At 37.5% G+C, this 72,089-nt stretch overlaps 1 pseudogene across 1 annotated transcript; it reads right to left on the reverse strand.

The window, feature by feature from the left end:
• Positions 1–11,990: 11,990 nt before the first annotated feature.
• Positions 11,991–46,800, reverse strand: LOC307116417 (cationic amino acid transporter 3-like; annotated as a pseudogene). The gene is made up of 3 exons: positions 46,679–46,800; positions 12,693–13,801; positions 11,991–12,633 (listed from the first exon to the last, which is right to left on the reverse strand). The product of its transcript is annotated as a cationic amino acid transporter 3-like (transcript).
• Between the last annotated feature and the right edge of the window lie 25,289 nt (positions 46,801–72,089).

A 72,089-nucleotide genomic window follows, 5' to 3' on the forward strand; every position in this document is an offset into this window, starting at 1 on the left:
TATTTAACAAGAAATTTGTGCACTGGTAGGGTCCCTAGCGGCTGCTGGCTGCCTACCTGCTGCCAGGCCTCCCTCCCTTCCCCCAGCAGGCCCTGCCCCCTGGTCCAACTCCCAGATGACCTCCCAGTGGAGGGCACAGTTTTCATACTACGCTTTTATTATATAGGATGGTTGTCTGCTGTAAATGCTGTATATTTCCAAATATTAAAAAGAAAAATTTTCATCTTTTCATTGCATATTTGAATGCAACAGCTATAAATAAAGACTGATATATGTAGTTGTGTTGTATTGGCTATATGAATTCCATGAACTGTGTTGATATTAATAATGCAATTTTCTGAAATATTAAAAAAGTAATAATTTCTAAGCAAAATTCAATCTTCCTTGACTTTCATAATATTTACATTCCTGAATTGTAAAATTACAGTTTATAAATCCATCAAAATTGTATCAAACACACATGGTATTGAGCACAGGAAATTACAAACTGATTATCAATTAGTACATGAATGTCTTCTAGGATGTTACAGTATTAAAGATGCCCAGAAACATTTTTTGTTGTTGTTGGGGACTGTCCTACACATTGCTTAACCAACAGCATCTCTGGCCTCCATCAATTAAATGACCTTACCCCCCCCTCATTAACATGAAATTATTTTTTAAAAATCTGGAAATTTTCCAAAATGTCCTTTGCAACGTAGTGATGCCAGAGAACCACAATTTTTGGACTACATTTATCAGCACTATCTTATCTCCTAGACTTCTACCCACAACTGTAACAGTAACAAAGGTTATAAGAGGACAATATCAACAAGAACAGTCATAGGTTAAAAAATCTTCATGAAATTGGGAGGACTTGTTACTTAGAAATTGCATGGGCTTTGGATAGTCAAGGAAAATAATTATAGATACAGCAAAAATGTGAGTAAAGGCAAAAAAGTGAATATGAAAATTAGAACCAAAGACAGACAAAGGGAAACTCTACAAAATATAAAATAAAAATAAGAATGAAAATAAGAAAGGACCTGATTATCTGTGGCCTTAAATTGATATTGGGTAAAGGATTTCTGCTCATAAACAGAAATTTAAATGTGTCAATTTACTCTTACTGTTAAGCCTACATAAATATGGCAATAAATAATTTAAACATGTTTGTGTGTGTGCATTCATACACACACATGCGAACAAATACCAGAACAAAAGAAAGAACAACTAATGATTTAATTGAAACACAGTTTAAAAGGATATCAAATTATTGTAAGTGTGGTTATTAATATAACAAAGGCAAGGAATCTACAACTTAGGTATAGAAGTTAAAAATAATTCAAATCATAACAACAATACATATGTAATACCTTAATCAATAAAAAAATTAAAAAAACAAAACAACACATCGAGAAAATTCCCAAATAAAAATCTCCTACCTAATAAAAGGGTAACATGCTAATTGACTGTACCTTCGCTATGCCCACAGCCAATCAGGGCACTATGCAAATTAACCAAGATGGCGGCCCCCACGCGCTGCCCCGCCCCCCATCGCTGAGCGGCTGACAGAACTGGGCTAGTGGGAGGCGCCCGGATCGCTGCTGGCAGTGCGGGGCGGGCAGTGCCTGCCCCGAGCCGCCACCGTCCGGGGCCAAGACCCGACCCTGAAAGAAGGTGGAAAATGGTGGCCAGAGCCAAGGCCTGGGTTCCCCCGGTGCCGGCGGAAAACTGGTGCAGGCAGCCAGGTGAATGAATGTCTTGCACGAATCTTCGTGCAAACGGGCTTCTAGTATAGCTATAAAATCTTCTAAATAAATGTTATATGACTCATTGGTTGAAACAAAAAGGGAAATTAGACAGCATTTTGAATCAAGTGAAAATAACACAATATAACATTTGTGGGATCCTGCAAAAGCAGTACTTAGAGGGACTTTTTAAGCACTGAAACAATTTATATATCTGGAAAAAGATTGGTCTCAAATAGATAGCCTCAGTTTATACCTTAAGAAACAATTTAATCCTGATAAAATCTCCCAGAAAAATGAGGAATAAAAGGCAATTTCCTTAATGCCATAAAGTGCATAATAACTCAATGTTATTTAGATGTCAAGTCTTAATGAAAAACCTACAGCTAACATCAATTTAGTGTGGAAAGACTGCTGTTTTTCCTCTATGATCAAGAATATGGAAAAATGATGCCTGCTGTCATGACTTCTTACTCAACGTTCTATTTGGGGCTCTCGCCAGTACAATAAGATATGAAAAAGTACAAAGCCCACAGATTGGAAAAAAAGAAGTAAATCTGTTTTTATTTGTAGATGAAACAAATCTCTGTATAGAATATCCAATGGAGTATACATAAAATCTACCAAAACTATTAAGTAATCTTAGCAAGCTTGTAGGACACCAGATCAATATAAAAGAATAAAGTGTATCTGGATAAATAACAAGAACTAGTGGACATTGAAATTAAATAAATAATATAAAAAACATGAAATACTTTGAGGTAAATGCTACAAAATTTTACAAGATCTCTACATTGAAAACTATAAGACATTGCTGAAAAAACATTTAGACCTAAATACACAGAGCGGGATACTGTATTCAAGTGTCAGAAAACTCAAGGTTATTAAGATGTCAAGTCTTTCAAATCAATTTATAGATTTAATGCAAATCCAGTCAAATCCTAGTAGGATTTCTTTTTGTAGACATTGCCAAGCTGATTCTAAAATTCACATTATATGCATACTGCATTGTACACCCATTACCCAAAGCAAAGTCTCTTTCCATCCCCATTTTTCTCCCCTTTTCCCACCTCAACCTATCCCCATCCAATTACTTCCAACCCCCTTTCCCTCTGGCTATCACCATACTGTTCTCTGTGTCTATCTGTTATATATGTTTTTACATAGTTACAAATTGTATACCTGATAAAAACTTTTATCTAGAATATATAAAGAGCTCTCAGGACTTAAGAATAAGTAAACTAACAACTTAATTCTGCTAATATATTTGAATATAGACTTCATAAAAGATACACGAATGGCAAATATACATAGGAAAAGATGTTCAAAATAGTTACTCATTAGGGAAATGCAAATTAAAACCACAATATGATATAACTATAAATATACTAGAGGCCCAGTGCATGGATTCATGCTCCAATGGGGTCCCTCAGCCTGGCCTGTGCCCTCTCGCAATCAGGACCCCTTGGGGGATGTTGGACTGCTGATTTTGGCCCGATCCCCTAAGTAACTGGTCACTTGAGTTTTTATATATATAAACTAGTGGCCCAGTGCACAAAATTCGGGCATGGACTGGGGGGTGTCCCTCAGCACGGTCTGCACCCTCTCCAATCTGGGATCCCTCAGGGGATGTCCGACTGCCGGTTTAGGCCCGATCCCTAAACCGGCAGTTGGACATCCCTCTCACAATCCAGAACTGCTGGCTCCTAACTGCTCACCTGCCTGCCTGATTGCCCCTAATCACTCTGCTTGCAGGCCTGCTCACCTCCAACTGCCCCCCTGTCGGCCTTCTTGCCCTCAACTGCCTCCCTGCTGGCCTGATTGCCCCAACTGCCCCCCTGCTGGCCTGATCGCCCCTAACCACCTCTGCCTCGGCCCCCCACCATGGCTTTGTCCAGAAGGACGTCCGGAAGGTCTCCTGGTCTAATTAGCATATTATGCTTTTATTAGTATAGATTAGGTAAATAAAATCAAAAGGTTGGCTATACAAATTTTTGGTAAGAATATAAACTGGGCTCTCATTAACTGCTGGTGAGAATATTAAATAATTCAATCACTTACAAAACTGGCAATTTCATAAAAAGTTAAACAAGCACCTATTATATGATTCAGCCATTATACTCCAAGATATTCACCCAAGAAAATAAAACATGTCTCCTACAAAACTTGTACACTTATATTCAAAGCAGCTATATTTGCAATACCTAAATATGAAATCAATCCAAATGACTATTAACAGATGAAGAGTTAAAGAAACTGATATATCCAACTAATGAATACTTTCTAGCAATAAAAGAAAAAGCAATTTGTAAACATAATAACATAGATGAATCTCAAAATAATTATCAAAAGAGATAAATGCAGATAAAAAAGAAAGTACACTCTATTATTTATATTTATAAAGTTTTATAAAATGCAAACTAATATATCACAACAAAAACAGATCAGTGTTTTCCAAGGGATGCCTGGGTCAGAAGGATGGGAGGGAGGGATACAAATTGGCATGAAGATATTTGGGGGAGTAATGGCTGTAATCCTTATCTTGATTATGGTGATTATTTTCTATGTATATATATGTATAATGTATATATTTTAGTGGTACATTTAAATATGGAGTTTATTGAATATTAAAATACCTCAATAAAATATATATGTTGTGGTTTTTTTTTTTGCTGTTTTAGTTTGGGCAGCACCATAGGGCAATCATTTGCCCTAATCAGGAATTTATGCCTCAGGGGTGGTCAGCTAGTATTCTAATCAGAAAACCCACACTCCAGAGGTAGCGATTACAAATATTTTGGTTATTCCAATCTCAAACAATAAAAGTGATTTAACAAATGTTCAAAATGGATTTTCATTAGTGGCTTGCTAATTAGCTTAATGAATATTAGAAACAAGCTCTCATTAATAAATTCAGAAGTAGCCAAAACCAGTTTGGCTCAGTGGATAGAGCGTCTGCAGACTCAAGGGTCCCAGGTTCGATTCTGGTCAAGGGCATGTACCTTGGTTGCGGGCACATCCCCAGTAGGGGTTGTGCAAGAGGCAGCTGATCGATGTTTCTCTCTCATTGATGTTTCTAACTCTCTATCCCTCTCTCTTCCTCTCTGTAAAAAATCAATAAAATATATTTAAAAAAATCCTCTCTAATAAAATGGTAATATGCAAATTAACCATCACTCCGCTACATAAGCCACGCCCACCAGCCAAGACATGCCCACCAGCCAATCAGGGCGAGTATGCAAATTAACCCCAATCCAAGATGGCTACAGCCACAGAGAGCAAGGTTTCCCAGGTAACAGAGGAAGCCAAGCTTTCCATAGCCTTTGCAGGCCTAAGCCTCCACTTAAGCTACAAAGTTTCAATAGTAGAAGGTAAACAAATTCAAACAAATGGCGGCAGAATGGAGCTTGAGAGAGCAGGCCAAGGTTGCCGCCAGCAACAGGGGAAGCAAAGCTTTCCGCACACCCTGGCCGGGCCCACCTGCTTAGGCAACAAAGTTTCAATTATAACCCCAACAGAAATGGCTGCCAGCCTCGGAGGAAGCCCCAGGCTTGGCTCCGCTCCAGGCTACAAAGTTTCAATTGTAGAAGGAAAATAAATTCCAGATACCAGGGCCTCCCCTTGGGTTGCCAGGGGGCGTGGCCGGCCTGCAAACCACCACAGCCCCCTCGCTCAGGCCGCCCCACACCCCAAGGGAACCCCCACCCTTATCTGTGATACCTTTCAGGGCAAACCAGCTGGCCCCCACCCGTGCACCAGGCCTCTATCCTATCTAATAAAAGAGTAATATACAGATTGATCATCACTGCAACACACAATATAGCTGCCCCCATGTGGTCAAAGATCCTGCTCCCATGTGGACACAAGATGGCCACCACAAGATGGCCAGCAGGAGAGGGCAGTTGGGAGGCACCTGGCCTGCAAGGGAGGGCAGTTGAGAAGGACCAGGCCTGCAAGGGAGGGCAGTTGAGAGGGACCAGGCTTGCAAGGGAGGGCAGTTGAGAGGGACCAGGCTTGCAAGGGAGGGCAGTTGAGAGGGACCAGGCCTGCAAGGGAGGCAGTTGGAGGTGATCAACCCTGCAGGAGAGGGCAGTTAGGAGTGACCAGGCCGGCAGAGGAGGAAAGTTGGGGGCAAACAGGCTGGCAGCAGAGTGGTTAGGGGGTGATCAGGCTGGCAGGCAGAAGCGGTTAGGGGCAATCAGGAAGGCAGGCAGGCAAGCAGTTGGGAGCCAGCAGTCCTGGATTGTGAGAGGGATGTCCCAATCCCAGTGGGATCGGGCCTAAACGGGCAGTCGGACATTCCTCGAGGGGTCCCAGATTGGAGAGGGTACAGGATGGGCTGAGGGACATCCCCTCGCCGTGCACGAATTTCGTGCACCGGACTTCTAGTAAAATAAATAAATTCAGAAGTATTAAAGACATGTAGCTTGTCAAAAATATTTTATAAACACCTTCATCCATTGCATGTACAGGTGTAGCAATATAACAAGCCCTCTAGCCTCAGAGATGGCAACAGAATCTTGTTCTCAAACCCATGCTGTGCTTGGGACTGAAGATTCTGGTTGCCTGTTACCAACTATAAGGTTAACTGAATAGTGACAGTGGAATGTATCTGCATGCAGTACAACACGTTCAAATAAGGTGTGATGAAAGCACCTAAAAGAGAGATGAGACTTTATATGCCCTATTAATAATAAATGTTTAATAATTATCTGCATGTGTGGCAGAATCTGCCATGAGATTTGCTGTTATTAAAATCTGGCCATGAGGTTATGGAGAATGCATTGTTTTTCTAGGGCTGCCATAATAAAATACCAGAGAGTGGGCTGCTACCTCATTTAACTATTTAAAAATAGAATTAATTGTTGAAGACATAATTACTGATAATTTTCCAAAACTTGTGAATGCTATACCTTTGTGCCAAAATTTAATAAATATTATGATCCCAAGCAGGTCACACACCCAAAAAAAAAACAAAAACAAAAAATAGCACAGAACTGATGAATCATGGTAATACTAGTATTGCTTAAGTGAAAGAAAAAGAGAAAATTTTAAAAGAAGTTAAAGTAAAATAGATACATTATCTTTAAAGAAGCAACAATAGATGGTAGATTGCTGACAAAAGTAATGAAGCAGTAGTCAATGAAATATGTAATGTTCATATAATGTTGAAAAAATATAATACTGCCATCTTAGATTTCTATACCCAACAAAGTCTTAATTTTTTTTTAAACAAACACATTGAAGATAAAAAACAGAAATGATTCATTAGCATACCCTCAATAAATTTCCTTATGACCATTTATAATCTCTCCCTCTCACCCTTCTCCCTGAACCATCCCAAAATAACCACTGGTCTGCTTTTTATTATTATAGATTAGTTTGTATTTTATGAAACTTCATAAACTGGAATTACTGAGTATGCATTCTTTTTTAATAATTAACTTCTGCTGAGAATATTGAGTGATGCAATCACTGCATTTTTATGTACAGGCCAAAAAAATAAAATCCATTCTTAGCTATGAAATGATAATCTTTTTGTAAACTTTTCCAAAGAGTAAATTAAATTTGTAAGAAACCACCCACAAATATAGCTAGAGTTAAACTACTGATGACACTAAGTTATGACAAAAATATGAAGAAAATAGAATTTTTACATCTTCCCGGTGAAAGTAAAAATTAAGAATAATTACATTGGTGCCCTAACCGGTTTGGCTCAGTGGATAGAGCGTCGGCCTGCAGTCTCAAGGGTCCCAGGTTCGATTCTGGTCAAGGGCATGTACCTTGGTTGTGGGCACATACCCAGTAGGGAGTGTGCAGGAGGCAGCTGATTGATGTTTCTCTCTCATTGATGTTTCTAACTCTCTATCCCTCTCACTTCCTCTCTCTAAAAAATCAATAAAATATATTTTAAAAAAAGAATAATCACATTAGAAAACTCCTTGACAGTATTTACTAATATTATGGTTTATCACAGTGGTCAGCAAACTGTGGCTCGCGTGCCACATGCGGCTCTTTGGCCCCTTGAGTGTGGCTCTTCCACAAAATACCCCGTGCGGGCGCACACATACAGTGTGATTGAAACTTCGTGGCCCATGCGCAGAAGTCGGTTTTTGGCTCTCAAAAGAAATTTCAATCGTTGTACTGTTGATATTTGGCTCTGTTGACTAATGAGTTTGCCAACCACTGGTTTATCCTATAACCCAGTGATTCTACCCTTGGATATATATGTAAAATAAATGCATACATATGTCCATGAAAGGCCATGTACAAAATTTTTCATTGCACCATTATGTCAAATAGCTTGAAAATAAATAAACAAATGCCCATTAATATTAAGATGGATAAGCAAAATGTGGTACATTTAGGTGGTAAATAACAAGAGTAATAATGCATTAGTTATAGCTACACAACAACAAATATATGTCATAATACTGTAGAGTAAAATAAGACAAACAAAAAGAGTGCATAAATAAGATTCTGCTTTTGTAAACTTCAGAAAGAGTTGAAGGTAATCTTGTTTCTTAGAAGTCAAGATGGTGGTTTCCATTGTGGCAGGGGATGGGGGTTTAGTGACTAGTTGCTGTGTGTGAGGGAGGCGAGAGGGCTTTGCAGTGCTAGTGATCCTTTAGTTGTTGATGCATGTGATGGTTATACACACATGCTCAAATTGTGAATATTTACTGAACTGTACTCTTATATTTGTGTATTTTTCTTTAGGCATGTTATACTTTAGTTTTTAAAGTTTTTAAAAAATCACATCCTATTATAAAATAAGATCTATCTAATAATAAAAAGTTCTTGGGACATGGACATATAAATAGCAAATTAAATTACTAGAATATTTTAATGATAAAGTTAACACTGAGGTGTAACACAATTAAATGTTATTGAAAATAGAAAGTAAATTTTAAGAAAATCAGAGTATTAAAGCAAGAACACATCTATACTGATAAAAGGGCAATATGCTAATTAGACTGGGTCAACCTGACATCTTCCGAATGTCCAACTTCCTTTCAGACAAAGCCATGGTGGCGGGGGCTGAGGCAGAGGTGGTTAGGGGCGATCAGGTCGGCAGGGGAGCAAGCAGTTAGGGGTGCAATCAGGCCGACACGGGGAGAACAAGCAGTTAAGGGGCAATCAGGCTAGCAGGGGAGGGCAGTTGGGGGTGATCAGGCTGGCAGGGGAGTAGTTAGGGGGTGATCAGGCAGGCAAGCAGGTGAGCAGTTAGGAGCCAGAAGTCCTGGATTGTGAGAGGGATGTCCGACTGCCCGTTTAGGCTCGATCCTGCAGGGGGATGTCCTGGCCTGCGGGGATTGGGCCGAAACTGGCTCTCTGACATTCCCTCAAGGGGTCCCAGATTGCAAGAGGGTACAGGCCAGGCTGAGGGACCCCACCGGTGCACGAATCCATGCACCAGGTCTCTAGTATTAAATAAAAGACAGAGTTACTGCAACACTTAATACAAAATAAACAATGCTATGAAAAGTTAGCCAACTTATATTTAGTGTCCTTTCTGATTTTTCTTTATATTTCAATGTTAGAGTGCTCACAGCCCTGTACTTTAACCCCTTTCTTAATGAGTATCATGAAATTTTAAATATCACACTATATCACAGACCTATCACATTCACTCCAGCTGCTTATATCTAACTGCCCACCATACATATCTACTTGGATGACTAACTGACCTTGGAACCCTATCTTAATGAAATGGAAGTTCAGATCTTTTGTCCCCAAACCTGCTTCATCTGCTACCTCCCTTAACTCAGTCGATGGCAATTTTATTCTTCCAATTTTTTTAGTCAAAAATCCTAGAGTAACATTTGATCTGACCTTTTATATTATATCCCAAATCCAACCTGTTAGCATAAATATTCTTATAGCTACTTTCAAAATTTAACCCAGAATCTGACCATTGCTTAATGGATCATCTCCTGCTACTATTGGACTACATATACCACTGAAATAATTTCCAATTGATATTATATTTGAAAGTATATTTTTATTGATTTCAGAGAGGAAGGGATAGTAGAGAGACAGAGAAACATCAATGATGAGAGGGAATCATTGATTGGCTGCATCCTGCACTCCACTCTGGGGATCGAGCCCACAACGGGGGTATGTGCACAGACTGGAGTCGAACCATGACCTCCTTCCTGGTTCATAGGTTGACCCTCAAACATGGAGCCACACTGGCCAAGCCCGATTCATATTCTTGCTTTAACTCTTAACTTCCCTTTATTCTCTACTCTACATAGGAGACCAACTGCAACTTTTTAAACATAATTATGATCATAACATTTGTCTGCTTGAAACCATATATATCCAAATAAATTATAAAATACTTACCATGTTCCACTAAAGAAACATAAATGACCAGGTAAGGCTCTAACTCATGCCCCGTTTCTATTGCCTTTCTCCCATTTACTCACTGATTTTCAATGCCACTGGCTGTATGCTGTTTCTAGAATATATAAAATATCCCCTGAGGTCTATGCCTGTCTAAAATACCAATACCTTCCATTATCTCCATAATATTTATACTTTCTCACATTTAGTTATATATTGGGATTTATGTTTTGTTTTTCAGAGCCTCTTTCTTCTCAATTCAAATTCAAGATCATCAAAAAGAGGGATTTGATTTTTTAATTGTTGTGTCCCTGGGGTTCAGAACATAGAGTAGACATTCCACAAATATTTGTTGAAAAATCAGCTTATTTTCTCTTATGGTGATACAACATGTAATTATGGCTTATTCCTTTGTTACCTGTGGTTCAAAGCTAGTTAGAAGCAAATAGGCTCAAAATTTTGCCTTATAAAATTAAAACAGAGTATCTATAAAATTGTTTTAGAATCTCCACATTATTTATTCTGTTCGGCAAGATTGTCCCATGGTTGTATTTAACAACAGGAAAGAGATGGCTGTATCAGTCGCTTTGAAAGGAAGATTATGTAGAATGTCACACAGGCAAACCAATATTCATCCAATTTGCTAATGTACTCAACTAAAGTAGTTTTGTTATTACGTTGGAAGATAGGCCTTATGGGTTTTTTCCTTGCGTTCCATAGACTGAATCTTGAGTACAAATGGGCCCAAGTGTGAGAGAGAATCACTGAGAACAAGTAAGACTGACAGAGCCTTTCCATTAAATAACTTCATTTCTAAACTATTCATGTGTCTGCATCATTACTAAACCTTAGCTAGATATTAAGGATACAAATAGTAATGAACTATAGGTTTCTATTAATTGATATACAACAAATCCACAGATGTGTTTCAAATAGATCTCACATGCTATTAATCTAATATTTTATTTAATGTATAAAGAATCACTCCTCATTTGAAATATTAGGATATTAAAACAATGTTAAAACACACACACACACACACACACACACACACACACACACACACACACACTTTAAACCCAGCATCCAAAATATTGGAATTTTTTCTTCTTTTGCCTAACTATACTAAAAATATTATTGATGTATTTCTCTGTGGTAAATTTAAAAATAAAGGTGAGAAGAAATGGATATAGTTTACTATTATTTAGGAGTAGTTAGACTAAAACTAATTATACAAATGGACAAGTATTATTTGGTTTGATTTTTTCCCCTGTTGTGATGTGTATGTGTTATATCAGTAGCAATATTAAAAGGAAATTGTCCTTTAAGTATTATTTCTCCCTAGTGTTAAAACTGTTTTTTGATCTAATATTATTTTTTTTCTTTTTCTAGATTATTTTAATATATAGTTTTTAAATCCAGTAAAGCAGCTATCGATGTAATTAAAAAGTAGACAAGTTCAAGGAAAAAAAAAGGAGACAAGCCTGGCCGGAGTGGCTCAGTTGGTTGAGCATCATCCTGTGCACTGAAAGGTTGCCAGTTCAATACCTTACCAGGGCACATACCTAGGTTACAGGTTTGATCCCTGGTGGGGGGATATTAAAGGGAAGGTGACCTATTGATGTTTCTCTCTCACTTCAATGTTTCTCTCTCTCCCTCTCTTCCTCTCTCTCCCTTCCTCTTTCTGACCATGCCTTAGGGTGAGGATTAAAAAACAAAGAAACAAGAAACAGCAAAGAAAACCCTACACTCTACAGAGCTGAACTCTACTAGGTCCCCTCCCCTGACCACTCCCCCCTCCCCCCCCCAACCCCGACCACCACCACCACCACCAACGTTCCATTGGAGGCCTAGCTTTCCAGTGGTCAGGAGTTTTCTCCATTATTGTGTGGGGACACCAGGCAGCATTCAGGCACTGCTGAGATCAAAGTCTATAGTTTGGGTCCTAGACGCGAGTAGAGGTTCATCACTCTTAACCTCTTTCAGGCTGTGCTGGATTTCATAGACAGCAAACTTGATCACCTACCAGACCCCAGGCCCAAGTACCAGCTCCATCATCTGCATCATAAGACAAACATTCATAATGATGCTCATTAGTGGGAGGAGAGGAAAAGCAGGTAGCCTTGAAGTGAAGGGCCGTGGAGCTCTGTGGCTGTCTCCAGATGACCCAGTGGTCCCTGTCACGACCATCAGGAGTAGCACAACCCCTGCAGTCCACACTGGATCTCCACTGGGCCAGCACCAGGCAAAGGACACTGTGGAGCAGAGCAAGCAGTGAGGAGCAAACATAAGTAACTGGGCCAGAGAGTGGAGGGGGTCGAGTTGTGTGGATAAAACAGTGCCTGTGAGGTCAGCTTTTCAGTTTCAGGCATCCTCTCCTCCTGCAACTCCAGTTAATCTTCCTCAGTCTTCATCTCCTGGCCAGGCCAATACCTGAATATGAGCACACAAATAGACACCAGGGATAGGCAATCAGGATCCCAATTGACATGAGGTCCACAAGATCTGTGAGTTCAAAGAGGAATGCCATTAATGCTGAGGAAAAAAAAGAGAGAGAGAGAAACCACAGTGCCTACGATGTGTGTGTGTGTGTGTGTGTGTGTGTGTGTGTGTGTGTGTGTGTGTGCCGTTGTGGATCCAGGCAAGGACATGGAAGAGCAAGGCCATCCTTCACCATTGCATAGATCACCTAAGGCGTGAGGAACATAGAGCCCAAGAGGCTAGTAGAAAGAGCGCAGAGGGATCCAATAGCCATAACATAGGGGGCAGGGGCCCATCCAACATGGAGAAATGCCTCAGGCAAGGGACGCTCAGTATGAAGCTGATAGTAAGGCATCATTAGCATGAGTGCCGAAGAAACACTAAAATACGCCCAAAAGCAGACAAACAGTAGTGAAATCACAATACCCATGGCTTTGGGACACTGGGGATTCTGAGCCTCTTCCCCAGTGGTAGCAATATAGTCAAAACCAACAAATGCATAGAAACAGGTGTCTCTCAATGCTGAAAGGCCCAAATCCTCCAGAGACCAGAGAGCCCAAGCTAAAACTATGGAGTCCTTCCTTGGACAGTTTGTAGTCCTCCTCTGTGAGCTTCCGGTTGTGCAGGTACCCTTAATGAAGTCAGAGACAACGACAAAACCAAGAATCAAGAGATTCAACATTGTGAACACTTTGGTAACCAAGGTGGACTCATAGGCCCCAGAAGCAGCATTCCAGTGAGCAACAACACCAGGCCCAAAGCAAAGAGGTCTGGATATTCTGCCAGGACATGGGGATCATGCAATGAGATGCTACCCGCAGGGTCTGAGACATGTGGTTCCCCAACAGGCTGTCGAAAGCTGAGCTCCAGGCCCGGGCCACACTGGCTTCATCAATGACAGAGGAGAAGATGAGGTTCCAGACAGTGGTGAAGGCCCCAAGTTCTCCCACAGTGACATAGATTAGAGACATGCAGAACCAGATCGGGGAACCCAGGCACCAAACTCTGCATAGCATAGCCCAGCCAGCACAGAAGATAGAGCGACCACCACAAAGCAGATCACAATGGTGGGTCCTGCTTTATCGTTAGCCACCTTCCCAGCCAGGACATCCACACCTGCACCCAAAATGCTGCCCACTAAATGCAGCGTGCTCAGGCATCTGGCCAGGTGAGTCTTCGCCATGCCTTGATCTCCTGTACATCTGCATTCCAGCTTGTGACCAAATCTGTGAAGTTTTCTGCAAGGGCATCTAGCCGGAGTTGAAGAGGATGCTAGGACCCAGGAGTGGTTAGCCTTGAGTTGGCTTCAGCGAGGTTGAGTTAAGCCAAGTTGGTTTAGAGGTGCAGGGTGCACTTGTTCAGGTTTCAAAGCTGCTGTTTCTGATATAATATTCTTGTCACCTGGTTTACCAATGTATAGGAAGGTCCTCCAATATTGCAAAGGTATTAACATACAAATGCCTATCTCCTAAAGAAGAAACAGATGTACCTTGTCTTAGTGAAATTCCTTCACTTTAAGGAACTCAAACTCTATTGCACTGATAGAAAAACAAAGATAAATATACCCCACCCCCCATTTTGACAGTAACAGTCTTCCTTTTCTTTTTTGATTTTTAAGTTTAAAATGATTACTTCAAATTTAGTAAAGAAATTCATTTGATTGTTTTGATAGTTATCTAAGCAAACAACTAGTTTAAATTGTGATATATTACTTAGAAATATTCTGCCATCATTAGACTTTTCTTGGTATCCTAAATATAATATTGATAGGAAACAATTTGAAAAAGCTGATGAAACCAGATTGATTAATTTATCAAATAACATTGACATGTAACTGAGTGACAGTAGTTGAGAATAAGATATTTAAATACTTTTGTCTCTTTTCTGCTTTTGAAACAAGAAAAGCATGGTCAGAATGTTGGTGTATGTTATTTGTTCTGCTCTATGGTTCATTTTTATGAGGAAATATTTATTAAGAACATTTAAATAGACCTGCTCACATATCTGTTTTAAATTGTGCTGTTTTTTTTAGAAGTGAGTCCTGAGTTATGGATGCTAGTGTATAAATCTCTCAATATAGTCATTTATACCTCCTGAGCCTTCCCACCAATGACCTATATAAGTTAGGAAAGGGGACATCATTTTAAGAATTGAATTTTCCTGGAAAGAGGGGAAAATAAAACCATAGATGTATGTGGCATCTCAGAAGATAATGTGAAAATGGAAGGAAAGCAGCACACACTTCTCTTTTTGGGAAAGCCCAGTAAAGTGGGAAGTCAGATTCAGCTATGGGGTGTGACTTGCTATTTGGGACAATGCTGTTTGATACTTTTTGTCTTGTAATAATTTTTGATAATTGGAGGTATGACAAAAACTATTAATACCATGTTTGATACATAATTGACCCCACAGATTACTTATTAAATGTATTGCTGAATCTGGCTCTTTATCAGTCATATGTTAAGAAAGTAACAAGTTTATCTCATTTTCTATTTGTAGAGGACTTAACTTCTAACAACTATACAATGCAAAACTTCTACAATTGCTATCTGGGGCATTCTGATCAATTTTATATAAGAATGTCTCATCTGCAGGATGCTCAAAAGACAAATGAAGATTCTATATTCAGAGTAGTTATACCAATAAAAAAGTACACATTTTAAATTTACTGGTTCATTTTTCCAAATGGAGAATAAAAAGTAATGTTCTAAAATTGGGCCTGTGATGGAAGTTACACTATTTCATTCATTTGAATAAGTAGTAAAACATGTATAATAATTTGGGAACAATATCTCCAACAGTGTAGGCCACAGAGTTAATAACTAAAAATCACAATATAAACATTCTATGATCAAATAAATTTGGACTATGCTGGGTAAATAAAGTTAAATAGCTAGTTTTACAATATGACCTCTCAATGCTGTTAAAATGTTAATATACATTTGAATGTACATGAGGGTGTTATAAGCAGTTAGCAGAAATTTTAAAAAAATATTTATCAAGAAATTATTTTTACAGTAAATCAAAATCTATACTATTGGTGTTTTAATTTTTTTTAAAAAAAGTACTTCATCTACCTCTTCTGAAACTTCTCCTTTCAATCTTTAGTCAGATGAAGTACTCCCTATAGCATGATGCTATCCAGTTGATGTAGGATGTGACTATGTGCCCATATTAGAGATTCAGCATGCCATTTACAGGCAGTTCTGAGACTTGCAGCTAGGGTTTCCTGACAGGGAACATTATCTTGAGATTGTCAATATATAATTGCATCCATTTATCCATAAGTAAGTCAATCTATAAATGACACTGTAAAATTTAATAGGTTCAACTCTGCTTACTCTTATTATATAAAAATACATTTTTATTTATATCTTTAAGGTGTTGAAAACTTTCCACTCATCTAGATAATTTAAGAAAGGGATGAGTGTATTCTCTATTCCATATATTGCACCATTTACTGAAAATAGAAACAAAACCAGAACTTATCTCTAAAGAGCTTTGCCATATGATATCCACCAGACTTGCACTAAATAATTTATCTATTTTTGAAACATGTCCAGGTTCTTCTTACTAGATGGCTACCTATCACAAGATAAAGCCATACTGTTTTTCCCAGTTTCTTTGTGAGTTGGCATATGTGGGGGGAGGGTGGCAAAAGTAGGTTTACAATTGTGAAAACATGAAACAGAAAATTTGTTCTTTATTTTATTTATTCATGTTTGTATTATTTTCCACATGAACAACTGTAAACCTACTTTTGCCCCACCCTGATATGCAAGAAGAGTTTGAAATGGCAGGTACATGTGGCTTTGAATCTCAAGAGTTATCCTTGCATCTTTAAAAAATATATATTTTTGTTCTGACAGAAGTCACTCCTCACAAAGCCACGTTACATTACATTTTTCTAAATTTTCCAAGGATCTGTTAAATTTACACATGGAAAAATGAGACTGATAGGAATTGCTATGCTTTTCTACTTTATAAAGGACTAGAGTCCCGATGCATGAAATTCGTGCAAGAATCGGCCTTCACAGCCACGGAGGCTGCCTGGAACCCTCCCTCACAGCCACGGTGGCTGCCTCGATCCAGCGGCTACAGCCCCGGCTTCGTCCAGAAGGTGTTCCAGAAGGACGTCCAGTCTAATCAGCATATTATGCTTTTGTTATTATAGATAATATAGGATGCATTCAGTTTCTGATCCAACATGTAAGGAACTTGAAAGTTATCTCTCCTATCCACAGAACAAGAAAAAAATAACTGAGTAAACTGAAAAAAATCAACTCTTTTTAGATACGTCACAAAAATGAAGACACAGGGCAGACCACACCACCAAAACTTGGAGAGAAAGGTAAACACAGAGAATTATGGCTAACTGTAGGAGCAAAAGCCACTGCTGGAGGCTGGCAGCAACACTTAAAAGGTAATTGACCAATTGCTAGAGACTAAGTGTAGACCAGAAATAAAAATTCCTGGGGTTCATCTCTTTCATTGAATTTTACTTCTGGAAGCCCCACAAGTTTCTCAGGGTGAAGACAGGAAAAAAAATTCCCTCATGCTTCTGATAAAGAAGGGGTGGTGGAATTAGCCTTTTCAAATATGTCAAGAATACTATGTTTTCCTTAGTAAATGCTTGCCCTCAAGTGAGTGAATCTATTTTAACACAGCTTGGCCAAACTGGGGGAAGGGAAAGGGCCAACTCCAGGCCTCTCTAGCTTTCAATGTGGGGGAAGGAATGTCCCAAACTTCAATCTCACTCTCCAAGTCTTTCTGTCTTACTTAGGGGGTAAAATAGTTCAGAACACTTGTGAAGATCACAGCACAGGGATGACACTGGCATAAGAATAGACATATAGATTAGTGGGATAGAACAGAGAACCCAGAAGTCAACCCACCTCTCTATAGTCAGTTAATATTGAACAAAGAAAGCAAGAGCATACAGTGGAGAAAAGGCAATCTATACTAATAAAAGGGTAATATGCTAATTAAACCGGATAGACCAGATGTCTACTGGACGTCCTTCCAGACAAAGCCACAGTGGCACTGGCTGAGGCAGAGGCAGTTAAGGGTGATCAGGCCAGCAGGGGAGAGCGGTTAGGGACAATCAGGCTGGCAGGGGAGAGCAGTCAAGGGCAATCAGGCTGGAAGGGGAGCAGTTAGGGGCATCAGGCAGGCAGGCAGAGGTGGTTAGGGGTGATCAGGAAGGCAGGCAGAGGCAGTTAGGGGCAATCAGGCAGGCAGGCAGGTGAGCAGTTAGGAGCCAGCGGTCCCAGATTGGAGAGGGTGTAGGCCAAGCTGAGGCACCCCCTTCCCCGTGCTCGAATTTCATGCACCAGGCCTCTAGTCTTTTCAATAAATGGTGTTGGTAAAATTGGACACGTTCATGCAAAAAAATGAAACTAGACCACCAACTTATACCATACACATGAATAAACTCAAAACAGATAAAGGACTTAAATGTAAGTTGTAAAACCATAAAAATCCTAGAAGAAAATATAGGCAGTAAAATATCAGACATCTCTTGCAGCAGTATTTTTGCAAATGTATTTCCTAGGGCAGTGGTCAGCAAACTGCGGCTCAAGAGCCGTGGTTTGCCGCTCTGTTGACTAATAAGTTTGCCAACCACTGTCCTAGGGCAAAGGAAACAAAGGGAAAAAATGGGAGTACATCAAACTAAAAAGCTTCTGCACAGCCAAAGAAAACATCAACAACAACAAAAAGGAGCACACTGAATGGGAGAACATAGTATCCAATGATATATCCAAGGCATCAGGCTCTTGGAAGCCCCAAGGCTGATGGAAGGCAGTAATGAACCAATGGGTTCATTCACAATCCTGTGAGATGAATTGACCCCTTCAACTCTACTTTCACATCTCCATGAGCAGTACACCTGGGTGCCAGCATCTGAGCATGAGGCTAAAAAACGTCTCTAAAGGAATTGAATAAACAACCTTAGAGAAATAGGCCAGTTTGTGAGATCTTGGCACTTCATAGTGAGCTCCATAGTTTTACATCTCCCAACATAATGATTACACATCCTGATCACCATCCACCATAGTTGTGAGGATTACTAATTAACAAAGCTCTTTCCCACATATTCATAGACTCCAATCATATTTTTCTTACTGTAATTTTTTACTATATAAAAAAGTAAGGATTGCCACACATTTGAAGTAAGCTACCCATATGAGAGACAAAAGCAGGAAAAGAATAACCATGAATAAAACATATCAAATTTAGAGAAGAAAGCTTTACCTACAAATGCAGAGGCACTCTAGTTACTATCCCTAGAGAGATCAAAAGGATATTATCAATATACAACATGAACAGGATACTGTTAAAAGGAACCCTTCAGAGAACAAATGCTTTTGAAGAACAAAATTGTAAGTGTTGAAATTTTATCTCTATATATGAAGGCACAGGGAATAAAGTTAAGAGACTGAAAAAAGTGAGATAAAAAACAAAAAGTAAGAGAAAAGATGAGAGAGAACAAATCGATCTAAAAGTTTAAATATCCTATTAATAGAAGTATCATTAAAAAGGGAATATAATTATGACAGGGAAGACATTACAAAACATGTAATCCAAGATATTTAACAGGAAAGAGTTACACAAATATTCAAAAGAGTCATCAGATATACAACTCAATTAATAAAAAAACAACACATATAAGGTACAGAGCTGTGAAAATTTACAAAACCAAAAACATAAAGATGACTCTAATGCTTTCAAAAGATTATTCAACAAGTCCACTTATGAAGTCCTGAGTAAGAGTCTAATATTAGACTTTTCATCAGCAAACTCAATGATAGACACCACTGGACAAATGCTCATAAAATAATGAGGAATAATATTGACTTTTTGTCATGAAAATAAAAAGTCTATAACCCATCTTGGGAAGATGCTTTAGGCTGTGTTCCATCAAAATAAATGACTTAAGCCAACAAAGAAGTCACTAAACCAAGTTCTCCCTCCACATTCTTTATACAGTTTCAGTTACATGGTTGTTGGCACTGGGCTCATTTAAAGGCTTTTGCACTTACATGTCTGGCACTTATGTTGGGGCATCCAGACACCAAGAAACCAATCATTCATCTCTGTTTTTCCATCTTAACATCACTAGTTTGGGCTTCCTCACAGTATGGAGTTATCAGGATAGACAGAGCAAACATTTTCGAAGACCCAAAGAGAAGCCACCAATGCTTCTTACGGCGCAGACTTAAAGGTCTCAGCAGGCATATATGCCCATTCTATGGATCAAGGAAGTCACTAAGGGCAGCCACCAGGGGAGGTAAGTCAGACTTCACCACACAGTGAGAGGAGTGTCAAGCCATCCTTACTCCAATGTAGCCTATTTATCCCATGCTATTTCCTTTTTGTTCTTCTTCTTGCTCCACACATAACTCCAAATTAACATTTACTGTGAGTCAAGGCTGATATTTAACTGGCACAAAATGTTTTTGTTGCTAAAATTTGAAATAGTTCAACACTGATTGGTAAATATCCTACCTGAGACCCAGATGGTCCTCCTAATGCCCCAGTTACCAAAATCCATTTCCCAGATCATTCCGAACAATCCCAGGATCAAGCAACTAAAATGCTTGGCTTGTTACTGGATACTAGGACATGCTCCGCTATGACCAACTTGTATTGTGGTTCAGTACCTATACCAATTTTCCCAAAAGGCATATTCCAAGGGCACTGGGATTCCAGGGACCTCAGAAGTTTGGACCATGATCCACTTAGATGCCAGTCTTGCCCTGAAAAGTGCCAGGAAGGCACCATGTATTTGTTTTTGTGACAATCAGCCCCTTGGCCTTCCAACCAATTTCATGTCAGCTCCCATACATGCACCTATAACATTCAGACCTTAACATGATAGTTTGCATCTTGATGAAAGTTCGGGCATCTAGGAAACAAATTGCTGGTGCCTCTCTAGCTCTCATACAGTATGGCTGTCATTTCGGGCTAACACTCCTACATAACTGCTTAAGGAAATTAAGACATCCAGGTAGAGGGAGGGAGAGGTGGTGGAATGACAGTAACAAGGTTACCGCAGGCACTGGCCTCCTGGAAATCTGCCAACAGAGAAGCACTTCATTACAGAAGAGAGGACTCAAAGCAAGGGATTGCTCCCAGGTGTGTGTCCAGGCTCCAGAGTAGTCTCAGGTTATGATTTCTCCTTTTCATTATTCCTATTGAATTTTGCCCCTATTTAAATGTGGTTTGGCAAGAACCATCAAAATCCCCATCCTTCATAGCCATTACTAGATTTTCACTTTATGAATAAAAGAAATAGCTAATTTTTACAGAGCATTTGATCCATGCAAGATGGTTCTATAAGTTTACATTAGATCAAAAGAGTACTTTAATTTTATCTCATTCCCATTTACAGATGAAGTAATTGAGACACAAAAAGATGCCTTAAAAGATAAGTGGGAGAGCTGGAATTTAAATGTAAACATCCTGTTAAGAATCCAGTCTCTTAAATGACATGTTCCACTAGTTCCATGGGATTAAGTTTCATTTGATTAAATATGGCATGGTAATAAACTACTTTTATTGACTTTTTTTATAATAGATATATTAAAAATAGAAAACATCCCAGACTGAATTGAACATTTTGAATATAATTGCTGTTAAATTAAGTAGAGGGGAAAATGCCTCAGCACCATGAACATTACTATTGATATTAAGAAAAATTATCTACCTTTTGAGGCAACAAATAATCTAATAACTTTCAATTTAATGAATAAATTATTGGAAGAGTTTCATATGGTTCCTTATGTCAAATAACTGCACAAAGTCACTAGGTAGCTATCATGAGCCCATGTGCCCATGAGCCCCCCCTCCCCCCACACACACACACACACTCCAAATAAGTTTATAAGAGCTATTTTAAAAAATTGATCAATTTCACTAACAATTTGTTCTATAATTTGGTTACTTGAAAAATATCTAACTTTTCATGCTAAAAACAAGTTTATTAACTGTTATATATACACTAGAAGCCTGGTGCACAAAATTCGTGCACGGCGGGGGGTTGTCCCTCAGCCCAGCCTGTACCCTCTCCAATTTGGGACTCCTGGAGGGATGTCTGACTGCCCGTTTAGGCCCGATCCCACCAGGATCGGGCCTAAACGGGCAGTTGGACATCCCTCTCACAATCCAGAACTGCTGGCTCCCAACTGCTTGCCTGCCTGCCTTCCTGATTGCCCCTAACCGCTTCTGCCTGCCAGCCTGATCACCCCCTAACCACTCCGCTGCCAGCCTGATTGATGCTTAACTGCTCCCCCGCCAGCCTGTTTGCCCCCAACTTCCCTCCTCTGCCAGCCTGGTCACCCCTAACTGCCCTCTCCTGCAGGGTTGATCACCTACAACTGCCCTCCTCTGCCAGCCTGGTCACCCTTAACTGCCCTCTCCTTCAGGGTTGATCACCTCCAACTGCCCTCCCTTGCAAGCCTGGTCCCTCTCAACTGCCCTCCCTTGCAGGCCGGGTGCCTCCCAACTGCCCTCCCCTGCTGGCCATCTTGTAGTGGCCATCTTGTGTCCACATGGGGGCAGGATCTTTGACCACATGGGGGCAGCTATATTGTGTGTTGCAGTGATGATCAATCTGTATATTACTCTTTTATTAGATAAGATAGAGGCCTGGTGCACGGGTGGGGGCCAGCTGGTTTGCCCTGAAGGGTGTCACAGATAAGGGTGGGGGTCCCTTGGGGCGTGGGACGGCCTGAGCAAGGGGCCTGTGGTGGTTTACAGGCCGGCCACGCCCCCTGGCAACCCAAGCAGAGGCCCTGGTATCTGGAATTTATTTTCCTTTTACAATTGAAACTTTGTAGCCTGGAGCGGAGCCAAGCCTCCTGCTGATCCCTCCGGGGTGGCAGCCATCTCTGTGGCAGTTAATTCACCTTCTACAATTGAAACTTTGTTGCCTTAAGCGGGTGAGCCCAGGGTGTGCGGAAAGCTTTGCTTCCCCTGTTGCCGGCGGCAACCCTGGCCTGCTCTCTCAAGCTCCATTCTGCCGCCATTTGTTTGAATTTGTTTACCTTCTATAATTGAAACTTTGTAGCTTGAGTGGAGGCTTAGGCCTGCAACGGCTATGGAAAGCTTGGCTTGCTCTGTTACCTGGGAAACCTTGCTCTCTGTGGCTATAGCCATCTTGGGTTGGGTTAATTTGCATACTCGCCCTGATTGGCTGGTGGGCGTGGTTTATGTAGCAGAGTGATGGTTAATTTGCATATTACCATTTTATTAGAGAGGATATTTATGTATTATAGATGTTTATTTAGAAATTAAAATGTTTATTTAGAAATTGTGATATATTATTAATATTATTATTGTAATATATTATTAATATTGTTATTAGTAATATTATTACTCAATAATATTACTGTACTGATTGCTGAAAGGATATTAATTTGAATGGAGTGTTTATATTTGATATCTAGGCAGAACCAAGAATGATGAAACATTTAAGAAAAAAAAAGCAAAAAAGAGTCATTAATCTTATAAAGTGGAACAATATTTAACTCCAAGAACTTCAGGAATAGAAAAGAGTTAATACAAGAAATATTTATATATTAAATAAATAAAGAAAGAATATAATAACAATTTAGGTATGAAAAAAAATACTTAGAATTCTGAGCAATTAGGAAAAAGGTGGCTATAATAATGATGCCATAGCCAAACAAAATTTTAGTATTATTAAAGAATAAGTTACTGAGCTGGAAGATCAAATATCTTCTCTACAATGCTGTGTGAAACAAACAAAACTAAAAGTTACTGAGTAAAAAGTTAGGTGCATTGAGGATAGATTGCCAAGTTACAACATCACTGTTACAGAACTTCAAAAACCAATAACATTCTGAGGGAGGTCTCCTGCCCCCATGGCTGCTTCACTTCCCATGCCCAGCTCAAATTGGGACCCAGGTAACAGACAGAGACTGGGCCGACAGCAGCTGCCCTCTCACTGCAACAAGAATTGTTTGAGTTGTCTGGTACCCATGGTGTGGGGAAGTGGGTTTTTGAGTTCTAAATCCATCCTAGTACCAGGAATACTCAGGGCCTACTCAAGCAGGCAAATAATCCTTTCCACTATCATTGCTAACATGTACACATAAGGAACTGTTTGACATTGAAATTGGGACTCAAAAGAACTGTTGGCCCAGAAAGAAACTCACTACAGACTGATTCATTTGCCTCTCAGCATAACCATCATTGCTTGTCTCATTTTTGGTTCTTTTAAGTGTATTTCTTGTATCACATGATTTCACTCATCTAGGGGAAATAATGAACAACATAAACTGATGAACAAAAACAGACCCGGAGACAGGGAAGCATTGATCAGACTGTCAAACCTCAGAGGGAAGGTTGGGGAGGGTGGGGAAATGGGGGAGAGATCAACCAAAGGACTTGTATGCATGCATATAAGCCTACCCAGTGGTCACACACAACAGGGGGGTGGGGGCATACGTGGGGAGGGGTTTGGGATGGGAATGGGGGGATGAGGACAAATATGTGATACCTTAATCAATAAAGAAACTAAAAAAAAAAAATAACAGAGATCACATAAGGGAGAAAAGAAAGCAATCATAGGAAAAGAACGTCTCTTCACATTTTTAAATGAAAAGAGTTGTCCAAATGGAATAAAGATGTATTTACCAAAAATGTCTAATAAAATGTTAGAATGCTTGGAGCAAATAAAAATAATTAGTTTCAGAGAAAAACAGAAAAAATGCCAAAAAAAAGAAAAAGAAGTATTATATTTTCTGAAAATATTAGGTTATTAATGACCTAAAATGTGTGAGAAAATGTTCTTTGTACACCTGGAATTCTATGTCTGGTAAAATGATCATTAAAGTGAAAATTCAAAATAAAGATTATCTGAGACATTCAGACTGCAAATGTTGAACATTCATGAATATATTTCATATTTTCAAAGAACCATTAATTGGAGAAGCTAGTATAAGAAAAACAAAGAAGAAATTAATAAAGATGAAGACTCAAATTAATTTACAATTACACCAAAAACAAAAAAAATATTTGATTCATAAATCTAAAAGTTGTTTTCTTGAAATGACTAATGAAATTGAAAAAAATGGTAATTCTTCATAGGGGAAGAAGAAATATAAACAATTAAAAGTACTATACATGGGAAAAATAATGCAATAATGTATTGAGAAGATTCTAAGTTTCAGATTATGTAGAAAATTTGTATCAATCTTTAACCAAACCATAAAAATATTTAGAGCAAGATCATCCTCCCAAAAGATAACTATATTTTTTTCTGTATTAATTTCACACATTTTTATAGCTAAAATTAATATTCTATTTAAAATATTATTGATCAATGAATAAAATGAGATATTTTGTGATACATTCTGAGCAAAACAAAAGATAGTAGAATAAAAAGGAAAGCTAATTATACACATAAACAGAGAGAGTGTTGCCCAGCTGGCATACCTCAGTGGTTGAGCATCAACCCATGAACCAGGAGGTCATGGTTCGATTCCCTGTCAGGCACATGTCCTGGTTGTGGGCTCCATCCCCAGTGTGAGGCATGCAGGGAGCAGCCAATCAATGATTCTCTCTCATCATTGATGTTTCTATCGCTCTCTCCCTCCCCCTTCCTCTTTGAAATCAATAAAATATATATATATATATATATATATATATATATATACATATATATATATATATATATATTAAAAAGAGTGACTGTTTTAATCTCCTGTGGCTGCTATAACCAATTATCACAACTTTGTCAGCAGGGCCATGCTCCATTCGGGAGGCCCTAGGGAAGAATCAGTTTTTTAGCCTTTTTCAGTTCCTAGATGCTGCAAGCATCCTTTGGTTCATGGACCCCTTCCATTTTCAAAGCCAATGATTTGGGATTTTGTTTTTTGGTAAGCAGGGTGTAAGGGTGATTTCTTTCCCAGATTCCTGTCAAGATGGACTCAAAGAATGAAGCCACTGACAAAAGGTGGTAGGTGAGAAGTACAGAAACTTTATTGCAAGCAGATTCTACCCTTAAAACTATAATCCTAAATTCGTAATCCTAAAACTCTGTCCCCCCTGGCACGAAAAAACAGAGGGGTCCCCTAAGAAGAATGGCCACTGCTCTCTTTGTCTTGAGGTATTATATATCCTGGAGACCCTTTCTCTTAATCTAGGGCCCCCGTGCTTTCCTCATAGTACCAGTTTCAAAGGCCAAAGGCCAAAGCCCAGGTGGTGCCCCCCTATTTCTCTCCCCTTATTTTGCAACATTCTTCTATCCTCTGTGAAAATATGTTTCCTTCCCCCTCCCACCCACTGATATCCAGTGGCTTTTCTTTATCCTCTGTGAATGTATATCTTCCTCCCCCTTTATCTTGCTGGTTGGAGTTGCTTTTGATCTCCCTTATGGCTCTCCCAGCTGCTCAGGCCAGAGATACCTCTGTTCTTGATTTATGGCTGCTTTTTATCTAATTTATGGCTGCTTTAATTGTTCAGGCCAAGATGCCTCTATCCTCTCTGGATCCTCCTCTCTTCCTGTCTGGCTAATTAAACTAGCCAGCTAACCCTTATCACCAACAATGGCCAGTCCAGGCTTACATTGCATCATTCTGACTGACTCTTCTGCCTTATTCTGTCATATTTAAAGGACCTTCCTGCCCTGTGGACTGAAGAGTCCTGGGTTTGATTCCAGTCAAGGGCATATGCCTGAGTTGTGAACTTGATCTCCAGTAGGGAGCATGCAAGAGGCAGCCAATCAATGATTCTCTCTTATCATTGATGTTTCTCTCTCTCTCTCCCTCTCCCTTCCTCTCTGAAATCAATAAAAATATATTTTAAAAAAATAAAAAATAAAGAACCTTCATAATCACCTTGCTCATCCCTCCACAGTCAAGGATAATCTCCTTATATTAAGATCAGCTGATTGAATAGCAATTTCTATCTGCAACCTTCATTTGTTCTTGCCAATGTAACCTAACATATTCACAGGTTCTGGGAACAGAAGGTGGACATCTTGGTGGGGAGAAGGTATTATTCTGACTAGCACATATAGCAATAACAATGTAGCATATATATACTAATAAAAGAGGAAGATGCAAATTGACCGTACCTTCGCGATGCCCACCAGCCATTCAGGAACGAATATGCAAATCAACCTAACAAACATGGCAGGTTAATTTGCATACACAGGTGCCGAGCGGCTGGGGGTGGGGCGGGATGCTTGCGTCGCCACCATGGCGATGATGCATTCGTTCTGCACCGCCTCAGCCGCTCCTGGCCTCTGGGCAACATGGGAAGGCGGAAAGGTGGCTCTGGCCTGAGTGAAGGTGGTGCCTGCAGCCAGGGGAAGGAAGGCCCATTCTTGGACAAATCTTCGTGCATCGGGCCTCTAGTATATATATACAGATTGTGCTAAATCTTTTACATTGTGTATTGAATAAGAGTGAAAGTTCTAGAGCCAGAGGACATGGAAGTTCAGACACTTACTCTAGCCATTAGCTCTGAAACCCCAGTGAAGCTGGGATTTGTGACCGGTTTGTTTGTAAAACAATCATAATAGCAGTCTCTAATGCACAAAAATTGAGAGGATTAAATGACTAATGCATGGGAATTAAACTGGCACATAATACATGCTCATGCTCAATATATATTAGATTTTTTTTTAAAATTTGGTTTCTTACAAACCAGAGGAGAAAAAAATATATTACTATATACTACTTTCATTTCCAGATTAAAAAAATGAGGCTTAAAATAATTATATAATTTCATAAATGTTGTTATTGGATGTAAGTGGTAAAAATCCATTTAGAACATAAGCAATTTGACACTTTGGCCTAGCCCAGCGATTTTCAACTGGTGTGCCTCAGAATTTTTAAAACATGCAGTACCTGACTATTTAGTCCAGGCACTGACCTCTTTTCCCTTAGATTGTCAGATAAAAAAGTGGCAACAGACAGCACAACAATAGCCATCTGGTGTGAATTAATTAAAATTATACTTAATTTTTTTGTCAGATCAGGCAAAAATATATATTTTGGTGTGTCACAAAATTTTAGTAATTAGTTTATATGTACCAAGAGATGAAAAAGATTGAAAATCGCTGGCCTAGACTCTTAATCCTGAAGTTGCAACATTGATTTAAGTGACTGGTTGTTTGCACCAACTCTATTTAAAATGCACATATTTAGCCGAAACCAGTTTGACTCAGTGGATAGAGCATAGGCCTGCAGACTGAAAGGTCCCAGGTTCGATTCCGGTCAAGGGCATGTACCTTGGTTGTGGGCACATCCCCAGTAGGGGGTGTGTAAGAGGCAGCTAATCGATGTTTCTCTTTCATCGATGTTTCTAAACTCTCTATCCCTCTCTCTTCCTCTCTGTAAAAAATCAATAAAATATATTAAAAAAAATAAAATAAATAAAATGCACATATTTAGACTCTAGAAAAAAAAATGTTATTGAAACTGAGCATATGACCTAACATCTATTTTGTTTTTTTTTTTAATTTTAATAGTATAATCTTAAAATTTTAACTGCAATTATCTATCAAAAATAAATACACACTTTTCAGACACATTTGATTGGAGTAGCCTTATGATTGAGTTCAGACAAATATAACATGAGGTGAATTGCAACTTTCAAAGTGCACGCCTAAGGAAATGGGTGTACTATCGACTTTTCCCACTTCTGGCTGACTGGAAGATTCTGCTAAGGAATCTCCTTGAGCATGTAAACAAGACACTATCCTGGTGATGACAGAACAAAAACATAGAAGACTGGGTTCCTATCTCTGGAGTATTTTCATTTGTGCCATCATGCTGGAAATAAATAAACATGTAAATGTAAAATCTATTTTTAGCTTTATATTATTATATCACTTGTCATTATATACAGAATTATAAAGAATTTGGTTCCAGAAGTAGAGCTACTGTTAACAAGGCTCAAATACCAATGATCAGTTTGGTGTCTATGTAGCAGGTCTCAAGGACACAGATGCTGCTGGCAAGAGGTCAGTTACCTTTGTTGTGCAAAGCAGAACGTGAGTAACCAGTCTTATCCACCAGACCTTTCTGTGATAATGGAAATTTCAGAAGTCAGAACATAGGCCAAAAGAGTCTGTAGCTTGAGTGGATACAATAGTAATAAAAAAATCAGAATATTGGGAAGTGTTGGTTTCTTATTAACATTTGTAGCAAGATCCAGTTACAGAGACAGAAAATTTCCAGGGGGAGATATTAGAGAATGCAGTTTTGATTACGGAGATTGTTTTAGTCCCAACCTATAATCTATTTTGAACAAAATTCTGATCATTTCAACCCTAGTGAGGTTAGTAAAGCAAACTTTTTGTATAAACCAAACCAAAGTAATAATAAGTGACTGAAGAAGCAACATTAGAAGCGAGTAAGACTGTGGCCTCACACTTTTAAACAATATCAATAAGAGCTCTTTTTTTGCTGTTTGTTAATCCTCACCCCAGGATACTTTTTTCCATTGATTTTTCTTTTTAGAGAGAGTGGAAGAGAGGAAGGAGGAAGGGGGGGAGAGAGAGAGAAAGAAGCATCAATGTGAGAGAGATACATTGCAGACACCCTGATCCAGGCCTGGATGAACCCCTAACCCAGGTACAGGCCCTTAACCAGAATCAAACCCACCACCGCTTGGTCTGCAGACCGACATTCTAACCATTGAGCAATACTGGCCAGGGCTCAATATGAGTTCTTTTGCAGGCAATGAGAAGCAGCTAACCTTCAAAATTCAGACAGAGCAATTCAGGTTTCTATCCTACCTAAGCCTTTATTTCAGACAGCCTCAAGGTTGCCTCCATGAAGTAATGGGAGATAAGGAATGCACAGAACAGGAGTAAGATAACTTTTCAGGATCACACATAACATGTAGAATATAACCTTGCCTGTGTCTTCATTTATGTACTGTACAGAAGTAAATAGACACAAAACCTACTATGTTTTCAAGGGACTACATTATCAACCAAAATTATATGACTAGCCTGCAAATCCTAAACTTATCTGACTGTCAAAATCACTCTTAGGTCCTAGAGATTGTACCAACATGAAATAGGCTGTGAAATAATTTAAACCCTTAAGGAGAGAGCATATACTCTCCAGTGGCCAACTCAACTATGGAGGTGGGGCGTAATAGGTAAGGAAGAACCTCTTTGCAATGAAGATGATGGATTGGGGAGTACATGGCAGAAAGTAGACCCCAAGGCTATGATATGGACCAACCCAGGAATCTTCTCTACTGTTGTGCAGGCGGTTGCAGGTCTCTCAGCAAGATGTGATAGGTGCTTTGGATGACTAAGTGCTATGTGTTTTCTATTATTCCTTATTCCATGTGGGAGTTTTTCTTGTAGTTATACTATTTCTATTTTATCACTGTATATTTAATAATAGGTAGGGAGAGAGAGAGACAAAAAGTTTTTAGTTTTTAGGTTGCCAGACCATGTACAGTTATGTCCATACTTTCAGTTGCTCAAATCAAAATCCTTAGTCAGTCATGACATCCTATTACCTCTACCTTCTAAACTCAGAGTCCTCATTTACCTTCACATACACTGATCCAACACTAGCCCAAACCATATTTATCTTTTAATAAAATTATTGTAATAAACTTATTACTAATCCCTCCTAAATGCTTTCTATAGTCTATTTTCAACAAATCACCCAGAGAAATAATTTTAAATATACATAAGATAATGGCATTCTGCTCAAATCTCCTCAGTGGCTTCCTAACCATTTCAATCTCATTAAGTCATTTGTGACAACATGGATGGACCTTGAGAATAGCATGCTAAGCTAAATAAGGCAGTCAGAAAAAGTAAAGAACCATATAATTTCACTTGTATATAGGATATAAAACTGAGAGCAACAAATTAACAAGAAAAACAAACAAACAAAAACTCATAGACAGACAACAGCTTGGTCATTACTAGAGGGGAGAGAGATGAGGGGGTAGTGAAGGGGGCCATATAAATGGAGATAAAAGGTGATATGATTTTGGGTAGTAGGCACATGGTGCACTATATAGACCATGTATCATAGAAATGTACATTTGAAACCTATATAATCTTAATAACCAATGTCACCCCAATATATTTAATTTTAAAAAGAAAGAAAATTTAAGTCCACTGCAAAAAAAAAAAAAGCTCTCCATAATCTGGCCTCAGTTTCCTCTTTAACTTCATCTCCTATGTCGCTCCCCTTAATTTACATGGCACAAGCCATGCTGTACTGTTTATTATACCTCAACGACAAATCTTTAATCTTTAGCCATTTCCTTCCCAGAGACACTTGTCTGTCTTAGATCCAGATGTAATTGTGTGTGTTTTTTAAATATTTTCCTGATCACAAAATTTCACCTTCTCCACATTTCAAGAACTGGTGGAGCCAACTTATGCAAGCTTATGATGAGTAATCAACACTTTGGAAATTTTTCAAGTACGTTGACATCACATTGGTAGCTTAAAATTGGTGGGAGTATTTACTCCATGGAAATTGGACAACACTACAAATCAGGATTTTTTCCCCCCAGAGCTGATTTGTAAATATTTGCCAGCATACTACTACTGATTGCCTTTATTTCCTCTATCCTTTTATAATACTCATACTCTTCTAGAAAACACCTCAACATACCTATTTTTAATGTTTAGTATTTACTGTTTGTCTTCTCTATGTAAAACTAAGCATAAACTTTTTAATTTTGTTCACTGATGTAGCTCTCTAATGCATCTCTACTTAGAAAAGTACTGATGCCTAGAAGTCACTCAATAATACCTGTGGGATAAATGAGCCATTACCAACACAAACCCTTTGATTGCAGCTAGGAGCAAGTACACCCAAAAGAAAGAGTACAATTCCATATTCCTTTGAAGTTTATCATGCTCAGTGACCATCTTATGGCCAATATGATAAGAATGTAAGTGATGTGTTCAACTCTTGCGCTATACCTATGCAGGGTAGGGCTGAGCCTTCAAACAATTTAGAGTACAGATATAGCCATGTGCCATCTCAGACCATTTGTCTGAGGCAGTGCTGATATAGATGTCAGTGTGAGATCATTAAATGGTCCTGGATCCTGGATGTTGAGGTGCTACAGTAACAGCCCTGGAGTGATAATGCTCAGATTGTTATTTAAGAGGTAAATAAAACTCTACCTTGTATAAGCCAGCGCTTCACACTATTTTTTACATTGTGGCACAGTTAGAAATGCTATCTGTATAGCACGCTGGGCAAGTAGCTGATGTATCAAATCCATCTCCTACTGGCATACAAGTGTCCTATGGCACAACTATTGCAATACTTTACTTTCTGCCAGTGTTACTTGATCTTTCTTACAGTAGCCAGACCAATAGTCTAATTAACATAGAAAACCATCCACTTTGTTGACTGATTTGTTCATGTACTCAAATGAATTGCAACTACTCCCTTTGTTACTGCATAAGATTGCATTATGTTAGAAGGGTTAGGTTCTAGTACCAGCTCTCTTCCTTGGCTAGGCTATTTTCACTCGCTGATTACTTTTTCTGTAATACAGAATCATTTCAGTGTCTCTTTCCCAGTTAATTTCTACCGATTCTTCAGGTTTAAGTTAAAAAATCACTTTCTTAGAAAGGCATCCCTGAACTCTCAGACAAAATCATTTCCCCCGATTATAAATTTTTTCTGTGCTATTTTTTTTGTCAGACTTTTTAAAACAACTTGGTTTATCTGTGTCACTGGTTAGTGTGTTTCTATCATAGAGAATAAAAGGTAATATGTCTGTTTTGCTCACTGTGGCACCTGGTAAGCATTCAATTAACATTTTATTACAAAATGAAACAATAAAATGGCACTTGCCATGCCAAGTTTTAGGTGTTCATGTGAGCATTAACTGAATTATGATACCTTAATAATAGTACTGTATAAATATAAGTATATATAACTAAGTGCCTTAACTATGAATATTGCTGGGCATGATACATTATTATGTAGAAGATAGGTCTTGTATGTTTTTATTTCATTAAATGATTTAATTTTGCTTACTTGTATGCTCATTAAAGGTGTTTAACAATAAAACAATTTTTTTTCATTATTTCATTCTCACTTTTTAAAATCAGTGTGGTTATATTTTTAATTTCTGCAGAATTTTGTTAGAGTCAAAGCAAGATTTGGGTTTGATACAATCCTGAACTAAGATGAGGTGGAGCTATTGACCTTTTATAAGTCTCCATAGACAACTTTTAATATTTGGTAAACAAGATGAATAATTTTGAGAATTAATGAAAAGCTTTGGAATATCATAATTCCCCCTAAGCCAGAGTTTTGGAACTAAGTACGTGTGGATCTCATACCAGAAGGTGACCTTTAATTTAAAACTTCCTGGTTTCATGCAATTTGAGCTCCTGAGAATTGCTGTCTACCAGCTGGTAGCAAAGCACCGTTGCAGAGTTAAAAACAATCTAACTTCATTTATCACAGTTCCTAGGACTCATTTACACACTCTTTCATTTTCTCTGTCCATCATCAAGTATTTCATTAATACTTATTTTGTTCCAAGCACTGGATATACAGTCCCTGTGTTGTCGCTTTGCCTAAAATCTATTGTGGAGAACAAACAATAAATACAAAAAAATAAAAATAAAACAAATGCATAACATAAATATGGCAAGTTCAGAAAGCAGTTCTATGAACAAAATTAAAGGGGACAGAGCATGATTTGGAGTCATATTTCTGCAAAGACAATGCAAAGGAGGTCACTGCTTGTTCTCAGTAAAGTGCATTTTAGCATTTTATTGAATAGTCCTACCTAATAATAGACAAATATGCAAATTGACCGTACATTCGCTATGCCTGCGATTGGCCAGGAGGCGCAGGGGGGCGGGACTCGGGGTGGCCGGGGTGGACGATTGGGCCAGCAGGATGCTGAGCTCGCGTTGCCAGCGGCGGCTCGAGCTCAGCGTCTGTGCCATGGCTGTGCTGCGGCACAGAAGGGGCCTCTGGGGGCAGCGAGCTCATGTCCCACTGTGGACTATCAAAAGCGGGGGATCTGGGTACCTGTCTGCTCAGGTACCAGGCCTTTCAGAAGCCTCCGCCGCGCTGGAGGCTTCTGAAAGGTCTGGTGCACCAGCAGACAGGCACCCAGCTCCCCCGTGATCGAAAGCGAAAGCGTGTAGGGGACCCTACACATGCATGATTCAATCATGCACTGGGCCTCTAGTCATTAAATAATTGCTAAGTATGTAAAGGAATGTATGCATATAAAATATGTAAGGCAATTATTGTGTAAAGATATGAATATGCAGAAATGAGCAAGTTATGTTTGTTAGGATATTGTGAATTTTAGAGTCAGAAAGTGATTCAAATAATACTGGAATCTCTGCTTCTTTGGTAAAATAGGAAAAATAGCTAAATTCATAGTATTATGATGATCCTTTCATGGTTTTATGTATATAAAACAGTTAACAAAATAACTTGCATATGCTAGTACATACTTTTAAATAAAATTGCTTTTTCTTTATGGGGTTTACTATAATATAATGTCTCACATGGTACAAATATTAAGTATTTTCCCAAAGGGAAAAAAAATGTAAAGAATATAAATTGAATATCCTGACTCCCTGTTTTTAATATCTTAAACATTATAAATAAATTAGTGAAAAGTTATTTCTAAAACTTTGTAAAAAGAATATTGGTGGGAATGATGGTTGGTTTTTATTTATTCAGTTTTTCTATGTTTTCCCTCTGGGTTTCAAATTTTTGAGTAGCACACTTAAACAATGATACATTGCCTTATTCAATCCATGAGAAGAGGGCTGTATAGTTTTAAATTGGTCCCAATGGAAGTAATAATAGAGTCCTTGGGGAATGTGGTAACAAAAAACAGAACAGTTATTCTTTGGCCATATCTATGATTCTAAGCAACCTGTTTGTGTCTAGCATGCTTAGTAAGAATATATATGTATACACATATATACATATACATATACATATACATATACATATACGTATACGTGCATATTGAAATATATATGGAAAGGGATGCTTTTTAAATAATGATTAATAATGACATCTAGAAATAGTTTCAAAGTATAATTGAGTGCCTTCTCATTTATATCAGTAATTTCATTATAGACATAGAAAGGAATACTGGAAGTATGTGTGTGTCTATGTGTTGTATGTACACACACAAAAATGTGGATATAGGTAGTCAGGTAGATAAAGATATGCTGTAAGGATAGAGATACGTAAGGCCATACATTTGCACATAAATCTAACATAAGCACACTGAACAGCACTAATTTAGATTTACAAATATGCATTTGTGATTTTAGCAGACCATTAGTCAATATTCTGTTGAGTGAAATATAGCCAAATGAGAACTTCAGTTTATGAGAAAGTCTCTCTGGTTGACATAACCTAAAATTAAAGTGATGAGTGTGAAGATATTTTGACAAAAGCTGGAAAAACAAAACCAAATATAACTATTCTGATAGTGTAGGCATCTATATTCATGTTATTTGTGCTCCATATTTTAAAAATTCACAATGTGTAATCATGCTTTTCTATAGTAATAGCTTTTTCTTTCCTCTCCAAAGAAAGTAATGATTTTTAAAAATCAGAATGAAAAGAAACTTAAAAAACAAAAGCTTTCAGATTTAGTACTGCAACAATGCCTTGCTTTGCCAGATGTTTACTGGTTAAGGGTTAAAGCAATCAAATAAGCAATCCAGAAGACTGATGCCTCCCTATGGAAAAATGTCTTGTCTGTTTCTATGATCAAAGAGAGAAATACATATCACGTGAACGATAATGAGAGTTAAGTATTGTAAAGAAATTGATATATTATTTATAAAGAAAAGTAATTGACAATGAATTTGAAATAAGCACCTTTTCAATGGTAACATTACATGTGTTTATCACTGCTCAGGAAAAAGGGCAGGAATTAGAAACTGCCAGGCATAAAAACATATACTAGTGCTCACCAGAATCATGCAGAGCTGTTGACCTTATTATGCAGAAATTGTGTCCATCAGACCTTTGATATTTCTAATACCTACAGTGATTAAAAGAAAACATTTAGTTTTTCAAAAAGAATGGGTGAGTTAGTCTGGCTGCGGCATCTGCCACTCCAATGATCACCAGGGTTGATTCAGCAGAACTGGGTGCTAGACCAGTGTCCCCATCCTCCCTCACTGCTCCATGTGCAGCACCTCTGAAGCTGTCATCTAGGTCAATGGTGAGGACCTTCTGGATAGAGGAAAAAATAGTTCTACTGAAGATTTCAAGTGGAAAATTTGAAAATTGATGCAATTCTTTTAGGCCTAATTTTTTTATTTGTGAATTCAAGAAAATACTTGGTTTTAATGCTCAAGACAAAGATATAGAAGCATAATTTTCCTCTTTTTAAAGAGCAAAAATTAAATTCTCATTAAAAATAAAAAAGTATTAATTTTCTAGATGTAATTTACTTACAGGATATTTTTCCTTACATGATATTCTTCTACTATCCCCCCTTTCTTGATTTAAATATTAGGAGGCTTTTGAAAATTTTATAATGTAGTCTTGATGGCTTTTAAATCTTAATTTTTTGCACTATAATATTACTGTTTTAGGTTCATTACATGGTGTGCAATTTTATCATGAGATGAAATACCAATAAAAATTTTAGTTAACACTTTAGGAACACCTTTTTGTCCAGTACCATTAATTTTTCTAGCATATTCGTTTGTTTCAACTAGCCAATTTAAATTTGCCTGAAAACTTGACTACTATTTTACTGTCAAATTTATTACTCTAACAACAATCTTATTTTACCCTGTAAATATTAGTGGAAAGGATTATTTGCCTTCTTGAGTAGGTCCTGAGCATTCTTGGTGGTAGGCTGGATTTAAATATTGTAAACCCATTTCCCCACACCATGGGTATAAGACAACTCAAACAATTCTTGTTGGAGTGAGAGGGCAGCTGCTGTTGGCCAAGGGTGGGGGTAAAGGGGAGAGATCAACCAAAGTACTTGTGTGCAAGCATATGAGCCTAACCAGTGGTTAAGGACAACAGTGGGGTGGGGGGATGTGTGGGGAGGGGTGTGGGATGGGAATGGGGGGATAAGGACAAATATGTGATACCTTAATCAATAAAGAAATTTTAAAACAAAAATTAAAAAAATATATTTTTATAAAGTCCAAGTGAGTCATTGCATCTATCTTTATAGTGCATACATGAGTTTAATTCAGCTGTTCAAATATAAAGGCAAGAGAATGAATAAAAATTATTAAGAATACAGCAAAAAATGAATTAAAAGAAAAATAGAAATTATGTTTTAAATAACAGCATTATTATATTCCCATTATGCTATTAATGTCAGGAGTAGTTGCCTTCATTATCCTTTATATATTCACTCTTTGCTATTTTTCATATCATAATCCCAACCCCTCATATTATAAGTTTTAATCAAAGTAACTAACTTGTCTTTAAGGAAAATAACCCACAACTTTAAGCTGCTTTGGGGGAACTATTTGTCACGCATAAACATTTTAACAAAACCGCAAGGACCATGAACCCACATAATAAAACCCTCTATAGTCACACACTTCCTTTTATACTTCCTGAAATAGGCAAAAATGAATAATTGCAATATTATTATTTTTAACATAACCCAAATGCATAATTACAATATTAAACAGAATTAAGAAGCAAATGGCTGGGACAAATGTGCCTTGGTATCTCCCTCTCTCGCAGGATAATTTGAGTTTTTAAATGTTAAATTATAGCATCAAGAGAGCAAAAGTGGATGCTGTCAAACATCACACCAGGCTGGCCTAGAACAGGTGTATTATACTCTTCCACATGCTATTGATTAAAGCAAGTCACAAGGCCAGCCCAGATTCAAAAAATGGTAAAGGATCCCAGTTCTTGAAGAAAGAAGTAGTAGTAGAATATAGTGATGGGAGAAATGTTGGTGAACATCTTTGGATGTTATTGCAAAAGATGATCAGAAAAAGATTAACAAAACAAATACTCAGTCATCTCTCACCTGATAGGTCCTTTTTTTTTTTCCTCAACAGAAATCACCAAATGATCAGAAAAATAACATCTGACTCCCAAATACTGCTGCCACCAATGGTGAAGCCAAATTTAGACTAGAATAAAAAATAAACTTGGCCAAAAAAATAAAAATAAAAATACTGAATCTGAAGAAAATACAGAATGAAAGAGGCAGCAGAAGTAAAATTCTTTTGCTGTTTGTTATTTACTCTGGAATCAAGAAAATACTTGCCTGGACTTAAACAGCCCATGAGATGTAATTATGGGACTATACAGTTTAATTGGCTCTAGAAGATGAGTCCATACGGACATCTTACTGTTAAAGGATACTTTTTTTAAAGCTAAAAACTCTAAAATAAATAAGTAGAGTGAACTTGTGTCAAAGACTTATTTAATTAATAAATAAGAAACCAATAAAATGACAAGACTGTGTTTAGCCTTATAGGTTTTTTATTATATAAATGAAGGCACTCTATTTAGAGAACTTATTTGCTGAAAATCACGTGGGCAGTAAGTGTTAGACATGGGAATAAGATCTAGAACAAAGTCTCATTTCACTGCACTTTCCCCCACATGAGATAATTCCATTATAAAACAATTTATTAAATAGTCCATATGATATTTAGCTGAAATCATCAGCTCTGTAACTTCTAATCTTTGATCCTGGATGGGTTGTTAGAACTAGTACATCTTGAGGAACCAAGATGGCGGGATAGTTAAACAACTAAACTGCCGCCGCGCACAACAATTTCAAAAATACAACTAAAAGACAAAACATCTACCACCCAGAACCACGGGAAAGCTGGCTGAATGGTAGATTTACAACTAAGAAGGAAAAAGAAAGGAGAACAAACGTGGAAAAGCTGAGGTACGAAGGCGCTCGAAGTGGGCTGGTGGCCGGCAACTGGGCGCGTGGCTTTTTTTCCAAGCTGAAGGGAGATAAGCTCCCAATCACTCTGAAATCCAGTTTCTGGGGACACGTCGGGGACCCAGACACCTACGGGGAGAAGCTGGATTCTCGGCCATCGGGTCAGAAAGTGAGAGTGACTTTCTTGCAGAGGTGCGCCCAGCAATCAGTGTTTACTGTGCTGGAGCACGGGATGCGAGGACTTGGAAACGCGGAAAGGCAGAGACGGTTGATGGCAGCCATCGCTGTTTGCCACGCCCTAGCCTAGTGACACCCTGAGACCCCGCCTCGCCCTGAGGCCCTGCCCCGCACATTCTAAAAACCCGCCCAGGATCCACACAGCGGCTTTTGCATATAAATGGCCTTTTCTGTGGAAGCTTAACCAAATAAACTACAGCTCCAGTCAGACTGCTCCAAAACCGCCAAACCCCAAGCAAAGAGGAGAAAACTAGTTCTTGCTGTAGCTCCTACTGGGTGGCCTCAGACAGTAGCTGACCTGCACTCCATTGGAGATCCAGAATCTAGGGTATCTAGTGGTCGGTGTGAAACGTCACCAGATTTCAACCACTCTCATAAGGGACACATTCAAGAGGCAGACTCAGTGAATTCCAAAGCCCTACTGGAACAAGTCCCGCCCCATAAACGTGTCTCCAGCACAGCAATTCTTCCGTTATAGACACAGCGGGTCCTCACAGCCAATTGGCCTGGAGGTCAGTTCCTCCCAGTGACACCATCAACAATCAAGACTTAACTACAACAAGGCTTTACACACAGTCCACAAAGGGGTGCACTAAGAGCGTCCACCTCAGGTAACTGGGAGGCTGGCCCATTGAACCAATAGGACACCTAGTACACAAAGCTATCCTTCCAACTCAGGGAAGCAGCGAAAATGAGGAGGCAAGGAAACAGATCCCAAATGAAAGAAATGGAGGAGAACAAACAAATGGACATAGAGTTCAAAACCACGGTTATAAGGTTTTTCAAGAATTTCATGGAAAAGACCGATAAATTTAATGAGACCCTCAAGGATATGAAAAAGGACCAACTATAAATTAAACATATACTGACTGAAATAAAAAAATATTATACAGAGACCCAACAGCAGACTAGAGGAACGCAAGAATCAAGGAACACAAAAGTCAAAAATTTGGAATACAAAGAGGCAAAGGACACTCCTCCAGAGAAGCGAGAAGAGAAGAGAATTCAGAAAATTGAAGATAGTGTAAGAAGCCTCTGGGACAACTTCAAGTGTACCAACATCAGAATTATAGGGGTGCCAGAAGAAGAGAGAGAGCAAGATGCTGAAAATCTATTTGAAGAAATAATGACCGAAAACTTCCCCCACCTGGTGAAAGAAATAGACTTACAAGTCCAGGAAGCACACAGAACCCCAAACAAAAGGAATCCAAAGAGGACCACACCAAGACACATCATAATTAAAATGCCAAGGGCAAAAGACAAAGAGAGAATCTTACAAGCAGCAAGAGAAAAACAATTAGTTACTTACAAGGGAGCACCCATACGACTATCAGCTGATTTCTCAACAGAAACTATGCAGGCCAGACGGGAGTGGCAAGAAATATTCAAAGTGATGAATAGCAAGAACCTACAACCAAGACTACTCTACCCAGAAAAGTTATCATTCAGAATTGAAGGGCAGATAAAGAGCTTCACAGATAAGAAAAAGCTAAAGGAATTTATCACCACCAAACCAGTATTATATGAAATGCTGAAAGGTATTCTTTAAAAAGAGGAAAAAGAAGAAAAAAGTAAAGATAAAAATTATGAACAACAAATACATTCTTATCAACAAGTGAATCTAAAAGTCAAGTGAATTAAATATCTGAAGAACAGAATAAACTGGTGAACACAATAGAATCAGGGGCATAGAATCAGAGTGGATTGATAATTCTCAGGGGGAAAGGGGTGTCTGTGTGGGGGGTACGGGAAGAGACTGGACAAAATCATACACCTATAGATAAGGACAGCAGGGGGGAGGTAAGGGCAGAAGGGAGGGTGGAAACCGGGTGGAGGGGAGATATGGTGGGGGGGGGGGGGGAGGAGAAACAATTGTAATAATCTGAACAATAAAGATTTATTTTTTTTAAAAAAGAACTAGTACATCTTTCTTGTGTATCACGTTTATTAACCTAGCTTATGTTTTCACTAGTCTTTCTGTAAGATACATTATATTTTTTTCTTTGCATTAATTCTTGGATCAGCTAAAAGCATTAGATCTTACTGTATGTAAGCTACTATATTAAAGCTATGTGAAATTTTTGCTTATAGTAGAAAAACCTATACATGTATTTTTATTATTTTTACCACACTTGTGTATCAGTCAGATTTCTTGATTGCAAACAAAAAACAATCGACTCTAGCTAATCCAAGAAAACAAGAGATTTATTGAAAGACCATCTGACCATTCAAAGAATCCATGAGAAGCTGCAACAGGAGCAGGAGCAGCAGCCAAGATCAGGCCAGGGGAATACCCCGGTTGGATTGAGAATTGGCTGTTGTTGCTACCAGTGAATACTACGGTTCTGTATACTGCTGCTTGGCAGTTTATTACAATTTAAAATAAATATCCATTTGTTCTTATATGATTGCATAGTTTGTTTGCAATATTCACTATACTGAGTTGGAGCAACTATTGCCAAGCTAGATCAGATGCCTGCTCCATAGGACCAAGGGATACATAAAACCCATTTCAACTTCCATACAGGGAGGCAGAAGTCTCAATAGATGCCCCTGTCCCCAATACAAAGTGGGAATGAATGCATTTCAGATAAAAAAAATAAATGTCCATTTTCTGGAGAACTAACATTCATATATATTTAGTCTTTCACAAGTATATTTGAACATAACAACAATGAAAACAAGGCCCCTGTAAACAAAATGCAAACATCCTTTCTAAGGAGAACAATAGGAATTCATTTCTGTATCGATCTCCAATTTCAGGGTATCAGCATCTCCTCTACTTCTGTTAAAATTACTTCTAAATATTATGCACTTCATGAACTAATTTGTAAATATATCCAGCATTGGACATTGTTTTTATATAATATTGACAGAAAAAATATGAGTTAAAACAGAACTATCCATGATATAGCAAGATGAAAGATTGACAAAGGTTTGACAAAAGAGTTCTTGTTCTTGCTACTGGTCACAAAGCAATAGCTCTGATGCATAACTCCCCTTTTCAGTGTCCATTGCATGTACTCAAAATTTGTTTTGATATAGAAATGACCATTTCTGCATCTTTCAATATTTTTACAGTGATGGTAACATTCAATTTCCCTGTGATTGTGGTATTGCTTTTAGTAGTATCTTGTTGGTCAAGGTTCCTTTTCTGTTAAGACAAACCTAAGTTTCATTCTGAGGGATGAGAGCCTTTATCTAACCTATTGTCACCTGTATAAGTTTACAGTAGCCTTCCACTATAACCTAGCACTCTCTATAGCAATATAAAATGTTCTCACCTAGATGCTTCTAAACATGTGTTTATTAGATAGAGTATCACATACTTTGCTGTTAAAATCACTATTTTTACCAGTGAGAGGACACTATTGATAATTACACTCAACAGCTAACTATAGTGATTATTCTGAGCAATCTAGGATGTATTTTAATTCAATAAATAAGTCATTACATTATTCTTTACTGGATCTCTGTATGATACATAAGACTCAAACTCTAAAGGCATCAATTCACTGATTTACATCTTTTGTTCTAGAATATGAGAAATGTTTTGTTAGTATCTGAAGATTGTGGTGCTAGCATAGATATAAAAAACAGGGGCAAGAGTCATTCAGAAATATAGTCTCATGCCTCTTTCTAAAATCTCCTTGTTACTAAATGTCAAGTCTTGTGTGAGAGAAGGTGGATTTTACTTTGTGCCTTTATTATCTGCTTGGATTCATTTTTGTCCCTACAGAATTATTAAGGCCTGATAAGCAAGCCTGCCTTAGGCAAGGTGTACAATATACATCTTATTCAAAGGAGGCAGTTTAGGTCCTATGGCCAAATGGTGTCCCATTCTCCACTGGGCCATGTAGCAAGACAAAAGTTATTTCTCAAACATCAAGCTTTTAGAACTATCCTTTATTTCATCAGCCAATCCAGAGAAAAATGTGTTTTGATATGGAAATGACCATTTCTGCATCTTTCAATATTTTTACAGTGATGGTAATATTCAATTTCCCTATGATTGTGGTATTGCTTTTTTTAAAAATTTTATTGTTTAAGGTATTACAAATAGTAGTACATATGTCTCTTTTTTTTTTTTTCCCACTAACCTCCTCCCGGTCACCCCTACTCCACATCACTTGCCCTCGTCCCCCCACCCCCAGTGTCTTGTGTCTGTTGGTTGTGCTTATCTGCATGCATACAAGTCCTTCAGTTGATCTCTTACCCCCACAACCCTCTCCTATCTTCCCGTTGTAGTTTGACAGTCTGTTCGATGCTTCTTTGCCTCCGTCTATTTTTGTTCAACAGTTTGTAATGTTCTTTATTATCCATAAATGAGTGAGATCATGTGGTATTGCTTTTAGCTTACTGTTTTTGTAGAGATAGGAAGTTATAAATGCCCCCATGTGACTTTTTGTCTCATAATTCATAAAATAATTATATATAATTACATATATATATATACATGGGTGCCCACTAGGCGACAGGCATTGTTTTTGATACTGGGAGAGTGGGGGAGCAGCATAAAAAAAGACAAACAAATCCCCTCTTCTCATAGAACTTTCTAGGGAGGGTAACATTTATTAGACGCACACATTCACAAAGAAAATTTTCAAACAGCTTTCAGTAAAATAAATAAAAATAAAACAGTGTGATATAATAGTTAGGGTACAGGGACAAAAGGTGGGCATCAGAAAAGGCCTCTTTAAGAGTGTGGCTTGTTCCCATAACTGCAACTTTGCATTTCTGCTGAAGACTGAGCAGAGCCTCTGTGTGGGAGACTTAGCCAGCTGTGCTGGGTCTGCTTGCTTTCTGGCTGCCAAAAGAACCTTGAAGTTTCCATAGTGGTAGGTAGGCCTCAAGTAAGGTCAGGGATTGGAGGAGACTCAGAAAATGAAAGGGAGGTAGACTCTTGCTTTGAAGAAAACAGTTCTAGAAATTTACTTCTTTGTACCTCATTTTGAACTTAGGTTAACAATTTGAAATAAAGGTTAAATGAGGTAAAACACATTTAATACCTTGGCATAGTTCAAGGCAAATAATATTAGATAAATGTTGGCTCTAAATAATATTATAATAATAGACAATGATCTTGAGAAGTTATGTGCTCTACTACTAGTCATCAAAGATACATTTTAAACTTATTTTATTCATGTTTATTTTATTCTTATATTTTCCGTTTGAATGGGCATTATTCTTTCCAGATAGAACTTTATATTTTGTCTAGCATATAGTGTGTACACAATAAAAAACAAATATATAAATGAATAAAACAAATGACAATCCATTGAATGTCAGAAAATATCAGTGGCCTTCTACTTTCTCCTGTTTCATCATCAGCATTTTACCATTGATCCCAAAAAATCAGAGCAGTCCTTTTTAATTCTTTATCTTCTAACCATTTCCTATCTTTCTGTTTTCACCTCTTGTTTTACCTTTAGCTTTCCTTACATCATTATTAGATGTTGTATATTATTTTAAAATTCATCTTTTATATTGATTTCCTCCTCCTACACTTTGCACATGCCATTTTTTATACCTGAGCCTTGCAAAGAGCTCACAGTGTGGTCCTGTTCATTTCTTTAGATGACTCATAGATACTTTTGGCTCCCATATGTATTTTGTGACAATACTATCAAAATGTTATTTGTGTGTGGTTTCCCATTTCTTATAGGTCATCTTCTATTTTCAAAGTCTCTGCCCATGGCTTATATTTATTTTTATGGATTTATTTAGACTTAAATTCTAAAATTCAAAGGGGCATTTGCCTGACAAAACTTAGTAATTCCCTTTCTTTGCAAGGAGAGCATAATTCTGGGTTGGGGAAATATTCTTTCATCTCACCATTGTAACATCTTACTACCTACCCTTGCCTCACATGTTTTTCAGAGAAATTAATTTTTAGTTGGAGGAGGGATGAAAACACTCCTATGAATCTAAAGCTTTTAATTTCCTACATTGAACTTCAAACTCACTATTCCATGCCAGGATCTTTCTGGTAGAGTTGAAAAGTACATTTATTGTCTATCAGTACAATTTGCATAAAAATATTTTGGAACTTGACATATTTATAGCACACACTTACTGAATCGCCTCAACTGCCAAACACCACAGAATTCAGTACATGTGCATTCTGCTTAAGAAATTACAAGAGAATTAATGACATAAAAATAATAAGAAATAGAAATATTCAAAGGATGCAGAGCTGTATATTGCCTGCACATACTGTGCAGTAAAGCTGTTGGTTTTCATGTTGCATAAAATGACAAAATCTGTTTACAGTTTGCTTGCCTTGGCTCATGCTCTAGAGTGTAAAAAGTATATATTGTATGACTGAAAGGAAGAATTTGGAAATTAGGTAAGGTCTGTAGCACCTGTTCTGTAAAGAGAGGCTTCCCCATTGATGTTCAATGTGCTGAAATATTTTGAACCCCTTGGAGACTCATTGATGTTCCTGCAGTCTGAGGCATCAGCAGTAATCATGAGTGTCTCCTTTCATTTGTAAAGTGCTCTAGCCAGAAAATTAAGCTGCAAGATGAAGATCTTGCTTCAGTGATCCATACTCTTGACATATTCAGCCTTTCAACCTGGTGTATTTCAAACTTCTTTATTTGAATCTCTCCAGGGAAGCCAGTCAAAGAATAAAAATGGCTCATAAAATAGCAGACTGCTTTTTGGATTGAACAAACAGCATTCTGCAGTGATTTTCTTTACCCTTTGCTCATTGCCAGGACACTTCCAAATATAGGAAAGCCCTTTCTTCTCATTTTCAAAGCATCACACAGGTGAACCCCAGCTTCTTCAAACAGCATGAAACCTCACATCATCATATCTGAATCTAGATGAGCATTGAACCAAAATGACACAAAATTCCTAGAGTCCCGGGTATTGGAAGTTTCTATTAAAAGGGCATAGGAAAAAAGAGAGAGAAAAAAAGCCATTCCTTACACACTAAAACAAGTACCACAGTGCAGTAGTGACTTGAAACTCCTGGTGTACTACATATAAATTACTTATTTAAGAAATAATTTTAAGGCCAATATTTTATATATATACTAGAGGCCCAATGCATGAAAATTCATACAAGAGTAGGCCTTCCATCCCCCAGCACTGGCTTCCCTCCAGCACCCCAGACCCAGGCTGCTTTCCTCCTCCAGCCACCTGCAGGCACCGGGGACCCGGCTTGGCTTCCCTCCGGCCCTGGCTTCATCAGCAAGGACATATGGAATGATGTCCGGAAGATGTCCGGTCTAATTAGCATATAACCCTTTTATTATTATAGATATAAATTTTAACTATATGTTAGTGTTATATATAACATATATACATGTAAAATATTAAAAATAATAAAAAATAAAAATTAAATGTATTATTATATGCTTTTATATGATAGGCTCAATTGTGTCACATCTGTACATATATAGAAGTCTATCTACTACTACACTATTGACAAAAAATGAATGATCAATTATCTTAGGTTATAAGCAATTAATATGGAAGCATTTCTGAATATATTCTCTACATCAAAATGATGCTAGGCCTTAGCAGGTTTGTCTCAGTGGATAGGGTGTTGGCCCTTGGACTGAAGGGTTGAATTCCGGGCAAGGGCACATACCTGGGTTGTGGGTTTGATCCCTGGCCCATGTTGGGATGCATGCAGGAGGCAACCAATTGATGTGTCTTTCTCACATCGATGTTTTTCTCTCTGTGTCTCTCCCTCTCTCTTCTACTCTTTCTAAAAAATCAATGGAAAAATATCCTCAGGTGAGGATTAATAAACAAACAAAAAAAACACAACTATGCTAGGCACAGTGATTTGTATCAATACAAAGGGCTGAGTTGTTAAGCTGATTTGTGCAAAGTATGAATTTTACCCACATCAAGCTTTATAATGATTTTAAGGATACAGGATAGAACCAAGTAAGCGTGTAGCCTTTCTTTTATGCAAAAATGCAATCGCTTTCCACGTGTTTCTTTAAGAGTACCTTGGCATTTCTCTCAGTTCTAGGACATGGGAGCTGCTGGGTTTCACAGGAAGACTTTCCAAGATGTAACGAGAAGCTGCCCTTAATTTATACCTTTGGCAACAAGCTCCATCAACATTCATCTTGGGTCTTCGTGTTATGAGAGGCAAGCCTGAGAATCAAACTCAACACTTTCAGATTATAAAGCATAAAGAAGGAAGAGCTTAGGCTTTTGATAACATGTTTGAACTGTTTTATCAGCACTGAAACTGCTCTGGCTCTGAGCTCCTTTATCTGCTAGGTAATACTTATCTACATTATTTATGTCAGCTTTAATATGGTATTAAATTCTTTGCAGCTCAAAACACTCTAATGATACAGAAGCAAAGGCAGGGAACTTGGGAAAACAAAATAGATGAGAAATACAAATCTGAAAGAGATCAGTACCAAAATGATAAAATTATTATATGTAATTTATTATTTTTCTTTTTATTTAAATTTATTGAGGGAACATTGGTTAATAAGATTATATATGTTTCCAGTGTACAATTCTATGATACATCATCTGTGTACAGTATTGCATAATGTTCCCACAACCCAAAGTCAATTCTTCCATCACCATATATTTACCCCCTTTACTCTTTACTCTTTACTACCCCCACCCTCTTCCCTCTTCCCTCTGGTAACTACCATACTCCTATCTGTATCTATGAGTTTTTGTTTGTTTTTCTTTTTATTCCCTTTCCTTTTTATTAAATTTACTAGAGGCCTGGTGCACAAAATTTGTGCACAAGGGGGGTGGTCCCTCAACCCGGCCTGCACCCTTTCCAATCTCCAATCTGGGACCCCTCGGGGGATGCCTAAACTGGCAGTTGGACATCCCTCTCACAATCTGGGACTGCTGGCTCCTAACTGCTCACCTGCCTGCCTGCCTGATTGCCCCTAACCACTCTGCCTGTTTGCCTGACCATCTCTATCCCCTCTGCCTGCCTGCCTGATCACCCCTAACCACCTCTGCCTGCCTGATCGCCCCTAACTGCCTTCTGCCTGCCTGCCTGATCGCCCCTAACCACCCTTCCCTTCTAGCCTGATCACCCCTAACCATCCTCCCCTGCTGGTCTGATCGCCCCTAACCACCCTCCCCTTCTAGCCTGATCACCCCTAACCATCCTCTCCTGCTGGTCTGATCGCCCCTAACCACCCTCCCCTTCTAGCCTGATCACCCCTAACCACCCTCCCCTGCTGGTCTGATTGCCCCTAACCGCCCTCCCCTGCCGGCCTGATCGCCCTTAACTGCCTCTGCCTCAGCCACCGCCACTGTGGCTTTGTCTGGAAGGAGGACTGGATGACCGGAAGATGTCCAGTCGACCCAGTCTAGTTAGCATATTACCCTTTTATTAGTATAGATTGGGGTGACACTGATTAACAAAATTATATAATTTCAGGTGTATAATTCCACACATATCATCTGTACACTGTATTGTGTGCTTGCCACCCCATGTCAAGTCTCCTTCCATCACCATTTATCCCCCCTATACTCTCCTTTACTGACCCCATCACTCCCTCTTCCCCCAGCAATCGCCACACTGTTGTCCATGTCCATGAGTTTTTTCTCTCTTTTTTGCTCAATTCCCCTCATCCCCATTGGACACGGTCAGCCCACTTTCCATGAGTCTGTTTCTACAGGGTGTCCTCCAAAAATGTATACACACGTTAACAGCTGATAGCTTGGTTGATGTCTCTTTTCAGATTTAACCCATTGGAGTTAATAATTATTCAAAGTGTGTATACATTTTGGGGGCACCCTGTATTTTGTTTGTTAGATTCCACAGATTTTGTTCATTAGATTCCACATATGAGTGAAATCATATGGTACTTGTGATTCCTCTGACTGGCTTATTTCAGTTAGCATAATGCTCTTCACATTCATCCATGCTATCAAAAAGGGTAAGAGTTTCTTCTTTTTTACAGCTGATTAGTATTCCATTATGTAAATGTACCACAGCTTTTTTATCCACTTATCTACTGATAGACACTTGGGCTGCTTCCTAATGTTGACTATAATAAATAATATTGCAATGAACATGGTGGTACATATATTCTTGTGAATTATTGTTTTAAGTGACTTTGGATAAATTCAGGAGTTTGAAATCACTGGGTCATAAGCAATTTGTTTTCCTTGTTTGTTCATTTGTTGCTTAAAGTTTTATATCCCATATATGAGTTAAATAATATTGTTCTTGACTATTTCTGTCTGAGTTATTTTGCTTAGCATGATATTCTCAAAATCTATCCAGATTGTTGCAAATGGCAGTATATCATCTTTTCTTATGGCTGAGTAGTATTCCTTCATATATATGTACCAGATTTTCTTTATTCAATCATCTGTCTATTGAAGGACACTGCAATTGTTTTCCAGAAGAGGGGCTGTTGGATCATACACTTTATTCTTAATTTTGGAGGGAACCCCAAAGCTAGGAAAAGTAAAGGCAAAATGAATGAATGGGACTATAATTCATTATTAATCACATAGACTGCATGTCCCATGTCATCCATTCAACATCCACTTCACCCTCCTCTAGTTTTTCTTCCTATAATACAGAGGCTGCAAAGATAAAAACTACATTTTCCAAACTTATTTAGACTCAGGTTTTTAGATGTGACTTATTAGTAGATTTGGCTGATCACATGCACATACAAGACACTGAAAGACAGACATAAGATGGAGGCCAGATAGCAGCTTCTTTTGCTATTTACGTGGCAAATGTGGATATTGAGGCATTTGCTGTTTCACACAATACATCAATAGCTGTGCTATAGCTCAGTAACTGGTTTTAGGAAAGCAGAGAGATGATACAAACATCCATTTTACTGGTCCTGGTTGCAAAAGATACAATGTGATTGTGGAGACAAGAGCAAAAACTCTAATTTCTTTTTTTCATCATAGTGGTGTCCTAAATGTTTCCAGGTGTGTGTGTTTGTGATTTCCTGATAGGGGATTATTTTTGTTGTTGTTAATCCTCACCTGAGGATATTTTTTCTGTTTGTTTATTTATTTATTTATTTATTTATTTATTTATTTATTTATTTATTTTAGAGAGAGAGAGAGAGAGAGAGAGAGAGAGAGAGAGAGAGAGAGAAACCTCTCACATTGATTGGTTGCCTCCTGCACAAACCTTGACCAGGGCTGGGGGTTGAACTTGCAACCCAGGTACCTGCCTTTGACTGAGAATCTACTTGTGTTCAGGCTAGTGCTCTAACTACTGAGAAACCGGCCAGAGCCTTGATAGTGGACTTTGATTTTAGAAGTTCCTGGTTGTGACAATGTAAATGTGGTTTTAGGACTTAAAAGTTTATGATCTTAAAAGAAAGTTCCTTAGCAGGCAGGTTCCAGGAGTGATTTGGTTAGTTGTTCCAGAAATTCAACTAGCATCTTCTTTAGCTGTCTCACTGATTTCTTAAAACTTCAAATATCCTACAATAATATCCAATCAATATCTCTTAAAATTCTTAGACAAGTTTTCTATTTCTTAAATAGATCCAGAGACATAGAAGCATGGAACAGACAGTCGCATCTCAGATGGAAAGCCTGGTGGATGGTGGGCGGGTGGGAAGAGATCAACCAAAGAACTTGTATGCATATGTGCATAACCCATGGACACAGACAATAGGGTGGTGAAGGCCTGGGGTGGGGGGTGGGGGAGGGGAGACTATAAGGAGTCAATAGGAAAAAAAGGGGACATATATAATACTTTCAACAATCAAGATTATAATAAATAAATAAACTACCTAGAGTGGAATTTTGTTCCACTTAACTCTAACAAATATCAAAACTATAATTAACATTATTTCACACATTTATGCATTAAATATGTTCCTGTGACTATGTCTTTTTTTTTCAAGTATCTAACAAGGTGCTAGGTGCATGCAATTCATAACTTTATATAGATATATAAATAGAAATAAATTTATATGTAATCTAATATATTTATGTAAATAGTTTTCATTTCAAAATATTCCTTTCTACTAGAGTATAAAAATAGCAACAGAAAATACATTAAACATTTATTATTAAAGTTTTATGAGGATTATATGAAAGATAAACCGGCATTTAAAGTATCAAATGTAGCCTGGCTGGCTTGGTTCAGTGGTTGAGTGTTGACCTATGAACCAGGAGGTCACAGTTTGATTCCTGGTCAGGGCACATGCCCAGGTTGCAGGCTGGACCCCCAGTGTGGGGCATGCAGGAGGCAGCTGACCAATGATTCTCTCTCATCATTGATGTTTCTATCTTTATCTCTCTCCCTCTCCTTTCCTCTCTGAAATCAATCAAAATATATTTTTAAAAATAAAGTATCAAACACATTCCTTTGAAGAAGGCAAACTGCTATACAGCATATGCATTGTTTAATGACAGGTTTACATAACATCAAAATAACCTTTATACACTTGTGAATATAGGCAAGAGTGCCCAAGCTGGTCTTACTCTGTTTATTTAATTTTTATAAATATATTTTCCTATCAACTTGTAAAGAGTTTCAAACCATGAGCTTTCCTATGGAATGTTTCTGGTTTAGTTTAAAATATATTTAACTTAGTGTAGACAATCACTGGAATGAAGGAAGAACCCATAAAGACAAAATTTGAAATGCTATCCACAGGTAACTATGGCTTGAACATTATTTAATTCCTGCTTAACTCTGTCAGTCTATTAGCCATCAGGAAGCAAGGCTGTTCTTATACTTAGGCAGCTTAAGTAGCTTTCAACACAGTTTAACTTGATTGAAAGTGATTAAGTACTTTATCTTTGTAAGCTGAGTACTCTGGTTAAAATCCCAAAACTATCATTTACTAACAAGTGACCCTGAGTGATTTAATTAACTTCTATGAGGTTGAATTTCTGCACTTATTAATTCTATATCCATTATCCCATATCTGATCATATTTATTAATAGTAGGATAAATCCTATAGGTGTTACATGAAGAATAATTTTTTTCTTCTAAAGCACTTAGCCTAGGGCTTGTCAATCAGCATAGATTTAATAAAGGCTAGTGTATTTTGTGGGGGAAGAGAGTTTGGTGGTTTTGTTGTTATTTGTTTTTTTATTGAGGAACATTTTGGGGCCTTCGTATTTGAAACACCTCTCTCACAGGCTTAAGAGTTGTTCCAATCAACAATTTTGGCATTAGTCTATAAATGTTATCTAAAAAAGATATGTATTTAAATTTCATTTATAACAAATGTAGTAACTAAACTGCCTAAATACTGTACTTATGTCAAAGGATGCAATATCGACCTTTCAGAAAAGCATAATATGATGCAAGCATACATATTTTTAATGGAACAAAGAAAGGTGAGAACATATGATGATAACTATGGGGAAGTATAAGAGAGAAGGGATTTCAGAAAAGTGAAAAATGACAGGTCTCTGTAAAAGAATTTCACCTAATTCAAATTTTTAAATATAGACAATGATAGTAATAGAATATTTTATGTATAAACAAAGTTAACTGAAAAATATATCAAGAAAATATGATTTTTAAGTACTCAGAAATCTAGGGTTTAATGCATATTCCATGAACCTTTTTGCTAACAGTTGATGTCTTATTTGATATTTTAAGTATAAATATAAAGAATTATTGACCTGATAATTAATCAATTTACAAGTTGTTCTCCTTAGCCAATCATATGTATATTTATACAAGAAGGTTATAATGATTTCAATTAGTCTTCTAGTTGACTTTTTTGCATTCCTTTGGCAAGATAATTAATTTTCAATAAATTGCCAAGGAGCACTTGTTAAGGTATAATAGGTATTATAGAGGCACTGACTATATTAATTTCTTACGACGAGCTATTCATATATTATTCCAGCAAGGTTTTTAGACAGTTAATTAAAAATGTTTAACAAGGCAGCACATTGCAAAGTACTTAAGATAATCACCAAAGTAAGATACATTAACAAAAAACACAATAGAAAAAAGAAAACATACCTTGATCATGGCAACAAAACAAATATCCTTGTTACACCAGAAAAATATGCATTTTAAAAAAAAGTCATCTTGTGTCTAATATGGTTGGCGCTATCAGTCACACTGGATTTCATCATAAATGGTGCACTGGTATTGCTGTAAATGTGTTGTGTTCTGATAATACAGTCTGTAACTGCCTCCACATGACAGAATGTGTTAGAGATATGACTTAATTACTCTGCACCTCCATTTATACTTTATGTGTTCATAATTTTTAGATATCAGTCTCAATATCACATGAATTTATTTCTTGAAACAAAATATTTGGAATCTATCTGTCTTCTGGGGAGAATTGTCATTAATATCTTTGAAAGCTGGTAATATGTTCTGGAAAGATAAATTACTATAAATAAATGCTTGCAGATATTTATACTGTTTAGATTGATTTAGAACATATTTATTATGGTTAATATCAAAAGTATGATTTATTTCTTCATTGAACGTTATAATTTAGAGTTAGAAAACATTTTGAAAATCTGTGCTTATATTTATTGAGTGAACAAAAAACCTTCATTTTATAGAGGGTATATGTAGTGATTTTTTGTTTGTTTGTTTTTTTTGTTGCATATTAATTATATCTTATTAAAGCTGGTAAAAATCAGATTAGTCTAAGATAAAAAACTAAACAAACAAACAAAAAACACTAGTCTACAGGCATAGCTAGCACTGAAACAGAAGTTTTCTTATTTATTCCATTTATCTTTTCAATATAATTTGCAGTTTTAAATTAGATAGTCCACATACATAGCAAAAGATAATAAAGCTTATACATGTCCAAAATGTAATGTTAGAATCACTTTATAAAAAATTAAGGCAAGAACATTATTATCCCTTCATTGAAAATAATTTGATAAGCTTCTAGATTCAAGTTTCTATCAGTTTAAGCAGGTACTATTTTTCAATATAAGGGCTAAGATTATAAAACTTTTATTTGTTCATTTGATAATTGTGCAAAGACAGTGATTTCTGCCTAATGTTCATTAGTTGAACTTGCTGTTAAAATAGGTCAGACAGCAAATATCACAAATATAGAGGTCATGTTCCTTTTTGGAGATAGCCAATACATGTGGATATATCACAAAGATTAATCCCCAAACACTGTGATATTATGGAGACATTAGAGGCCTGGTGCATGAATTCGTGCACGGATGGGGTCCAGCCTGCCCTGATTGGAGGGGGGGGAGGGCGATCAGAGGTGGGGCTGGCCAGGGGGAGGGGCTGCGGGTGGTTGGCTGGCCACCCCACCCCCTGATCAAACTCCCGCTCAAACTCCCAGTCAAGGGGACGATATGCATATTAGCCTTTTATTATATAGTATTGAAGATAAGGAGATTTCTAAAACAAAAAAATAAACAAACAAACAAAAAACCCTACAAAATTATATTCTTAAGGTCTCATGATTCCAGCAATACTTTAGAGGATGATTAACAAAGTACTTGAGACCCATAGCATTTATTTAATTAATCCAGTTCTCACTCATGGAGGTAGTAACGGTGATAAAATGACAAAAAGCATAGTTCTTTTTCTGAGATTGTGGAATAGGGATAAGTAAATGAGCAATTTAAACACACTACTCCCAGAACTAAGAGGTCCCCCTAAATGTCACCAAACCACACACAGCTAAAATACCACTTGAAATCTTTACAGCAATATATCAAGGAAGTTGCCTTTATAAAGGTCAGACAGGCTAAGTGCCCTGATTTACCTGAGTTTGCAAGTGGTGAAGCCTGACTGCAATCCCACCTTTAACAATAAGTGATTTACACTTGGTCTGACATGGTTCATGTATTTGTATCCCATGTTCATCTTGTCATATATGTTTGGTTTCACCTCACAATTCTAGTGTTATCAGTTCAGGAAGCCAGGTTAGGAATATTTTTATTTATAATTAAAATAATTAAATAGTATTTTCTGATTATGAATATTTTAAACATTTTCCTTTGTTACACATTGGTTATCATTTAATGTAGTTTATAGGAATTAGGAGGTAATATTATGTGACATTAAAATAAAATTCTATGAAAATTCATCTAAACTACCAATCAAAATACTAAACTATCATCAAAATACTAAACACAGCTGAGGACTTTTTCCATGAAGCCTTTTCTTACTACTGTCCCCATTATTTTATGTCCCAAAAAATAAATAAGTAAATAAATGGCTCTTAGTCATCCAGTGGACTTATATAAGTGCCCAACTGTGAAGTACTACATTGAATAGTTAATATGGACCACTCTTGACTCATCCTAGAGTATATTATGATGTACCCAATAAAAATTATACAATCTCATATTATTATTCTTAAAACACACAGAGAAGTAGGACAAGAGGTTGAGAACTAATAAAATAAATGAAGAAGACTTGTGCATCCAGGAATATGGAGTATACATACTTTTCCTTCTTCCTCCAACTAAGTATACCTAAAAGTCCTGAACATTGTATATAAAACAAATATTAGAAAACTCTTAAAGGTGTAGAGCAGAAGGCAGACTGGTAGGGACCTCAGGATCCAAAGTATGACACAGTTATAAGTTCCTAGGTTGTGTTTTTTTTTTTTGTTTTGTTTTTGTTTTGCCTTATATATCCAAGATAGTTGATGGAGAAGCTGGCAACCCAGAATTTCCAACAGGCACAATAAAAAATAAGACCTAACTCGTCAAAGATTTCTCTAGTCAAAAGGTCAAAAAAGGGGAAGCCTAGGAAGACATAGAACTTTGAGAAAATACCCACTCTACTGCAACCAAACAAAACAGCAACATCTATAGCCCCACCCAATGGCAGCAAAATCTGAACAGGGAGTCAAGATTTCTAACTTCACCAAGATGCCTCAAACTGTGCTACAGTGGTGTTAGAGAAGGACAAGTGGGGAGCCAGAACTTTCATCCCTCTAGGTGGTAATGAGACCCCAGTTGTGGTGACAGTGAAGATAACAACATGAAAACCTGGGCCTGCCCACCAGCAGTAATGGATGGGGATACTAGCTCAAGCTCCCATGAGGCTTTTCTCTCCTTGCTGTGGTGGTATCAGAGGCCTAGGAGAGAGAACTTTCACTACCAGCCAGTAGGTGTCAGTAGAGGCCATAGGCAGCAGCAGTGAGGCAATCCAATTGCTCTCAACCAGGGCCAACTCAGTGGAAGCCTAGAGGTTGTGGGACTCTCACCCTGACCTGGGAGTATTTAAGAACCTATCCTCTAGGGCTCATTAGAAGCCAAGTGGAAAATTTGGGCTTTTATCTAATCCTAGTCATGACCAAGGAGTGCTTCCCACCCCAGTGCAGAACAATGTCAGAGAAGCCAGCAGAAGCAGAAAGTTTAAATTAGACCTAAACTATTTTAACATTATGCCCCAAATTTTCAGGTTTTGATCAAAAGAAACTCATCATAACAAGAGCCAGGATGATCTCATATTTAATTAAGAAAATCAGTAAAAAAAAAAAAAAAAAAGTAAATAAATGCCAACATGGAGATGACAGAGATGTTAGAATTATCTGACGAACAGTTTAAAGTATACATCATAGAAATGACTCAAGGAACAATTACAAAAATGTTTGTTGAAGTGAACATGATTATATAAAAAATTCCACTAAAATTGGTATTCCCCTAATATGTAAAAGAATGTGTGTGAAACTAATTAATTTAATCATTGTTTATAATGGAAAAAAATGTCACAAAAATACTAAAATCCCATTGCAAAGATCTTCGATAAAGGAGATTTAAGTGAATTATAAAACACTGATACTATGTAAAACTGAATCCTGCAAAAAAGAATGGGGCAGTTCTATTTGAATTAATCGGAACTAATTAATTTATCAGATAAATAAATATGATGCAGAAAACTATAGAATGCAAAGTACATATATTTCTCTAAAATCTGATCACTTAAATATAATTTTATAAAAATATAGAGGTATTATTTTTAAAATACTTATGCAGAAATACCTACTCAAACCTTTAATATTTCTAGATGGAGAAATAAGAAGCTGGTAGCAGTGACTGTAGGAGGGCAGGGCATAGAGGTGTGGGCAAAGCACAGGGAATAGTTTTAAATCCATGGCCTGTCTTCATGTTTTTTCAGCACTTTGCTAGAGTGTGACTTGTAGGAGCCACTGAACTGGTCACTCTGTACTGATGTGCACTGACCTACCTGTTCTTTTAGGATAATAGTTTCATCTGTTGCTGATGTTCACGGGTACTGCTTAGCCTCTAGCATCTTTAGCCTCACTTTTTCTTTTTCTCAGGTCTCTTCCAGACCTATTCTTACTATTAGGCAAGCATCTCCATTTCTTTATCAGACTTTGCTAATGTGCTTCCCAATATCATGTTGGACAAGGCACCATGCAAATACACTTCTTCTCCTATGCCCTAGGCAGCAGGATTCCCCAAAGACAGCCCCTGTTTTCTAGAGGTGAATCGCAAGTGTGGGGAAAATCAGGCTACCTGGATCTCAACTGTGTCTTCCTTTCTCTCTTCCTGAGGCATTATCTCCCTGCTATCAACAGCCCAAGTCTTGAAAAGGATTTTTTTTTCTTACAGGCTGATATTATCCCTTACTCCAGAGAAACATAACTAACTAACTAACTTACTAACTAACTAACTATATATATATATATATATATATATATATATATATATATATATATAGAGAGAGAGAGAGAGAGAGAGAGAGAGAGAGAGAGAGAGAGAGAGAGAGAGAGAGAAACTGTCAAACTGTCTCAAGCAATTGTGGAGATGTAATTCCAAATTCTATAGGTCAGGTGGGTCACCTGGAAATCCAAGAAAGAGTTACAATCAGACAAATATACTAATTCTTCCATATGTGATGAATTTTTTTTTTGGTAGGAAACCTAAATTTTATCCTAGATATACATTCAGCAAGTGATAGAATTTACAAAACCCTTTTATTGCTTAAAAAAAGGATAGGTTTTTAATAATCTCAGTATGAAATTAGCAAATCTATGGGAAGCCACAAGGAAATATTTTTTAGAGAGAATAAAAACTAAAACATCTTCATATTTTCAAAATATTATTCCTTTTATAAGCATAAGACATGTAAAATGAATAACAACCAAAAGATTTTGAGATTTTTGTCTTCTCTTAATTTCAGTTTTCCTATTTAAAAAAATTTTTTGATGGAAACATATGGTTGATTTTATAAAGAAAAATTGGTATAAAATTAAAATATGCATTTCTGATACAAAGAACATGAGATGCATTTGAAAATATAATTGAACATTTAGTTGAAAAATTTAAACAAAAAAGTATTTAGCCCTAGCTGGTTTGGCTCAGTGGATAGAGTGTCAGCCTGGGGACTGAAGGGTCACAGGTTGGATTCTGGTCAAGGGCACATGCGCAAGTTGTGGGCTCAATCCCAGTAGGGGGAGTGCAAGAGGCAGCCAATCAATGATTCTCATCATTGATGTTTGTCTCATTCTCCCTCTCCCTTCCTCTCTGAAATCAGTATATATATATATACATTTCTTTAAAAAGAGTTTAGGGGGGCAATGAGGGGATAAGGACACATATGTAATACCTTAATCAATAAAGAAAAAAGAGTATTTAGTCTATAGGTTGCTTTCTTTGGAGTCTTACAAAGTTACATGCACATGGGATCTCTAACTTGATTTTGTGATTGATGAGTTAATTCCTGATTGTACCTTCTTTGAGTAAAAGGAACAATACGTTCATGATATAAAATCTCATTAATGCTTCTGGCCGCTTTCCCACACTTCCACTTGTCTCTTTTAATGAAATGGAAATTTTCTGTTTGGAGTTTTAAAATGAACGAGGATACTTTATAAAATAAGAACTTGGCTAAGCTTTCAATGTTGTTGAATTAAAGGTTTTGGTTTTGGTTTTTGTTCTTCCAATAGAGACCAAAGAGCAGGAGATATCTGTTAGACATTGAAACTGAGAGATGGCAGAGACATTTATCTTGTGATCCTTACAGCAGAACTGTCTAAGAACTGATAGCCCAAGGTCAAGTTTTAGTCTTCTCTGGAAAGTAAACAATGAATCTTTTTGAAGCATTTTGACAGGAAAACAATTGTTTCCAGCTGAAAGGACATAAATGTAAGATGTGTACATTATAGAGCACATGTCAAAATTCAAAAACGATAGTGGCTTTTGCCTCTAACCTAAGTAGCCCTGCACTGATGGTTCAGGGCATTTTAACTGAGGTAGAATACAAAGTACACCATTCTCCTCCTTCACTCTTGCAGGAAGTCTTGTGGCCATAAGAAGCCTTTTTGCTCAGTCTGTTCTGAAGAAAGAAGCACTCTCCTAAAGATTTATCAAGACACAAATAATTATATAAAATTTAAATTTACAACTTCATATTTCCCAAAAAATGCAAACTACCTTTTCCCACTGGTTTAGTGACTAAACCATTGACTTTTTTTTTTTTAATGTTTTTTTCAGAGAGAAGGATAGAGAGGGAGAGAGAGATAGAAACATCAACGATGACAGAGAACCATTGATCAGCTGCCTCCTGCATGCCCCCTACTGGGGCCGGAGCCTGAAACCCAGGCATGCGCCCTGACCAGGAATCAAATCATGACCTCCTGGTTCATAGGTCAACACTCAACCACTGAGCCACACCGGCCTGGCTAAACCATTGACTTTTAAAAACATCACAGAATATTTACTACCCAGAACCTAATACAATTCTTTACCCAGGGTAGATCCTCCATAAACACTCATTGATTTTAAATAAATTTATTTAACTGCTTTAACAATAATTATATTACCCTGCCTATAAGTTTCAAAAAGGACATTAAATTTGTGTGATCAAAAATAAACAAGGAAAAGTACAATATATGTGATATATTTTGTGTGGTGTTTATTAATTCTAGTATGTAGAACTTGAGAACAAAATACAGAAAGGTTCTAATAGATGCTTTTCATAGCACAGGAGAAGAAAGTGCAAAGTGAAGAGAAGCACTAATCAGAGAAATAGGGAAGTAATTAAGAGCCATCACTAAATACACAGATAAAAACAAAAGTTAAAGGAGATCAACAAAACTGAGGACACAATTTTTCTTGGACCCAAAACTTATCATTTCTTTTTTTCTTTTTTACTGTAACAAATGTCCCTTCTAGCAAGATCTCCTTAAATACATTGGCTTAAGTTCCTATGAATTGAATAATTCTACAGAATGCAAATGGCCCAAATGTCCATTTTTTCATTAAATTGTATATTTTGTGGCACAAATAAATGTCATCTAAATTATTTGCAAATATTCACAAAATTAACATAGTAAAATACATTTATTTTGGATGGCTAAGGCATTCAAGTTTATAAAAATTTACTTTTTAAATAGTCACATGTACATAAAAGGTGGCCTTATATTTATAGATTTGATAGTCTTTCTATGAATAAGCACATTAATTTGTGCATTTCAATGAAAGCTTGTAAACTTAGATCAATGAATATTTCATGAATATTAACTAACTATTCATGAGAATTTCACATGGTTATCAACTTTTTGAGAATTATGTATTGGAAATATTTTAGAATAGATATAGTAATACTGCAATTATTTGGATAAAGTTTTCATTCTAATTATACTATATTAGTTTACCTAAAATATTAATTTCTTCCAAAAACTGTTTTAAAATTTTAGTTAGAGTAAAAGCACTCAGTATGAAAACCTGCTAGTCTTATTATGTATTCCATAATAATTGACACGCCCATAAAATCCAAAATTTTTGATATTTTTCTCTTCCTGCATATTTATAAGGCAATACCCTGATGCTATAAGTTTGGACTGCCTTGCCATTTCTTTTATTGTCATCTTCCTTATTTTTTTATCTGTATCTGTTCCCTTCAACTACATCCTCACCTCCCGCCTTAAACAAAGCAGGCTAGACTAACTGTTGGCTCTCAGATGGAGATGGGAAGCTCTGAGAAATATATTATACCATTAAGGTGGAAATACAGTAGTCCCCCTTATCTGCAGTTTCACTCTCCTCAGTTTCAGTTATGTGCGGTCAACTGCAGTCTGAAAATATTAAATAGAAAATTTCAGAAATAAACAGTTCCTAAATTTTAAATTGCATGCCATTCTGAGTAACATGATACAATCTTGTGCAGCCCTGCTCTGTTCAGCCGGACATGAACTGCCCTTGTGTACAATGTATCCAGACTGTATACACTACCCGCTCGATAGTCACTCAGTAGTCATCTGGGTTATCAGATCGACTGTCATGGTTTCACATTGCTCATGTTCAAGTAACCTTTATTTTAATTACTAATAACCCCAAAGCACAAGATAGTGATGCTGGCAATTCAGATATGCCAAAGAGGAGCTGTAAAGTATTTCCTTTAAGTGAAAAGGTGAAAGTCCTTGACTTAATGAGGAAAGAAAAAAACATATGCTCGGGTTGCTAAGATCTACGGTAAGAACAAATCATCTACCCATGAAATTGCCTACTTTCTAAATTCAACTGTATCAGAGGTATGTATGTAAAGGAGAAAAATACTTAATATATATGTACATATGTTAGCATATCCATGGTATCATGCATCTACTGGGGTCTTGGAACATATCCCTCAAGATAAAGGGGACTACTATATAGCAGAATATATATATATATATATTTAATATTAGAAAATTAAAAGGGGCACATTAAGTCATTGAACAGTCTTTTTCAAAGCATCACTGAATATGATTCCTGTGTCAGATGCTTAGGATAAAAATATTAACAGAGAACAGATCTGATCCTCAAGGAAGTCACAGTGAAAAAATAAATAAAAAGAACAAACATTAACTGAATCATTGCATTATAATACTGGAAGTATATAACAGATATGTCTACAAGGTACTATGAGAGTACACAAGGGGAAATGAGCCATGTGAAGTTTTAAGACAAGTAATAAAATACTTGATTACATGGATCATAACAATTTCTAAAAAGTATATTACCAATAGACATTATATATTTTGCTCATATATATGTGTATCTATATTATCAGTGACACATTTAAAGATCAGCATTGTTTCTTTTTTATCCCAACATTTTTGTAGGTGATAGATATTTTGGGCTTTAAGTCAGATATACTAATACTTTGTAATTAATTGTTATTTTATTATAAATCTTCAGATGAATGATTATTAGATAAATCTGCTGAAAAATAACTATTTGCCATCCAAAGGCAAACATAATTGTTTAAGGGAATATACATGATTGTGAAAGACCTTGGTTTTTATTTATTATTTTTAAAAATTAAATTTACTGATGTGACATTGGTTAATAAAATTATATAGGTTTCAGGTATACAATTCTATAATACATCAACGGTATATTATATTGTGTATTCATCACCCCAAGTCAAGTTTTCTTTTATCACCTTTATCGTTCTTTTACTCTCTTCTACTTTTCCCCACTCCTCTTCCCCTCTGGTGGTAATCACCATGTAGTTGTCTGTGTCTATGAGTTTTTATTTGTTTGTTTGTTTGTTTGTTTTTTGCTTAATCCTTTCACCTTTTCACCCAGCCCTGCAACCCCCTCCCCTCTGACAGCTGTCAGTCTGTTCTCTGTATCTATGAGTCTATTTCTATTTTGTTTGTTAGTTTCTTTGGTCATTAGATTTCACATATGAGTGAAATCATATGGTACTTGTCTTTCTCTGACTGGCTTATTCCACTTAGCATAATGCTCTCCAGGTTCATCCATGCTGTTGAATTTTTTAATTCATTAATATATTTCCCCTATAGCCATTTTACTGACCATATAGTGTGATTGTGTTTTAAGAATAGATTGTTGAAGATATATGAAAGAAGAATTGGGAAAAAGTGCAATTTTGTCCATTGGGTTTTTACTTTAAAACAATGACAACTATATTGAGGTATAATTGATATTCAAAACTGTACATATTTAATATATACAATTTGATGATGTCAGAAATATGCATATACCTGTGTTACTATTACTACTATCAAGGTATTAGCCATATCCATTATTCCAAAAGTATCCTTGTGAGGTTTTTGCTTGTTTGTTTTGTGTTTTTTTTTTTGTGGTAGGTCTACTTAATATGACATTTACCCTCTTAACAATACAATATTGTTGCCGAAACCGGTTTGGCTCAGTGGATAGAGTGTCGGTCTGCGGACTGAAAGGTCCCGGGTTCGATTCCGGTCAAGGGCATGTACATTGGTTGCGGGCACATCCCCGGTACGGGGTGTGCAGGAGGCAGCTGGTCGATGTTTCTCTCTCATCGATGTTTCTAGCTCTCTGTCCCTCTCCTTTCCTCTCTGTAAAAAGTCAATAAAATATATTAAAAAACAAACAAACAAACAATACAATATTGTTAACTACAGGTATGCTATATGCAAATTTCTAGAACTAATTTATTTTGCAAAACTGAATCATATCAATTGAATGGCAACTTCCCATTTCACCTTACTCCAGCTCCTGACAACCACCATTCTGTTCTCTATTCTATGAGTTTAACACTTTTGGGTACCTCACCAAAGTGGACTCATGTAGAATTTGTCCTTCTGTGATTGCCTTATTTTGCTTAGCTTAATGTCATCCAGGTTCTTCCATGTTGTCACATATAGCAGGATTTCCTTCTTTTTAAAGTCTGAATAATATTCCACTGTAAGTATATATTATATTTTGGTCAATAAACAATGGGGTTGTTTCCATATTTGGCCATTGTGAATAGTGCTGCAATGCACTTACCCCTTTGAGAGCCTGTTTTCAATTCTCTTGGATATATATCCAGAAGTGGAATTAATGGATGATATTGGTAGATATAAATATTAATCATTAGTGTATTGCATTATTTTATTACTAGAGGCCCGGTACATGAATTCGTGCATGGGTGGGGTCCAGCTGGCCCGCCCTGATAAGGGCTGATGGGGCCAGGCCGGTGATGGTGAGGGGATGCAAGAGGTTGGCCATCCCTGCCCCCAATTAGGGTGGGGGAGCCAATCATGGGTGGGGCCGGCCAGGGAGAGGGGCCACAGGAGGTTGTGGGGAGCTGATCAAGACCCAGATTGGGCCAGTTGACCACTGCAGTGCGTTTCATAGCAACTGGTCGTTCGGGTTGTTCTGGTCATTCAGTTATCCCGGTCGTTCCATTGTTCTGTTGTTCGAGCCACTGGGCTTTTATATATGTAGACTAGAGGCCCGGTGCACGAAATTCGTGCCGGGGATATGTGTCCCTCAGCCCAGCCTACACCCTCTCCAATCTGGGACCCCTTGAGGGATATCTGACTGCCTGTTTAGGCCCAATCTCAAAATTCAGAACTGCTGGCTCCCAACTGTTCGCCTGCCTCTGCCTGATTGCCCCTAACTGCTTCTGTCTGCTAGCCTGATCACCACCTAACCACTCCATTGCCAGCATGATCGATGCCTAACTGCTCCCTGGCTGGCCCGATTGCCCCTAATTGTCCTTCCCTGCAGGCCCGGTCCCCCCCAACTGCTCTCCCCTGCAGGCCTGGTCCCCTCAACTGCCTTCCCCTGCAGGCCTGGGTCCCCCCCAACTGCCCTCCCTTGGTGGCCTGATCTCTCCCAACTGCCCTCCTCTGCCGGCCTGGTCACCCCCAAGTGCCCACAACTGCCCTCCCCTGCCAGCCATCTTGTGGTGGCCATCTTGTGTCCACATGGGGGCAGCCATCTTTGACCACATGGGGGCGGCCATCTTGTGTCTTGGAGTGATGGTCAATTTGCATATTACTCTTTTATTAGATAGGACTAGAAGCCTGGTGCATGAAATTCGTGCACTGGGGGGGGTGTCCCTCAGCCCAGCCTGCACCTTCTCAAATCTGGGTCCCCTCAGGGGATGTCCGACTACCGGTTTAGGCCCGATCCCTGTGGTCAGACATCCCTCTCACAATCTGGGACTGCTGGCTCCTAACCACTCGCCTGCCTGCCAGTCTGATCGCCCCCTAACCGCTCCCCTGCCAGACTAATTGATGCCTAACTGCTCCCCTGCCAGCCCAATCGCCCCAACTGCCCTCCCCGGCTGGCCCGATCAGCCTCAACTGCCCTCCTCTACTGGCCCAATCACCCCCAACTGCCCTCCCCTGCCGGCTATCTTGTTGTGGCCATCTTGTGGCGGCCATCTTGTGATGAAGTGGGGGTGGCCATCTTGTGATGATGTGGATGCGGCCATCTTGTGATGATATGGGGGTGTCCATCTTGTAGTGGCCATCTTGTGACAATGTGGGGTGGCCATCTTGTGATGATGTGAGGGCACGAGGGCCACCTAGGTTTTTATTAGTATAGATACTGACCATTAAAAACAAGATTTCAAAATTTCCTCCTGATTTTCATAATTCTGAGCAAAAATGAATAAATAAATAAATAAATAAATAAATAAATAAATAAATGCCTTAAACCTTAGATTCCTCTATTTATTGGAAAACATTTGCTTTGGCACTATGAAAACATGCCTAATGAGTAAAAGATTTTTATGACTCACCGTATAAACTATATCGTATTCATTATCTTTAACTGCATAACAAACCACTCCAAAATCCAATTTCTTAAACAACCACCATTTGTCATTTCCCATGAATATCTTTTTTGACTGGATAATTCTGCTGATGTAAGCCAGGCTCTGCCGACCTTAGTGAGATTTGTCCAGACATCTATGGTTAGTATAGGTCGTGTAGAGCTAGTTGATGTAGGATGGCCTCATTCTTGTGCCTGGCAATTGGAGCTATATATTAGCTGGAGTTATAGTGCTTATATGATCATTATTTTTCATCAAGGAACAGGCTATCTGAGGCTTTTTTTTCCTACAACTAGGATGGAATATTTTAATAGCACCAAGAATTGGCAAATCTAGTGCAGAAGCAATTGTCAAGTTTCTGCTTGTGTTATATTTGCCACTTTTCCATTAACCAAAGCAATTTGTATGGCTAATGTCAGAGACAGTATCAGAGGCAGCTGAAGGCATAGATTTAGGGAGAACTGAATAAATTGTAACAATCTATGAGAGATTTTATGTTTTAAATAGTATTTATTTCTCCAACAAAAACACATGATATGAAAGACATTTTTGCAAAGACTAGACTGGTATGCAAATGGGGGCTGCATGAGGAGTTGGCATCAACTACAGAGAGAGTGAAATTAATAAAAAATGAAGCCAACATTACTGGGTATTGTCCAGGACTGGAATACAAACTGATGTTTTCCTTCAAAAATTATTTTCTTCTCCATGTTGGTCCCAGTGTAAACATTTATAAGCTATTAAGTGCCTGAGTGATTTGAAATACAAACTGATCCAAGTTATCAGTGCCAAACAGGCTAAGAAATAATACCTAGTTGACCAAATATGTTATATAGATAAAAATAAATGTTTTTTTAAACTCTTGAAACAAATTTTGAGAATTAATTTCACAGTGAAATAGGGCATCCATCCAGATAACATTTAGAAAATGATGTCATAAGTCATTACTTTTTTATGTGAGGAAAGGTTTACTCTAATCCAACATCGTTTTTTAGTAAACAGTGAAACTTTAGAATGGTAGACCACAGACTAAACATTACAATCATTCATTTTGTTTAATTATTTATATTTTTTCAATTTATGTTATTCAATATTTTTATGCAACGTTTGCATAATTGTATTTTTAATGCTCACTTAGCATAATTGCAAGAAATAGTTAATGAATATTTTATAACATTTTAAAACTGAAAAATGCTATATGCCTTTTATTCCATTTCAATTAGATAAGTGCATTCTTTACTTATAACTTTATTTTTTATTGTTGACATTGTTAAATATGTCCCCATCCCTCCTTCCCCTTTGCCAACCTCCACCAAGCCCCCACCCCCTTCCTTCTGGCAATCACCACACTGTTGTCTGTGTCCATGGGTTATGCATATCTGTTTTTTGGATAATCTCTTCACCTTTTTTTTCATCCAGTCTCTGCCACCTTTCAGTCTGTTTCATATATCCATGACTCTGGTTTTATTTTGTTAATCAATTTATTTTGTTCATTAGATTCCACATATAAATGAGACCACATGGTATTTGTCTTTGACTGTTTTCTTTCACTTAACAAAATAATCTCCAAGTCCATCCATGTTGTGCTATAAGGTAAGATGTCCTTATTTTTATGGCTGCATAATATTCCATTGTGTAAATGTACCACAGCTTTTTAATCCACTCATCTACTGATGGGCACTTTGTCTATTTCCAGATCTTGGCTATTGTAAATAATCCTGCTATGAACATAGCGGTGCATATATTTTTTTTCTGATTGGTGTTTCAGGATTCTTAGGATATATTTCCAGAAGTGGAATCACTGGGTCAAAAGGCAGTTCCATTTTTAATTTCTTGGGAAAACTCCATACTGTTCCCCACAGTGGCTGCACCAGTCTGCATTCCCACTAGCAGTGCACTAGCTTCCCTTTTCTCCACATCCTGGCCAGCATTTGTTGTTTGATGATTTATTGATGATAGCAATTCTGGCAGGTGTGAGGTGATACCTCATTGTGGAATAAATTTGCCTCTCTCTGATGATTAGTGACATTGAGTGATTTTTCATATGTCTATTGGACTTCTGTAGTCCTATTTGGAGAAGTGTTATTTGCCCATTTGTAAAAAATTCTTTATTGTTGAAAGTATTACATATGTCCTCTTTCCCTCCTTGTCCTCTTCCAACCTGCCCCCACCCCCCAGTCCTAGCCTTCACGCCCCCATTGTCTGTGTCTATTGGTTGTACATACAAGTTCTTTGGTTGATCTCTTATCGCCCCCTCACCACCACCACCTCCGCCGCCTCCCTTCCCCTGCCTTCCTTCTGAAGTTTGATGATCTCTTCAATGATTCTGTGTCTCTGGATCCATTTTTGTTCATCAATTTACAGTAGGTCCTCGGGTTACATGGGAGATCCATTCCTATGGTGACGTAACGCATTTTTTGCCATAAGTCGGAACCCACCTACGTAAGCACCTACGTCATTCACATGGAGCACATACACAGCAGTAATGAAGTGAAACAGTAAAAAACATTTAAAAGAAGGATAACAATTCCTGACCTTTACTTGTGGGAAATAAATAATAAAACCATAAAGCACATATGTACATACGTCAAAATGACAGAACTTTTTTTTTTGTAATAAATAAATGGGAGATGGCCACATAACCACGAAACGATGTACATCGAGTCTGACATAACCCGAAGACTGCCTGCATATTGTTTATTATATTCCACAAATAAATGAGATCATGTGATACTTACCTTTCTCCAACTGGTTTATTTTGCTTAGCATAATGTTCTCCAGGTCCATCCATGCTGTTGCAAATGGTAAGAGTTCTTTCTTTTTTACAGCAGCATAGTATTCCATTGTATAGATGTACCACAGTTTTTTAATCCACTCATCTGCTGATGGGCACTTACACTGTTTTCAAATCTTAGCAATTGTAAATTGTGCTGCTATGAACATAGGAATGCATATGTTCTTTCTGATTGGTATTTCTGATTTTGGTGGGGGGCGGGTATATTCCTAGGAGTGGGATTGCTGGGTCAAATGGGAGTTCCATTTTAAATTTTTTGAGGAAACTCCATACTGTTCTCCACAGTGGCTGCACCAGTCTGCATTCCCACCAGCAGTGCAGGAGGGTTCCCTTTTCTCCACATCCTTGCCAATTGTTGTTTGTTGATTTGTTGATGATAGCAATTCTGACCGGTGTGAGATGGTACCTCATTGTCATTTTGATTTGCATCTCTCAGATGATTAGTGACTTTGAGCATTTTTTCATATGTCTCTTGGCTTTCTGTATGTCCACTTTCTGAAAGTGTCTATTTAGGTTCTTTGCCCATTTTTAAATTGGACTGTTTGTCTTTCTGGTGTGAAATTGTATAAGTTCTTTATATATTTTGGAAATTAACCTCTTATCATATGCATCATTGGTAAATATGTTCTCCCAGACAGTGGTTTCCCTTTTCATTTTGCTGATGGTTCCTTTGGCTGTGCAGAAGCTTTTTAGTTTGATGTAGTCCCATTTGTTATTTTTTTCCTTTGTTTACTTTGCTCCATAAGATATATCAGTAAAAATATTGCTATCAGAGATGTCTGAGATTTTTCTGCCTATGTTTTCCTCTAGGATTTTTATGGTTTCATGACTTACATTTAAGTCTTTCATCCATTTTGAGTTTATTCTTATATATGCTGTAAGTTAGAGATATAGTTTCATTTTTTTGCATGACCTGTCCAATTTTCCCAACACCAACTATTGAAAGAGCTGTCTTTTCTTCACTGTATGCTCTTGCCTCCTTTGTCAAATATTAATTGACCATAAAGACAGGTTGATTTCTGGACTCTCTGTTCCATTTAATTGATGTATATGCCGGTTCTTATTTCAGTACCAGGCTGTTTTGATTACAATGGCCTTGTAGTATAGTTTGATATGAGGCACTGTGATCCCTCCCACTTTTTTTTTTTCAAGACAGCTTAGGTTATTTGGGGTTTGTTTGTTTGTTTGTTTGTTTGTTTTTGGTTCCATATACATTTTTGGAATAGAACTGTGAAATATGCCATGATATTTTAATAGGCATTATTTTGAGTCTATAGATTGCTTTGAGTTGTATGGATATTTTAATGATGTTAATTCTTCCAATCCTTAATGTGGTATATGATTCCACTTATTTGTATCTTCCTCAATTTCTTTCTTCAATGCCCTTTAGTTTTCCAAGTACAGGTCTTTTACCTCTTTGGTAAAATTTATTCCTAGGTACCTTCTTTTGTTGTTGTTGTTGCAATAGTAAATGAAATTGTTTTCTTAGTTTCTCTTTCTGATAGTTGGTATATAAAAATACACCAATTTCTGAATATTAATTTTGTATCCTACTACATTGCCGAATTCCATGCATTTTCAAGGCAATATTATAATATAAACTATTTCAGTAGAAAAAAGACAATTCAGTTTTATAGAATTTTTTCACTTATTGCTTTGGTAAAGAATGTGCAAAGCCAATCTAACACAAAATGACTATTAATAAGGCACAGCATTTTTTTCCAAGTTACAGTAGGATTTCAGGAAGATCCTACTTTGAAACTGAATAACAATAATAGAGTTTGGATAATCAAGTCCTATTCCATAATCAACTGATTACAAACAAATTAATAAAAAACCACTTGAAAATTTGTTTTTATGACATACCACTAACTAAAATTATTGATGCACTACCTACTTCAGAGAATACTGGTACATTTAACTATCTATTTTGAAGTGTATAATTGTTTTTAAATATATACCACAGACTATTGTGAGACTGTCTACATTTTGTATTTTTACCCAAGAATAAATATTGATGACATTTTCTAGGAGAACCTCAAAAGTCATTTGAGATAAATTTTTGTATGAAAATAATGACAACTTTAACTAAAACGGTGTCTTATGTTGTGTGTGAGTTTTATTTCTTTTTTACTGAATTTATTGGGGTGAGAACGGATCACAATATCATACAGGTTTCAAGTGTGCAACTCCAGGAAATATCATCAGCACACTGCATAAAAAAGGTGTTCCTGCTTGTGGTGAAACACCTAGGCTTTTAGTCTCTGGAGTGAATTTAACAGGAGGGAAGAAGGCTTATACATTGTCAGCATTTTCAACAATAGATGCTGTCTGTATAACCGTGTGATCCTAGATTATGTAGGAATTTGTTTTAAAATTGGGGAAGCGTAGTGGGTTCATGGTCAAGATGGTGATGTAGGAAGATCCTGAACTCACCTCTTCCCATGGACACATCAAATCAACCACTGTAATCAAAGCAGCAACAACAATAAAAAACACTAAAAACTGATGGAGCAACCCATCACATCAGGCAAATGAGAGGGAAACCCACGAAGAAATTAGGAAAGGCTGAGACACAATCTCGCCATAAACCCACCCCCAGCATGGTGGCCCACATTTGGGGAGGAACTCAAGTCCTGAACAGGTTTGCACTCACTTGCATATGAGAAAATTGGGAATATGCAGAGCACTAATCCAAATAAAAATAAAGTAAGCAATTAAAAAAAATCCTACCATTTCAAGAAAAAAATGTTAAAATTTCAGAGCACTAAAGTACAGCCAGTCTGAATTGCTTTATTCCCAAATATAATTTGTCTAAAGCTTTATGGTTCTGTTTGATCTGAGTAAAATAATGTTTTAACCCACTACTGACAGCACTTTGTTTTTTCTGGATTTTATAAAACCAAAGCTAAAAATGATCTTGTGAGTTTGAGCAGGAAAAACATAAAACAACATTAAATCATATTTTTTGTGGTGTACAACTCAGTTTATTCAGGGTTAAAAATAATTTTAAAATACAAGTGATGACAATAGCTTTTTACAGAGTGACAGGAATTAAGCTTTTATCACCACAGCTTTCAGTACTTGACCCAGAACCTTGAAGAGGGGTTACAGCTGACATGGAAAAGTGTTTTTTAAGTGCTTGCACCAAAGATATATATTGCTGAGGAACAGGTTTTGAGTGAGAAGTTTATATAGTATCCCTTTATAACCCATACTAAAATTCATGGCTGTGGCTGTCATACTTCTAGCGAGCTGAAATATTGCAGACTAGAATTTGATTAATAGTACATTTCAGGAAGAATAAAGTATGCCATATCAATATTTTCACTACCACTATTTTCTCACAATGCATTGCCTAGTATGTGTAGTAATTATAGAAGAAAATATAACAATATACAGGCTGCAGAAAGGTATATAAAATATAATAAAATGATGCTAAGGTATTTCTAATTATGTTTGTTCTTTTCTAGATTTTGGTTTTTATGATATTAACCACAAAACTGCATACTGGAAGTACAGCTCACAACACAAATAATGCACATTTTCTGTAATTGTTCTTAAATACCTTCTTTCGAACTTATTTCCATTAGCTTAAAATAAAAATAAAAAGAATGATTATAAAGAATGGCGAGATTCTTTCATTAGGTTACTTTAATGTATAAGCATCTAGGAGGTTTTGATTTCAGAGAAGAAGGGAGAGGGAGGGAGATAGAGAGGGAGAAACATCAATGATGAGAAAGAATCATTGATTGGCTGCCTCCTGCATGCCTCCTACTGGGGATTGAACCCACAACCCTGGCATGTGCCCTGACCAGGAATCAAACCATGACCTCCTAGTTCCTAGGTCGGTCAATGCTCAACCACTGAGCCACGGCGGCTGGGCTAGGAGGGTTTTACTTCTGTTCTATGGAAAGTTTTTACCTGGTAGGGGTAGTAGTAGTAGTCTGAATTTCAGAAAGGACTACTCCTCCCACCCCCCCTTTTTTTTTTAGTAAATAATTTCTCTAAGAAGAGTTTCTTTTAATGAACTTCTGATGAAGTGGACAAACACTTTCAGAGAGCAGTACTGGGTCAACATTCCTTAGAAAGTTACTGGGAAAGACCATGTCAGTTCATAAGGGATTCATCAAAGACCCA

This window comes from Cnephaeus nilssonii (genome assembly GCF_951640355.1).
Source record: "Cnephaeus nilssonii genome assembly, chromosome: 1".
NCBI lineage: Eukaryota > Metazoa > Chordata > Mammalia > Chiroptera > Vespertilionidae > Cnephaeus > Cnephaeus nilssonii.